Consider the following 72,089-nt stretch of genomic DNA (forward strand, 5'->3'; position numbering starts at 1 on the left):
AGTTGAAAAGGTTGTTGACTTTGATATTCCACTAGAAAGTAGATATAGGAAAGAGGAGAAACCATAAGAAGGAATTACAAATTTAAGACTGAAAGATAGTTCTGAAAAATAGTTATTTGATGGAAAATCAGATTGAAGTGATAACGAAAACAGAAAAAATGAAAGAATGAAAGATTAGATTCACGTAACAGAACTAACATAATGAAATCGTTATAAAGAGTGTTAGTATAAATAGAATCATGGTATATCAGATTTGGAAACAATATCAAAATACGTTACTAATTCTACCTTCACATCTTGGACCTATTGACTACGGGAGATTCTAATGAATGAGTTTGAGTTGCGTGTTCTGCAGTTCACCACCTTAGAAGAAGAAAGAAGGAAAATAGAAGAAAAGAGGGATACTGCAACAACAAAAGTGGTTGGAGCGTTATATCTCTTTTATCAAGAGGATAGAAATTGTACTGGACTTAGAACTCCTGAACATAAAGTAGAGAAAATGAAGAGAAGAGAAGATGCAATAGGAAAAAGGGTTGGGGAGTCCTACTTCTTTCATTTAAGAAGATGAAGATAATTCCACTGGAACTAAACTTAAAATTCAAAAAGGGGACCTACATGCTGCTGGACCTCTTGGTAACTTGGTTAGGGTTTTGGGTTCTGGAATTTATTGTTACCTTTGGAAAGAACCCAGTTAGGTTTTTACCTAGATTTTTATTCACATGTGTATCTCCTTCAAAATAGAGTCATTTTGGATGTGGAGCATTTCTGGAAACAGATCAATTAAATAAAACTTTACGATGATTATCTGTAATTTTCATCGAGAAAAAGCGGAATCCCCTTTTTTTGTTGAATTCTTTGATAGAAAGGCATCTTATAATCATATGATTCGGGATTGAGGTCGTCGTAAGAAAATTTTAGTTCAAGAACTTTTTAAAAATTTTTTATTCTCCTTCTGTTAGATTCATGGAACTTGTGTACCTAAACCATGAGTTGGATGTCTACTTTCGGAATTTCGGGATGACAAGTTGTATATGTTAACTTCTTGAGACATGTAGGATTGAAATCAAGGCATTTCTTTCTTACGCCAGTTGGGTATTTTCTCTTTTCATAGTGGGTCATTAGTACCCAATGGTTAAGTGGCTCATATTTTAGCTTTCTTATTGATACGGTATTTTAGAATCTCCCCTAGTACTCCCCGCATGCTATGGGGAATTTAATGGGAGTGCAGAAAAATCATCGTCTCGGAGTGGTTTTGATTCCAAAGGGAAATGTTTTTTTGGAAAAATGGATCCACTACTGAAATTGCTACACAAACTTTTGTCTTCCGACATTTTGCTGCTGCCACTAAGAACTTTAGGCAAGATTGCCAATTAGGTGAAGCAGGATTTGGGTGAGTATGCAGGAGTTGGTTGGAGAGTTTACGAGTACATGCGGTTGGTGACGTTGGAGTATCATTTGCATAGTTAAGCTTTTTGCCATTTTGTATGTGTCTGGGTGGGGGTTTAAATTATTTAATATATACATCTCATTTAATTTTTGCTAAACAACCTTATCAACATTTTGGCAAAGCATTGAGTGTGTCTTAAGTTTATAATGTTCCCCCTTATGATAATTTGCAGAAGTAGGATTTGGTTAAGCATTACTTTTGGGCGATGGTTACTTCATCATTTTGGAAGCATTGATAGGGTTTCTGGAAAGTCATTTAATGATTCTATTACTACAATGAAACCTATTGTCATTGGTGCTTAGCGTTAAATCACAAGCAGCTTCAACCAACGTTAACAACCAAGCAAGAATGTTTGATGCAATTATGCAAGATTATGCACGAAGAAGGGCTTTCAATAAGCCACTGATTGGATTTTTGTATGAGGCAAATGTGCTCTTGAATTTGACTAGGATTACAATTTTTACGGTGAGACACATAAATGGAAGCTAGAGAAAGAGAGGTGTTAACAACTTGTTAATTCTTCGATTTCTTTTCTCTCTCTTATATGGCCACGTGAATTTGCACTGTCAGTACTTAACTACAACTGAGAACGTTATTAATAATTGGCCAGAACTGAAAACATTTAACTCTTTTTCAATAGGGAAGGCCTTCAACATCAAATAACAATTTGATTTAATTATCAACGTAATTCAATAACTTGGTAAGGTCCTACTATACAATATATCTTAAAAGTATGTTACTTTCAATATCCTGGTGTTAGTTTTCCTCAAAATATATTTACTATTATATGCTATTATGTCAAATATTTGACAACACACATCAAGTGATTAATTGAATTAACATATTTTAAAGTGATGTCTTTCGCCAAGAAACTCACATTTCTAACAAACTACAATGCTTATTGAACCCTTTTGACAAATAAAACCTTCCCCCCAATCCCATAAATAAAAATAATAATAATAATAATAATAAAAAAGAGTAAAGAAACTCGTTTTAATTGGAATAGAATTATTTTTACATAAATTCTATCATGTTCTTCAAGAAACAAGAATTAATATTAGAAAATGAAAAGAGAACAAAGTTACAAATTATTTAAGCCCAACTGTGCATTACCATTAGAAATATATACTCAAGTAATCTTCAATCTAATCAAAATATAAGCAAAAAGTCCACGTGCATCTGCGCGTGCATATTTACTAGTGTCAACATAAAAGAGAAAGGAAAGAAAAGAAGAAAAAAAACGTCGTATATATAAAATAGTCCTCCACCCCTCCCCTCCCTCCCCCCAAACACCCCTTATATGTAATCGAGGTACATGTAAGCTAGCGTAGACCAACCTCTGATCCCCCACCCCAAATAAATAAAATGGAAAATAAAAAATAAAAAAATAAGTTCTAACTCTAAATATGGTATTAACTTGAAACATTCTTACCAATAAGAAAACTTAAAAATTATTTAAATGCAAAAGTGTACAATATTAATCATACAATAGAAACTAGTACTCATTCCCCCAACAACAGTTGACCCCAATACACCCAACCTCACTAGTTTCTACTCATATACGTGCAAGAGAAAAGCAATTAGAATCTGAAACTCAGATGTCCAGATACATCTAGATCCAACTCACTATTGATAGTTGCTATCCAAGGGATATTAATTTCTGAAAATTCCCCAGTTTGGAAGCATTGGTTGTATCACATCCACTCAGCCAATACCTTACCTGCGGTACCCGAGTGTGTGATCCACAACCCCAAAGATTAGTTCGTGGAAAATCAACCTCCCACATTTACAATAATACAATTGAGATCAAAACTAAATCAACATGTAAATATTATAAATGAATAATCAAGAAAGATGCATAGAAAGATTACAAATCAATCAGAGTATGGAAATAAGATACCAAAAGAATAAATCGAATATAGAGTATGGCGGAAAAATAATCTATAACAACAGCGGAATGTAGATCAAATTTAATTGTAATTACAACAATTTCAAGAGTACAAGAAAAGAAATAAACTAATATCTAAACTAATGTCTCTTCAAATTTAAATAAAATCTTTCTAAAAGTATAAGTCTCTATATCCAAGTGTCGTTGTACTAGCACCAGAGTACGAGTAATCCTGGTATGATAAAGTACAATTAAATGGACAGGAAATAAAAGCAAGTCAAGTATTTAATTATCAAGAATGAAAAAGAAAGGATTACAGTATCCAAAACCTTCAATCAAAACTAAACACCAGAGTTTTAAGAAAAGAAAAAATGTTTAAAGTTGCAGTAGAAAATCATTTAAGGAAACTCTAAGGAAAAGAAACTCTATAAGAGCAGTCTTGGCACGAACAAAAAGCATCATGTGCTTCTACTTCTTCTCCAAATACTCCATCCTGATAACCACTTGACAAAGGATCCTCAACGAAAGTGGGGTCCTCATAATCTGTAGAGCAGTCTAAAGAAACAAACAAAATAAAGAAATGAGTTCATAGAACTCAGTAAGATGACTAACATTTACATCATGTATTCATCCAATTTCCATGTCATAATTCATAAGACAATCAAGTATTTAATAATATAAATGAACAAATGCATGGTGATGATATGAGGTTCCTAACTCTATAATGTAATCTCTAAAGTAGACACGCATTAAGTCATACACCAATCTTCTTTGGGCAGTCTCAGTCATTCTTCCCTCAACAAGAGAAGTCTATTGGGTTATCCGCGGTTGTTGGGTAAAGTCTTATCGACCCATGGTTAGGGATTAGGTCACCACTCTCTCACATCACCATTGGTATAAGATCTGACGCATGTCAAGAATAAACCTAAACCCAGTGCAAGGTCATACGGTCTCATACTACATATGGTCGAGATATCTCCCCTCACGCCTAGTGCTCTATTGGTTCAATACATTCCCACCTATGAATGGAATCCTCAACGAGAAGCATCTGTTGGATCCCATTCCTTAACCCAGTGGTCATCCACATATAATGGACAGGATACTCTCCATGTCCTCTCACAGGTTGGTTACCAGTCTTGAGCGCCTAGGAGCCCTTATCATTATATGCAACCCTACCTCTCTATGATGATAGTGGGCCTACTCGATATATAAGACCCAACCACTAGTATCACGAGTTAACCAGCTTCAATACCCCTATCGGAAGGGTAGTAGTATTCATAAGGATTCCTAGCCCAATACTTCTAGACACCTATCAACAATGCAATTGAGTTTAATGGCCACCACATATGGTTACTAGGGTAATGGGTGAACCCACAACCCTAGTAAAAAAAAACAAGGTAGAGAGAATAATAATATTCCTCCTCTCCCTTCACATACATTTCCATTCCATTCTTGTAACAATATTAATAGATTTAAAGGCAAAGAGCAACATTAGAAACAATAGCTTTACTTTCCTTTAGTGCAAAGTCACACACAAACATAGTATAATAAATAAAAATTACAGCAATTTATGTTTAACAAAAGAAATTACAATAACAACAATTAATTTAATATAGCATGGTTAGTTATTCATCACCTTTCAATTGAATTCCTTTCTCCAAAGATAAAAAATTCCCTCCCAAGAGAAGTTTGACAAAAATATAATTAAACCTAATCATGCAAGAGGATTAACAAAAATAAAGTATAAGTTAATTTGGGTTTAGAAAAATATCTGAAAATCTTCCCACAAAAACCCAAACTAAAAACTAGGTTAAAATTCGCCCTTTTAACCTAAATCGGCTAAAAGTTATAATTTCGCCTTTGATTTGAAGTTGAAATGAAACAAAACCTTGGGAAAGTCTAATTGGCAGTAGAAATATCATAAGGGTGTCCTTAATTTTATCCAATTCAATCTAGATCAAAAAGGCCCGAATTGGCTCTCCTAAATCACCTGTGGGCGATGATAACTCTATGAAATAGAGTTAAGATTTATAACTTTTATACTTGAGATGGCTTGATTTAGGAGTATTTTGTCTTTGTTTTAGTGATAGTATTCATTAGGTGTTGTCTTATTTAGTCTTAACATGTTGCATTTTATTTAGTTCATTTTTGTCACCATTGCATGAATTTCCCTTCTTTTTATGGATGAATTTGACTGTTTCTCTTTCTCTTGAACATGTAGGTGAAGATTCATAATAGAAGAACATGTCCTCTAACTTTGTTGTAGAGTTGTTGCTGCATTGCTACAACAACGGAGCAGAATATTCTCATATCCAATTCAAATGGAATTGACCAAAAAGGGCTAACTTAAGTGGACTAAATTCTTGTAAATACATGATGGTTTTCAGCCCTTGATCTCAGGAGGAAAGTTCTAATCCTATGGCCAGAATCTAACCTAATGATAGAAGACATTTATGGAAGAAAGAGAAGAGAGGCAAGGAGGACAAGAGGGAGAGATTCGACCAAGGTGTGGAAGAGAGACTTGGCTGAGAGGAAGGAGGTAGAGAACGAATGCTGGAGCTCTTGTGGAAGCAAGGAGCTGCTGGAGTTGCTGATTTGCTGAAGAAGAAAGCTGGAGCTCATGTGGAAGCATTGAAGCCTTAGTTTATTCTTGTTTTTATAACTCTATCTTCTTATTTTCTAGTCTCATGTCAACTATACTTGGTTTTATGCATTTGAATTCTGTTATGGGCTAAATCTTAGCTGTGTTGGGATGATAGTAGTACCTAAACCTGAATTTTGATATGTAACTAATCATGTGTTCTTTAGTTTTATTGCAATCCACTTTATTGTTAATGAATTCAGCATGTTATATTGACTAATTTCAGTTCTTGAATGATCTTTCTTGAATGAATGTTATGATTTCATTAATTGGAAAATTAATGAAGTCTAGGTGTTTGTTGAATTGTGTGAGTTAGCATCATCTTTAATTAGGTTGTGTTAATTAGTAGGTTGGGTAGGAATACCCAATTACCTCACATTACCATTGATTGGATTGGGTTTAAATTGCATTCTTAATTCAATTCTTCATAGGAATATGCTGATGTTGATTTAGGATGCTAGCTTATGTGTATTGGAAAATACCATATTGCCATTCATTCCAAGTTCTTGATTTATCTTGGGGTTGTAGTATTGCTTTAGTATTTGTGTTTTAAAATTCAGGGGAAGGGAAACTTGATTCCTAACACACTTGTCACTCATTAAGTTTCTTCCATTGCTCAAATCTACATTTTAGTTCCTTAGTTTTCTTTACCTGTCATTTGGTTAATTAGTTAGACAAATACCAATCAACCTTGTTAATTTCATTTAAATCAATTTTACTTTTACATTGAAAGTTAAGGATATAATTCTCCGTGGGATCGATTTTGTACTTATCATTTATTACTTGATTGCGATACGTATACTTGCGTAATATCTTGAGATACAAGCAACAGGCGACTTGGAGAGTCAAAATGCGAAATCCTTCGCAAGGGATCACACCATTATCTCTTATACAAAAGAATAACCTCAAGAAGAAAATTCAAGAATGAGCAATGAACCTAACATGCTTCCTTTTCAAGATCCCTCAAAAGAAGAGAAGAGAAATACTCACAAAACTGTGTCTAAGAGAAGGATTCAAGAAACCTAACATTTCCTAATGTTTCCGCGAAGATCCGAGTCACAAAGCACCTTCGAAAGGATGGAAACCACTCTTCTCCTTGGTTTCTCCTCTTCCCGCAACCTCAACCTCGTTCTAGCATAAAAAAATGCATTTATAGGTGAGTTAAAACATAAAATAGGGTTTAAAAAACCCAGAATCCCGTTTTTGCCTTGAAACGGGTGGGGGTTGGTTCACCCAACCGACCCAACCGACCAGTCCATGGTTGGACCCCCAAACGGACTCTGATTCCAGTGATTTTTGGCTTGTTATAAAGGTCTTTTGATGATCTTCGATTTGATACCTTATTCACGTCCATCAGATTCTCCATTGTTGGTCTACGGATGTGCCAAAATTGCCTTTTAACACCATCATGATTAATCTTCTCTCTTCTTTGAAACTCCATGAGAGTTATCAAATCATCACTAAGTTCATCTACAATCATTAAGTCCACTTTAGAAACTTCAGGCTCGACTTGAATGGTCCACAGTTGTTGCCGACTCGAGGCCCGAGTTTGCGGTCTTGAAACTATGGGCTAACGGGTTAGAAATTCGGGGATTTCAGAACAATACTCCTCTAGGTAGGTCTTGAATCACTCTCCCTCAACCATCTTTGTCACATCCACCCAGCCGGTACCCTATATGGCATACTCGAGTATGTGATCTATAGTCCCAAGGATCAAGTATCGAGCAGCCATGCCTCCCACATACACGATAACACAATCATGAACAATAATAATCAAGGTTAAAGCATATACTAAAAGAAATCATGAATAAGATAAGAACAGATAATCAGAGTGTGGAATGAAACGATACCAAATATATAATCAAAAGGAAGGAAGTGAGCGAAAATCACTCCCTCAGTACACAGGGGAAAGTAGATCAATTAAAGTTAAAGTTTACATATCCAAGTCTTTAAAAGAGTATAACAATATAAAAGTCTAAACTAAGGTCTCCTCAGTTTTATACAAGATATCCTCATAGGTATAAACATAGGAGACCAAACATGGCCTTTCCCACACTAAGGTTGAGCTAATCCTGGTACGGAGGGTAATCACCCTTAGGATCTTCACCGTGACCTTCATAGTAGCCAAGACCTTCAGAGTAGTATGAGGAATCCGGGTCCGTCTCGAGGGATGAGCCATTAGGTTCTTCAATACCTATAGAGTAATCTAACAAAACAATTGCACAAAAAGGAATGAGTTCGAGAGAACTCAGCAAGGCAGTTATTTCATAATACATAAGTTATATGATGCAAAACGTAACATGACGCAAAATGATATGAAACAGATGATGCAAATATGATTCTAACTCTACATATGCTAGTCTCTATGATAGACATGCTTTAAGTCGTAGCACCATACTTCTTTGGGTAAGTCTCAGTCACTCAGCACCGGTTGGTAATGGGTCCTGCATCCATCTCGGACAATCCATGGCTGGGGTTTCGGTCACCGCTCTCTCACATCACCATTGGTCTAAGTATTGGCGCATGTCAAGGTAAAGCGTAGCCCAATGCAAGTCATCTACTCAGTTGTATCATGTCAGATCCGGATATGTCCATTCCTCCCATCCCGGGATCCTTTCCGGTATCCGGTATCCTTCACACTAGAGTCAACGTATCTGACTCTCTCAAATACGGACTCATCAACCCTATTGGTCATCCACAAATACTAGACGGGAAGCTCTCACGTCCTCTCACATATATGACTCACCGGTCTCGAGCGCCCGTGAGCTCAAGTCTAGGTATTTGCAACCCTACCAATGAATGGCCCCTTTCGGGTATTCGCAATGTGATTTATGTCCTCTCACGGATATAACTCACCGGTCTTGAGCGCCCATCAAATCACACAACTACCACGGGTCGTTCGGTCTCAATGCCCTTCCGATTCGGGTCTTATACAACAAGGACATCCTAGCCAACACATCTAGACAAGTCCTATGTATGTCATCCAATAATCTGGGAAAGCGTTGATGGGCATCTTCGGAGAACATCCCATACCATTCCCTCCGACGTCCAAGGACAAAAATGTCAAAAGGACATTCCCCAATCCCAAATCATACTTATCCAATCACATTCTCAGTTTCATCATATCATACATACATGATACTTCATCATATTGAAAGATAAGTCATAACATCACATGATCAATCATATATGAAATTGACAAGAAATAATAATCATGATAAGTAAGAGTATGTAAACATGATACTACTGTCATAAGGTACTTACAACAGTCACGTGATGTTTAAAATACTTCAAGGAATGTAAATCTACCACATTTCCAACATAGCGGCAAGATTCACACAAATCATGTAATTATGACAATAACCATCCTTACCTTAATCGAATCAAAACTAATACCAAGGATCACTTAGAATAGTCCCCAAATCAGTGCTTGCACCCTAGACAACATATGTGCAACATTAAAGAAAGAAACAATTAAATCGGTGGTCAAACGAAGCAAATCGAGCAAATACAAGGTTGCTGTACTCAGCTGGTTGACTGACTGGTAGACTGACTTAGTCGACCAAGCAGTCAACCAAGTGAGCGGGGCGGGGCTGAATAGTGAAATTTGATCCGAAACCTAGCTTTCGGGGCTCGGATCGATCCGAAACTTAGAGGGATTGATTGCAACAGTATAAGAACACTATCTAGCAAGTAATTAGCATAATATAATGGTCTAATTAGGAATCCCCAAATTGAAACCCTATGTTCTAAAGACAAGAATCGTTGCATCAATTGAAATCAAATGAATTTGCAATCGAAATGAAGGAATTAGCTAGGGGAATTGATAAGCAATGGATTACGATCATATGCTAGCATAGTAAATAGACCTAACATACTTCATACTTCAGTTTAGGTCAAGAATACAAGAAGTTAAGAAGAGAATTAAAGAAATGCATATGCAAGAATCAAAAGGAGAGCATAGCATACGCAAGAATGGAAAGAGATCATACATTTGTAAAGAAGAACACTTGGAGTGGTGGTTGCAAGGTTGCAGCACAAACTCCAAGGTTACAACAGTAAGAAGAAGAAGAGAATAGAGTAGGATAGAGGATGAGAGAGAGAAATCATACCTTAGAGAGGAATTTGAGAGAAGAAGCAAGGATTCTTGAAGAGGATTTTCACTAAACCTAAGAAAGTGCTTTGGGAAGCTCCCTTCTCGTTCTCTGGAGTCCAATTGATTAGGACAGGGTTCTATTCACAAGATCCCAATAAGTAGGCTTAAAATAATCAAGAAATTTGTATTTTTTGTATTTAATAACCAGTTGGTCGACTGGGTCAGTCAACCAAGCAGTGACAACAACTTCAAACAGGGAATTGGAAGGCTAGAATGATCCAAATTGAGTTGGGTTTTCTCCTACAAGTCAATCAACAAGTCTAGATTAGAGAAATACCTTCGAAACAAGACCGGAAGTGCATCAAGTACTTCAACTAAGCTTCCCTTCTTCTAAGTGCAATTTCTCAATGAACACTGACAATGTATCCAAGTAAGGGGCATCACTATCAATGTCGATGGGCTCAGAATCTAGCACCAAATCTTCAACTGAGAGGGCCCACAAGTCTCTCCTTCTTCCACTCCGAGTCTTCGGACCTACAAATATCAAAGGTTCCTGGTCGGGTCCGGGGTTAGGCTAGGGCTAGATTTCACAATCTCGGTATCTTGGGTTTTCCAGTGGTAATTGGGTCCTACATCCCTCTCGGACATTCCATGCTGGGTTTTAGGTCAACACTATCCCTCACCACTATTGGTATGAGTACTGGCGCATGTCAGGGTTATTCTTAGGCCAATGCAAGTCATCTACTTAGTTATATCAAGTTAGGATTAGATACTTCCATTCCTCGCCTCTCGCGAACCTTTCCGGTATCCTTCCCACTAGAGTCATCGTATCCTATGGCACCGACCAACTCGGACTACGGACTCATTAACCCTATTGGTCATCCTTCTGGTAAAAAATCTACAATGGCTATATTTTTCAAACGGCTATATTTTCAGACGGATGTCCGTCTGAGTCAGATGGATGTCCGTCTGGACTAAAATTTGGACTAAAATCTATCCGGTTTCTATCCGTTGGGGGTTGGGCTAAGGCACTCAAAGGCCATTTATATAAGCCCATACCCCATTTTAGAGCTTGAACCTCACACTTGATCAACTACTCCCCAAAGCAATCTCAAGCTCTCAAATTACAAGAAAACACTTGTTTTGCCTCTCACCCTTACTCCACCCTTGAAGAACATACCAAGGTGTTTAAGCAAGCTCATTGGAGCAAAGCTTGAGGTGATTGAAGACTTTTTATTGGAAGGTTATTGGTGGCACAAATCATAGCATTTGGGCGTTCATTCCTCATTGCATCACACTTACACAAGGAGTAAAGTGTCACACCCCTTGTTAGGTAATCTCTAACCATCTATTGTATTAATTTGTCTCCAATTCTAGTCTAGGTAGATTAGAATTGATTTTGGGCACTCTTGCCCATGAACAAAGATTGGTTGGGTGCTCTTGCCCATGAACAAAGATTGAAGAGGGTGCTCTTGCCCTAAGATAAATAAAGATTGTAAAGGGAGGCAAATCTCATTGCTGAAATCTTTCAGACTTCTATGTTAACCTTAAAACAAAAGAAGCTAAAAATAGGTTCATGGAGACCTTGAAATTTGATACAATATTAGTTGAGAAACTCACTTTTGATTAAGAAGATCTAAAAGACTCTTTGTTGTATGTGAGTTGGAGATAGAGAGACTAAGAGAGAACCTTAGATCTATGCAAGTTAGAGAAGATTGATCGAGTTTTGGTATTCTATGCATTCTCCTTGTGGCTTGGAGAAGAGGAAGTTACACAATAGGTTTTCCAATGAAATACATGGATTTCATAGAATCAAAAAGTTGGGGGGTGATGCGTCCAAAATCTGCTCAGCCCTTAGATCTCCTGCGTATGATCTGCAAAACGAACATCCAGATGTGGCCCGACCGCTGGGATCGGGAGTCCACCTCCGAAGGCTAAGTTAGTTGATGAACTTAATCATAAACGACTCTGCTTGATCACAGAGCTAAGGAATGAATAACGAGAATACGATTCAAATTGTATATGTCCTCCTACCTTGTGGGTAGGTTATGTCTTATATAGAGTGTACCTTCGAATCTCCTTCATTGGATGTATTTGAGCCTTCTTTGGATAGCCATCAGATCTTAATGGATAGATCCGTATTAGGTTTGGCTAATAGATAACTCCTTCGTCGATACGACTGTTTTGTGGTAGTTATCCATATAATAGCGATAAGCATCTGCCGCAAGTGCTGCTACCCGTCTCTTTGACGATTAGTCTATCCCGAACATAGCAGATTAGGGCGTGCTTGTTACTGAGTTAGTTTACTTCCTCAGCAAGCTATCTTTTGAACCTGGCCCGCTCGGAAGCGAGTCGATTCCTTTCGTCCCGACCGGGGTCGAGGGTCAAACCAAGGATGAACCCAGTTCGATTTTATTTTCTCCATATCAGGGGGAAAAGTACATCATTTAAGTAATGCATTATTTGAAGGATTCAATGTACTAGTTATAAAGCTAATGGGAATAATCAAGAGGGGGCTTTTGAGTGCACATGTTGTAGATGGTTCTTGGATTATGGTGCCTTTTTTGAAATCTTGAGACCCTTCATGAGCAATGGCCTCATGAAGCTTTAGGGAAGAAAAGAATGAAACATAACTCAATCATGACATTCAAGACGATACATGAAAACAACAGCCTAAGAAATAATTTATAAGAAAGTTTATACCAAAATATTTGAAGACAAATACCTTTCAGGAATAGGCAACATATGAAATTATTCAAGTGAAAGATCATGACTCGAAAATGTAAAAATCCACAAAAATAAGCAAGAAAAACAATAATTTGAAGGGAAGCTATTGATTCATCAACCAGTTTCCTCTGTAGAAAAAATAATAAAAAATGATTGAGCATGGTTACTTATTAGATGGTAAAAAGTCAATGCTTTACATACTTATAATCAGTAGGACCTATGTAAGAAACCCCTTCCAATTGGAAAATCAAACATGTACTCTGCCATCAGTTCAAATTTTTGGAATAAAATATTGCAATTAAAACGCCTTTTATTAGGATCATATTTTCAACAAATATATGACAAACAGTTTAAGAAACAAAATTGGAGACTAAACTATATGCAAAACATGCAATAGAGAGTCACATTTTTTACTTCACTTTGCAGATTTTTCTAATAATAACTTCAGTTGAGACGCATCCTTCTTAGTACCAAATTCAAAGCATCAACCTAGGAATTCCATTGAAGCAAATTATTCAAGCAATGAAAACTTAAGCAAGCATTCAGAATCTGGAAAATAACAATACATAAGAAACAATGAATTAGTGAAGATTGAAAGAGAAGAAATGAACAACAAGAACTTCCTTGCTAATCCATGCTCTAGGCAAAGTTGCTTCTCTGGGAACATTCATCTTTAGTGACCCATTAGAGAAACTCTTGTCACCAAATAGTCCTTCACCTCATTATCGTCAAATCTGAGAGCATGGCGGAGATTAGAGTTGGCAGAGATTAGAGTGAGGCTCACATGGTGGTGTATGGATAGGGAATAAAAGATATGTGTTACTAAGCACCTACTTGAATAAACCCATGATCATAAGTTTTTCTCAATATTTCAAATAATTAATAAAATGCTCCAAATTTCCAACCAAACATTAACCTACCAAAAAATTAAGCAAGGAAAAAATTATGCTAAATTGATAAAAATAAAACTATTCCAATTACATAGACGGATCAAACAAAATAAAATAAATTGGTAGAACTCAAGGAAAGAAGTCTAAAATTCGAGATGATCAACTCCCAGCGATCTAGAATGGTAAAAAAACAATGCAATTACAATCAAAATGTGTGATTAACAATTTTGAACAAGAATTGAGGAAATAAACATCTGCAAACCTAAAAATTATCATACGAACAAATAAAGCCTAAACGAAAACATTTTCTCATTGTTCGATATTAACAAAGATATCCTCTATTGATATCGATCTAAAGCTAAAAATTAAGTCAATAAATATATCAGAGAGGATATGATTGCTGTCAGTTAAGAACAATAGAGATTTGAGACTCTAAAAAGGAAATGCAACTTACTCACTGATAAGTAGTAAGCTGTAAAGAATTAAAACATCCAATAGGTTTATTGGAATCCCCAAATTTAATTGTTAGATGGAAAAAATGGTTTCGTTTCTTTACCACCTCTATAGATACCATAGTTCTTCCGAGCGTTGTTCTCTATCCTCCTTGTAATATATTCAACACTTCCTCTTTTAGTTCGTGGCTTGCATAGAACACAACGTTATTCCTAGGATGCACATAATAAACAATGGCACATATAAATTTCTATGTAATGGATGAACAACAAGTATAAGCAACAGTACAGAAGAAACAATGAATCAGTGAAGACCGAAGGAGAAGAAGTGAACCTGTACCGAAATCTTCAAGAATCTCATCCTTGCTGACGTCGTGCTCTAGGTAGAATTGCTTCTCTGGCGATCCATTGGAGAAACTGTCATCTCTGGTGGTGTATGGGTAGGGAACAAAAGAAATTTTCTTTTCTCCTTTTTTTTAAGTAAAAGGGAGTGAAAAGGATGATATCTTAATAAAAAGCATACCAAAAAAAAAAAAAAAAAATTCATATTTTAGTGCCTTTTTTACCAAAATCGTATTGCCTTTTCAAAAAGTATAAGATATTACAATATTCTTTTTTTTTTTCCGGGGTAAGAATGAAATTTTTTTTCATACTTCATTACATTATTAAGAAAATATATCATATTCTACAACAACACCAAGATTCCTATTCAAACTATATTCCATTACCATTTAAGTAATTACTAATTCTAAAAAAAAAATTAAAAAAAAATCTTAATAAAAAATCATATTTTACTTTCTTTCCTTTTTTTTTTTTTGCACAAAAATTGTATTGCCTTTTCAAAAAATATCAGATATTATGGTATTCCTTTTCTTATTCTATTTTTGCAAGAATAAGAAAACTTTACCATTTTCGGTTACATTATTACAAAAATGACCATATTCTAAAATAATACAACATTCTTATTGACACTATATTGCATTACCATTTAAGCAATTACTACTTCTACCAAAAAGAAAATTTTGAAGCAATTACTAAATAAAATAAAAGGAAACAAACCTTAATTTTGGTCAACAGTAAAAGGATTTGGGAGGTGATTAAACTATAATAGGAAAATGGAAACAAAATCTTGGAGTGAGGGTAGGATTTAGGAGAAGATTTTCCTTTTTAAGTATTTTTAAGAAGTTTTTCTAAAAGTAAGAAATATTAATTTTCTATTAATAATCAAAATATCAAAAATACCCAATAAAAAATAGGTAAAAAATTAATAAATAATAGAAAACTCAAGGCATTTCAAATAAATAGAAGGACATGAAAAGATTTGCCACGAAAGAGAAGTACATGCTTTTATATGGGATTAGTGTTTATCCCGCCTAGCCCGGCCCGACTCATTCCTAATTATAATCGTAATCATGACCCTGGTTTTTCGGGGCAAGACAATAAATATAGATTTCTTTTTCTTTTTTATAAGATTTAACATAATTTTTGAAAATCATATTGCTTCTTTACCTTTTAATATACCAGGTAATACAAATTTTACAATAGGTTAAATTATAAGAGTTATTTTTAGTAATTATTCATATAGAGATATTATTGATGTCAAATTTATCAAGGATATTGAAAAGCTTGGAAGTTATTATTGGTTATTTTAATTTATATAAAAAAGTTTAGATTGAACAAGGGGCGAGATTAGGGAAGTTCTATAAGATATTATCTATTATATTTAATAATAATAGCTTGGATTTTTTTTTTTTTTTTTATATTTTAAATTAATATAATTATGGATTTTGGAAGTATCATTGTTTAATATGGCAACTCAATTTCAACTTCGTTAAGATAATTTTAATATTAAAGTTGCTATTCTAATGCTATGGTCAAGGCCAATTAAGGACAAGGACAATGACATAGGGACAGGGATATGGTCAATTTGTTCCATCCCAATTGGGTTAGGGACATTAGGGTGGGAGAGGGGTGAGCTTGTCTTGTTAGGACTTAGAGTTAGGGATAAGGATTTTAGGCCCTAAATTAGGATTAGGGTAATAATGAACCCTTTTTTTTATTATTTTTTAACTGAAATACTTAATTAAAAGCAATTACAACCTAGAGGTTGTGATTCCAACCTATCATTTGAACTGTTTGCTTTATACTTAGCTAGATTAACATATACTTCCTGGAGCTGGGGTATTCAAAGTTAGAAAGTTTAACAATTTTTGTTATAGCACTCACTGCAACTAGACTATTAATACTACGAAGAGGCCAAGGTATAGCGGGTACAGGCAAAAAGTTTAACAACTCAGGAATATTGCACCATATTTCGTTGATCTCAATATTCATTAATGTAGCATTTTCCACTCCCTTTCGAGAATTGTCACCAAAATCGCCTCTATTTCATTTGCATTGTCCATTTTTCCATTACTATAATACTAAAGATGACCATTACTGTGTATCCGCTCCATCCTGCGCTCCCTAGCCATTCATTATGTATCATTGCAAAAAGTAAAATTGATTGTATTATGCATACATATCATAGGCTTAGTCATTTACAGTTTGCATGGGATAGTGGACTTGGAAGTGGGGTTATGGGTAATAATGAACTTACCTATAAGCCTTTAGGTTTGTGATTGGGTCTGAAAAAGCCCGCCTCACCCCGTCCCTTTTCCAACCCTAGACTTTGACTAAATTTATAAACTTGAGAAAAAGAAAAGGAGTCCTTATACTCTGCATGTCTAAACTTGGTATATATGGTGATTGTGGAGTTTGATTTCTGGTTGATCCAAATCTTTGCAAGCAAACATGGACAATAGGGTTGCAACCAAGGTTCCACGGATGCCGCCGGTGGCGTGTGTGCGTGGCCGTGGCACGTGGGATCCACGGGCGACATGTCGCCCGACTTGTGTTTGAAACTTGCAAATTTGTAACCAAAAGAAAATTTTCATTTCAGTATACTGAGTGGTGTGTCAGTGGCATTAAATGCCTTTACCTTTAATTTATATTTTATTAAACAAAAGATCGTGGCAACAAAACAAGCAACAATCAATCACTTTTCAACTTTTACCAAAAAAATCTATTTTTTAATGCCATCGTCTTCTTGAGTTCTTTCAAAAACTCAGATTCAAAAGCCAAAAGAGAGAAATACAGAAAGAGAGACCCAGAGCGAGAAAATCGAAGAGAGCTGCCCTGGCCCTGGAGTGGAGTGGAGTGAATTCTGTGTTGATGTTGGAACTTGGAAGTTGGATGCGAGAGATTTGGGTGTCGTCGTCGTCGACTTGGGTGCCAAGATATATCAGCCAAGGCATCAAGAGTCAAGACTCGCATTCTTGAGAAGAGTCCTTCTACCTCTAGTCAGTGTTCATCACGGTCTTCCCCATTGGCAGTTTTCTGCTCACCTTGGCCGGTATAACCTTGACCATCACCATCATCGGTTTAGCTTTGATAACACCATTGTTTGTGATCTTCAGTCCTATTTTGGTCCCTGCAGCGTTCGTCATCGGAATAGTGCTGATGGGGTTTCTTGTTTCGGGTGTATTTGGGCTCACGGCAGTGTCTTCTCTATCGTGGATCTTCTATTTCTTGCGTGGGACGGTGACGATAACCACCGACATACCTCGTCAGGCAGAGCCGCAGAGCATCAAAGCAGAGGCGACATGTCGACTTTTTCGACCGTCGGCAGTATATCGCCGAGAAGTTGGCGATATATCGCCGAAAATTAAATAATCGATGTCCGCCGGGGGTTTCGAGATCACCCCACATCAGCGAGCACTCGAAATTTCGATCCAAATATGTCGGCAAGCACAAGATGGACACCATGGTTGCATTTTTGCAATCCCAATCCTAGCCTTCCATGTTCTTAGCTAAGTCCATTTTAACCCTAACCCTAATTCAGGGTCTAAATTTCATGTCCCTGACCCCAAGCCCTAACTAACCAAACCAAGCTCATTCCTGTCATGGTTGTCCCTAATTAATAGGATTGAGTTGGAGTGGGTTCACCCTGTCACTATCCTTGATAGCCCTAAATTTCCTTGTTCCAATTCGAATCATATATAATCATATATAATTACATATAATCGAAAGAATGCATCTAATGTAACCTTTTGTTAATTTTGAATCTAACGTGTGGTTCAATTTGAACCACCTAATATATGAAAATAACATGGTAATAATCATGTTAAATCACTAAGTCATTGAAACACAATTTAATGTTAATATTTAGAATTTTATATTTTTTATTATTCTAATTTAATATATACCTAATCAACGTATAAAACTATTAATAAAACCTTTTTCAAGGGTGCAAGAGAGTTTTTTTTTTTTTTGGTAGATAGTTATATTACTTAACAAGTACTGGAACATGCATTACATGTCATTTGCCAACTACTCCCTACTAAAAACCGCATATAATCTTGAGTCACAGTCCTCATAGATAGATACAGTAATACTCCTATTTACAAGATTAAAAAATTGGGGTACAAAAGCATATGGGTAAGGTAAGGTTCAGGTAACAATTCATCAAGGAGACAATCATTTGCAACTTCTCTCCCTCTTTAGCACCTCCAAGATTGCCAGTCAATTTGTATATCACCTGGAAATGCAGTGGCAAGTAAGATGAAAAGGGTTCAGGACTTCCACCTCCCAAACCTGCAGATATAAAGATGTAGGCGAAGAATGGATGCTGTTAAAACTTAGCAGTTTGAATAATCTCTGTAGTGCCATCCATTTGGTTGAATTATATCAAAAAAAGCAAATAACAAGGTCCCACCAATCTATAACAATGTAACTAAACCGAAGGATCGTATCATTTAGGTATAACACTAAATTGTTTCACACAACCAAAAAATGGGGGAAAAGGATCTCAGTGAGATCATAGAATGGCACTATAAATCCTTCTGTGACAAGCAATTTAAAAAGAATGGCAGGATAACCTAAAGAAGCTAATGAAGGTCTTACCAGGAGAGAGAATAATCATGGAAGAATGGTGCATATGACTTCACTGATACACTACTCTTGGAATATTGGCCTTTCCCAGGTAAACCTGTTGCATTTCCTCTCTCCAGATCTGCATTGGCATAACCCATGTAGTCATTGAAACTTACTTCATATTATTTTCTGTTCTGAGATGAACGATCCATCACAATATACACAGTGCCAAAGTTGACCACATACCATTTCACGAAATTCCACCCGGATATGAGGCACATTTGTTTTGTAAATATCATTTCCATCATGGCCTCTCTTGTAGTATGAGTTCCCAAGCCAATGTGACTGACACAAGACATCAAGAGCTCAAAAACTCTTGTCAGAAAGTTTGGAACTCAACTTGAAAAGAAAAAGCATCATATTTAAACTTGTAACCGATCAATAAGCTTTTCTAATATCTCAAATTCGTAGGCACTTGCAATGCAATTTATGTTTTGTGTAATTCACCCACAAAAAAAAAAAAAAAAACTTACTTCATATTATTTTTAACGTTTTTCGATCAGTAACTTCATATGTAACGAAGGCAGTAAGGTCTAATTAATTTACCTTTCGTGCATGTGAAAACCCTGATTGGTATACTGAATTACGAGCAATCTCACACAAATCACACGAACTTAATTCCCATTGCTGTAAGTGAAATGATTAGTACCCATGAATAAAAAGAATAACATCTATTTCCAATAAAAGAATAAAAAATTTAAAAAAAAAAAAAAAGAAGAGAAAAAAGAGGAAAGGGACTCACAGAAGCTGCTGTACCATATTCTTCCACCAAGGGTTCATTTGTTAAGTGAAATTGTAGAGGATCATCTGTTGAAAGAGAGACATTGAGGCCCCGACGGAAAAACTTCCGAAAAGGGTTCTGATGATATTTTAGAAACAAGGAATTGTTGCATAGAGGAGACATTGCCAGCCCAATCTGATCAATGAAAAATGTCATCAGAGGCAATGAAATATTCTGAAGCCATAAGTCTTCCAAATAACATGAAATAAATGTCAGCGTTCAATCTCCCCTTTATCTTCTCTATTACCTGTGCAAGATAATACAGATATTGTAGGACAGGAGACTTTTCCATAGTTATTCCATGAGCAATATTGTGAGCCGTAAGAAAAGTTGCAGCAAGATGATCAATGTCACCAGCCTGAAAATAACAGCTCAATGAGACACATCCTTATGTGATTAAACAAATTTTTATGCCGAACTATCAAGAGTTACCTCTCCTGAATGTGGTCGAAATTTCATTGTTGTCATCCCCTTTGATTCACGAAGCTGATAAAAAAGATTAATTACAAATGTCACACATTTCAATTGAAGTAGATCAGCTCATACAGAAATAATTGCATCATTAGTAGTGGCTACTCAAGTCACTGGTAGAAGATGTCCCACCATGTCGGAATTGCAAAAAAGCAAAGGCATGCATTTGTGCCCAACCAGAGAGAAAGAATTCAATTGATCCAACACAGGATATTTGAGGAAAATAAGATTAAATGATTGTAATGATACTCCTTCCTATTCAAAAATGACAATCCCCCTACATTTTAAGAAAAGAGAGCACAAATATTAAAACCAACACTACTTAGGATTACCCTTCTATTAAGACATTTTTATACGAAGTTTTCAAATGAAATGGGGTAACAAATGCAGGAACAAATCCAGAAAACTTCTTGAGAACCTATGTATGTAAGGTGGACACAGTGTAAAACAGCTAAAGAAGGAAGAACAGTCATTTCAGGAAGAAATATCATATCATTTCATTTAAATGGGGTCACTATTTTCAATGATGTCAAAATATGAACATGTGGGATCTGGCTGAAAGCAGCAGAAAAGGTCCCAAACCACATGTATGTATGCCAATGGCCATAGGAAGAGATGATCCATATCTGACCCTATTTTTATTTGTCATCCACCAAAGAAAGAATAGTAACCACAATCTCCGCCATTTAAAAAGAATAATAGTAAATAAATTAAAAAATCTGTAAGTTCTAGAAAACACCCTAAATATTAAAAAACAGTAAGTTCTAGATAACATACCTTATTTAGGGTGTAAAGGTTAGCATAACAGTAGTATACATAGTATGAGAAAGCAGGATTAAATTTGTTGGTCCACTGAGCTGGTGTTGGCATGTGTTTTGCTGGTTGTCTTTCAGATTTACTTTCATCGTCCACCAAATCTAACCCAACAACCTGAAAAATCAAATAACATCAGTAACTGACTATTATATCTAATAAATAGTGGTCTACCAATATGAAACTATGGATGAAAGATATGAATGTAACTACATTAAAAAATAATAATAAATAAATAAAAATCTTCTAAACCATCGAAACCTCATACCCTGCAAACCTGCAACTTTTGAAAGCGAATCCACTTCTCTTCTTATATACTGATCTCTCTCATCGCTAGTTCAATCTACATGAAACTTGGAGGTACTACCCTTTTTTGTCCCGACATCAAATGGAATGAAACACAAATCGATGTCTGGATTTTGCAGATCCAAGGATCAGAGCCCAAGGTCAGCCGCCTAACCAAAGCACAAATTTTCAGGTTTTTCCCTTCACTTAAATTGTTCAAGATGCAAACAAAGTAAATCTTATTTAGTATCCTCAACAGTTCTCCACCCAGAAATTAGAAATTCTACAGATGATATAACCATTAATTTGCTTGATCTAGTAAAGGCTTTAGATAGGGTAAGGTCTGTACTCAACAGTGTCTCGCTGATAGCCTCGAGATAACCTCCTTAATAGGTTCCCAACACCCCCCCCCCAACCCAAAAAAAATAAAAATAAATAAGAGGCTGGACTTGGCCTTCAAATAGTTTATTTTCTTTAAATATTTGTCTAAGGTTAAAACATATGGGATCCATAGAGATCAAAAGGTATTTGGAGGCCACAGCCCCCTTTACTCCCTTATCGTCTGTGCTAATTGTTGACTTAACTAGAGGCATACAAGGTGAGATCCCGTGGTGTATGATCTTTGCAAATGACATTGTTTTGGAAGAAGAGACAGAAACAGGGATTAATACCAAAGTTTATTTCTGGAGGGCAACCTTCAAATCAAAAGGTTTGAAAATAAGTAGAACAAGATTGAGAATATATAGTGTGTAACCTTACAACAACAACAACAACAATAAGCCTTGTCCCAACTAAATGGGGTCGGCTACATGGATTCTTGCCTTCCAATCAGTTCCGTTCAAAGCCATGCTAGATACAAGGCCTAAGCTATGAATATCCTTTCTCACCACTTCTCTTAAGGTTATCTTAGGTCTACTCCTAGCTCTTCTAGTTCCTTCAATCTGGATTATATCACTTCTCCGTACAGGGGCATTTATAGGTCTCTGTTGAACGTGGCCGTGCCACCTCAAACGACTTTCTCGAAGCTTATCACTTATGGGAGCAACTCCCAAACCAACTCTAATATGATCATTCCTTATCTTATCCATCCTAGTTTTGCCACTCGTCCATCTTAGCATCCTCATTTCTGCTACACTGAGTTTATCTATATGATTCTTTTTAACAACCCAACACTCCACACCGTACATCATAGCTGGTCAGACAACGGTCTTATAAAATTTTCTTTTAAGCTTTAATGGAATGCGCCAATCACACAAGACCCCAGACGCACCTCTCCACTTCATCCACCCTATTTTAATTCTTTGGGAGACATCACGCTCTAAATCACCTCTTTTACTTATGATTGAACCTAGGTACCTAAAACAATCATTCTGAGGAATCTTCTTATCGTCAAGTATCACCACCTCATTGTCTGCCTGATCATGACTAAAGTTACAAACTAGATATTCTGTCTTCGTTCTACTTAGTTTAAAGCCTTTTGATTCCAAAGCTACTCTCCATGATTCTAACTTGGTATTAATCACCACTTGAGTCTCATCAATCAACACAATATCATCAACAAAAAGCATACACCAAGGGACTTCATCTTGAATGTCTTTAGTTAATTCGTCCATTACAAGTGCAAAGAAATATGGGCTTAGAGTTGATCCTTGATATGGCCCAACTGTAATTGGGAATTCATTACTTTGTCCCCTTACTGTTCTTACACTTGTCACTGAACTATCATACATATCCTTAATTATATCTACATATTTACTTACAACACTTCTTTTCTCTAGTACTTGCCAAATTAACGCTCTAGGAACACTTTGAGATAAATAATGAAATGGTTATCGATGAGAGGGATCTTGCAAAAGTGACCACTTTGGGTTCAATTGTAAACAAGGGCAGCTAGGATGACGATGTAATAGTGTGGATGAAATGGAAAGGCACGACAAGAATATTGTGTGATAGGTATACACCTTTAAGCTAGGAAAATTTTATAGTACTGTCACTAGACCAGCAATATTGTACAAGGCTAACTATAGATGTGAGGCGGTGCCATATAAATAAACTTGATGCTGCAAAGATAAGGATGCTGAGATGGATGCGTGGGCAAGGATAACGCAAGGGATGATCATCTTAGAGCTGAGTTGCAAGCATTATCAAGGCATCACCAAGGAGTTTCAAGTGTCCACAGTAGGTTTTTTCCAGTTCTACAACCTTTAATAGTTTCCTGATAATGCTCAACCTTCTCAACAAACATCAAAATTAGATAAACATAACAAGGACTATACCATATGCAAAATAGGAACGCAGGGTAAAGTCAGCACGGAACAAACCTGTTTCAAGAAAACATGCAATTGAGGGTGCGAATCTGGATTGACAGTGACCTCAAAAAGGGGGACAAATATGTTGTCAAGCATGTTCTGGAATGATGTAACAATTCCCATTTCCTTGTATACATTGTACAGACGAGGAATCTGGAGGAAAAAAATAGTTCCACAATGAAAGCACATAATTTATAGAGAAAGCATAGCAATGATCAAGAATTTTCAAAAGAAAGAACCAAAATACAGAATGGATCACTGATAACTGCTGAGAAAGCAACTTCTAAACAAAACGGTAACAAAATCAAATCTAAGGGTGTCATTTGGATAGCAAAACCGACCCAATAAAACCATACAATACCGAACCGTTCCAAAAAATGGTACGGCACAGTTTTCAAAAACGGTATCTGTTTTGGTATGACATGGATTTGTTTCGGGTGTCACACCGACAGTATATAATGAGCTGTGTGAATATAACCGTTTTCATACCAACGCGGTACCGTACCATTTTCTGTACCAATTTTTTACCATTTGCATATTGTAACAAACCAGAAAAAAGGGGGAGAAAAACAGCGCTCGAGAATGAAGATGTACCAAAATTGTATCGTACTGGTATGCAGATGTGGATGTGAAAACAGTACAGTATGATTTTGGTTTAATTTTTTGTAACTGCACCAAATTTACTGATACTGTACCATCTTACACCCTTAAATTCACATGCTTTTGTAGATCCTTTCTCTCCCCAAGCAAAAGAAAAGGAACAAAAAATGTAAAGAAAAATCCATTTGAAAAAGGAAGTGCTCCCACATCCACTTGTATCAGGCCATCAGCATTCCATGGTTTAAAAAGTTCAATTGGTAAAAAAAAGGGACAATAACACAAAAAATAATTCACCAGTCAACAATTACAGCCTTTTGTCATCATGCATATGAATAGAGGCAGACCAATTTTTTTACATAAAATGTTAAATAGTAAATTAAGCATCAAGAACTAATGGCTTTTACAAAGTACTTTTCAAGGAAGTTTTTCCTTGGGCCAGCCTATCTGAAGCTTGTGATGGCTGCCTAATCACCAGTTGGTATGAGGGCCACTGAGGAAGCCTCATTAAAGTGAGGTGTGTAGACACATTTGCCAAAATATCAGATTATGATACATGGATCAAACTTGCCAATTTACAAGCAATGTAAAGTCCAAAGTGAAGTTTGAGAGAAGCGGGTAGATACCTGAATTAACCAAACAACATTCTCACTGTATAAGTCATTATTCACGATCCAGCTAGCCAGTTGATCCCACTCACTTTGCTTTCTACCATAGATTGATATCCTGTATTCTGCCATCTGCCAAAACATCCTTAATTTTTTAAGTCATTCACCAAGGAGAACAATCTATACCATACGAAGAAATTGGCATTCTTTAGAGTCCTAACTTGAGAACATAGAATTATTTCGTGCAACTTCATTTGAAAAGAAAAATTATTTCATGCATATCCTTTTTCCTTCTGAATAGGTATTTTTGGAACCTTTGCAGTACAGCTGATGTTGGTTGAGTTCTACTAGGAGTTTCTATTAGAGTTTGTGTTCATGTAAATTTCTATTTCTTGTTACCCAAGTAAGAGTATTTATGTAATAGTGTTCTTTCCACTATATTTTAAATAGAGGGCTTGAGATCACACTGATCACAATAAGCCATTCTACCAACATAGTGTTTCTCAACATGGCATCATAGCCTAAGTTCGATTAGGGAAGAGAGACCTACCTTCTTCTTCTGATTTTTTTTTCTTTCAAACCCATCGCAATTCTTTAGTTCTACCGTCTTTTTCTGGCAGTTCTTCAGTTCCGTCTCGGTTCAACTAGGGAAGAATACAACAACAACATTCACAACAATAAGCCTTGTCCCAACTAAATGGGGTCGGCTACATGGATTCTTGCCCTCCAATCAGTTCTGTTCGAGGCCATGCTAGATACAAGGCCTAAGCTATACATATCCTTTCTCACCACTTCTCTTAAGGTTATCTTAGGTCTACCCCTAGCTCTTCTAGTTCCTTCAATATGATTATATCACTTCTCTGTACAGGAGCAATTATAGGTCTCCGTTGAACGTGGCCGTGCCACCTCAAACGACTTTCCCTAAGCTTATCACTTATGGGAGCAACTCCCAAACCAACTCTAATATGATCGTTTATTATCTTATCCATCTTAGTTTTGCCACTCATCCATCTTAGCATCCTCATTTCTGCTACACTGAGTTTATCTATATGATTCTTTTTAACAGCCCAACACTCTGCACCGTACATCATAGCTGGTCGAACAACAGTCCTATAAAATTTTCCTTTAAGCTTTAATGGAATACACCGATCACATAAGACCCCGGACGCACCTCTCCACTTCATCCACCCTATTTTAATTCTTTGGGAAACCTCATCTTCTAAATCACCTCTTTTACTTATGATTGAACCTAGGTACCTAAAACAATCACTTTGAGGAATCTCTTTATCGTCAAGTATCACCACCTCATCATTTGCCCGATCATGACTAAAGTTACAAACTAAATATTATGTCATCGATCTACTAAGTTTAAAGCCTTTTGATTCCAAAGCTAATCTCCATGATTCTAATTTGGTATTAATCCCCACTTGGGTCTCATCAATCAACACAATATCATCCGCAAAAAGCATACACCAGGGGACCTCATCTTGAATGTCTTTGGTTAATTCATCCATTACCAGTGCAAATAGATATGGGCTTAAAGTTGACCCTTGATGTAGCCCAACTGTTATCGGGAATTCATTACTTTGTCCCCCCACTGTTCTAACACTAGTCATCGAACCATCATACATATCCTTCACTATATCTATATATTTACTTACAACACTTCTTTTCTCTAGTACTTGCCAAATTAACTCTCTAGGGACTCTATCATAAGCTTTTTCTAGGTCAATAAATACCATATGAAGATCTTTCCTACATTCTCTATACCTTTCCATAAGTCTCCTAATTAAGTAAATAGCCTCCGTTGTAGATCTTCCCGGCATAAACCCAAATTGGTTCTCCGTAACTATAGTTAAGTGTCTCAAACGGGTTTCAATTATTCTCTCCCATAATTTCATCGTATGGCTCATCAATTTAATGCCCCTATAGTTATTACAACTTTGGATATCTCCTTTATTTTTGTAAATTGGAACCACAACACTTCTCCTCCAATCATCGGCATTTTTCCCTGTGCTTATAATCTTATTAAACAACTTAGTCAACCAAACTAGTCCATGGGTTCCTAAGCTCTTCCATACTTCAATTGGGATTTCATCAGGACCTTATGTCTTGCCAAGTTTCATCCTCCTTAAAGCTTCTTTTACTTCGGACATCGAAATTCTACGTATATAAGTTCGGACATTGGTGCTTTGGTGAAAAGTGTAATCGTCCAAAACATAAGTGCTTGAAGAATGCTCATTTAGTAAACTAGAGAAATAGGTTTCCCATCTTTTCTTAATATCCTCCTCACAAACTAATACTTTACCATCTCCATTTTTAATACATCTAACATGGTCAAGATCTCTACTCTTCCTATCCCTCACCTTAGCTTATCTTATAAATAGATTTTTCCCCTTCCTTTGTGCCCAACTTATTGTATAACTCTTCATACTTCCTTTCCCTTGTTTTTCCCGCAATTTTCTTAGCTTCATTTCTATCCAACCTATACCTTTGAAGATCCTCAACATCCTTAGTTCTTTGCCATGTCTTAAAACTAGCTTTTTTATTCCTAATGGCAGCTTGAACCTCACTATCCCACCACCACGTCTCTCTATAAGAATGGATCTTTCCTTTTGATTCACCTAAAACATCTTTAGCCACCTTCTTAATACACATAACCATCTCATTCCACATTGCATTGGTATCCCCTTTAAAATCCCATTTTCCTTGTTTGACTACTTCATTAACGAAGGATTTAGAGTACTCTCCTTTCAAATTCCACCATCTTATTCTGGGATAGTTTACCTTGGACCTTTTATGTGTTCTTGGGACTAAGCACATATCCAAGACCACAAGTCTATGTTGTGCAGTTAAGCTTTCCCCCGGTATCACCTTGCAATCCTTGCACAACAATCTATCAGTCCTTCTAGTTAGGAAGAAATCTATTTGGCTTTTATGCTGTCCACTTTTGAAAGTAATTAAATGTTCATCTCTCTTTTTGAAGTAAGTACTTATAATAGATAGGTCAAAAGCAGTAGCAAAATCCAAAATTGAAATCCCCTCCTCATTCCTTTCTCCAAAACCATATCCTCCATGAACACTCTCATATCCTCTTTGATCTTTTCCAATATGTACATTTAAATCACCTCCTATGATAATCTTTTCTCCTTGACGAATTCCTTGCATTAATCCATCCATATTTTCCCAAAATTCTAGCTTTAGACTTTCATCTAATCCTACTTGAGGTGCATATGCACAAATTATATTTATGAACTCTTTCTCCATTACAAGCTTGATAGCAATAATCCTATCACCCACTCTTTTAACGTCCACCACATCATTTTTTAAATCTTTATCCACTATTATACCCACTCCATTTTTATTTGTTTTATCCCCAGTATACCAAAGTTTAAAGTCATCCAACTCTTTGGATTTTTTACCCCTCCATCTAGTCTATTGGATGCAAGCTACATTAATCCTTCTTCTCCTCATAACATCTATCAATTCTAAGCTCTTACCAGTTAAAGATCCTATGTTCCAAGATGCCAATCTAATCCTACGCTTATGGACTAGCTTCTTTACCCGCACTCGTCCACGGCGCAGGAACCCTTGCCTACTTATCACCGCATCCGGGCGCCGATGCGACGCGTCGCTTACAGGGAACGCCCTAGCTAAACCTTGCCCACTTATCACTACACTAGGGCCATAGTGTAGCGCGTCGCTTCTTTTGTCGCGGAACGCCCTAGCATAGCTTTTATCATATAAGGTCGAATCCATGAAAAAAGGTTTGGCTAGATTTTTCCGGTGCCGGCTGCTGACCTGACGCACCAACCCTCCTCCTTTACCCGGGCTTGGGACCAACAGCAAAACACTGGCGGAGTTGGTTCAACTAGGGAAGAATAAGAACAGGAAAAAAAAGGAAAGAAGACGAGAAGAAGAATTTTGATTCAGTTCTGTCTCGGTTCGAATAGGGTATTCAGTTCCGTCTCGGTTCCACGTTGTTGCTGCTCTTGCAACCACTGCTTCTGCAACTGGAACTACTCTTGCAACTGCCGCTGCTCTTACAACTGCCGCTGCTCGTACACCTACAGTGAGTTATTCCTTCATTTTTTTCCCTCGTCCTTCATCTGAAAGAGATGCTCCTGAAGACCAGATTAGCTTGCAATTCGATTAGCCCAACCAAAAAACAGAAAACATAAATACGATGTTTGAGGGGTTTAGTTTGTAAATTTACATTCTTTCATGGATTTTTTTTGTAAAATTGCACATTTTCAAGGACCTATTTTCAATTTTACAAAGTTTCAGGGACTTATGTGTAATTTTGCATAGTTTTAGGGACCTAATTGCAAATTCACAAAATTTTCAGGGGCTTATTTGCAAATTTACACATTTTTAGGGACTTACGTATAATTTGCATGGTTTCAGGGGCATAATTGCAAATTCAGATTTTTCAGGGACTTATTTGTAATTTTCCATTATTAAAAAAAAAAAAAAGGGAGAAAGAAAGAAGAAGAAAGAAAGAAACATGGTGTTCCTAAAGAAAGAAAGCAACATGGTGTTTATATGCACCTTTTGAATTGGGGTTTGGCTATTACATTATGCGACATTTCAGTTATTGTTGAAGGGTGACAACTGAAGAACTGCAGCCAATTTTTTCAACATGGCAACTAACGATGGTACTACTGCTCCCACTGCCTCCAAACATTACCCTACTCTTCATCCTCTTTCGGTACGATTTGATGGAACAAATTATTTGATCTGGTCTCGATCTGCTTACCTGACTATTGCCGGAAGAGGACTTGTTAAGGACTTGTTGGACACATTACGGGCACCATTATCAAACCTACTACCACAAGTGTTTCACAGGATAAATGGATCTCAAATGAGTCTCTTATTATGTCCTTCCTTTTGAATTCCATGAATCCAAATATTGCCCGTGGATACCTATTACTTGATATTGCAGCCCAAATCTGAAAGGCTACTACTGAAACATATGGACAGTTGGGGAATGATGCACAGGTTTATGAGCTACGAAATAAGCTTCATAAGATTACCCAAAAGGAAATGACTGTGGCCCAATATTATGCTAAGTTGCGATCTCTTTGGCAGGAGTTGAATCATTATGGGGATTATCACCCTACTAATCCAGATGATGTGACTACTTATAGGAAGCACGTTGATAAGATTCGGGTATATGACTTCTTAGCAGGTTTAAATGTGGAGTATGATCAGATCAGAATGCAAGTATTAAGTCGTTCTCCCTTTCCTACACTTGAACAGTCTTATGCCCTTGTTCAGTGTGAGGAAAGCCGTCAATTAGCCATGCTTCATGCTCCTATTGTGGAAAATCAGCCTTACAGTTTGTTAGCACTAAATCTAATTCGGCTAAGGAGATTGTCAAGTGTGAGCATTGTTACAAACCATATCATATCAACGCCAATTGTTGGAAGCTCCATGGGAAGCCTGCTAATTTTAAGCAAAAAAGAGCACAAAGAAAGGGGAAATCGAAAGCTAATCTTTCTGCGACAGTTTCCACGACACCCTTTGAAGACATTGGTTTTTCATAGGAGGAGTTAGCTACTCTGCGACGTATTCTGCAGTCTTCTACTGCCGGTACAGCCTCTACTACTCCTCCACTACCTATACCAACTCCTACCTTGCTACTTCAGGTAAAACTTTTATAGGCTACAATGTTTCTTTAGTTTTTGCTCCCTGAATCATTAATACAGGAGCCACAGATCATACAACAGGTTCATCCTCTTTTTTCTTACATTATGCTCCAACTTTTGGAAAAGATAAAGTTCGAATTGCTGATGGTTTCAGCATTCAGCATTCTCTATCACTTTCTCTGTCTAAAGTTTTGTATGTTCCCTCTTTCTCTACTAACTTGCTCTCTATTAGTTGTCTTACACATGACTTGAATTGTAAAGTAACTTTTTTCCCATCTTATTGTGTCTTCCAGGATCTGGTAATGGAGAAGGAGATTGGATGTGGTAAACTAGACAATGGACTTTATCTGTTGGAGCCAATTAGAGGATCTACTTCTACTCTGATTGCATCTCCTAATCAGGTCCATTCGGTAATATGACGTTCAGCAATGGCACCGTAGGCTAGGTCACCCCCCTCTAGAAACTCTTGAGAAAGTATTTCCCGATTTAGTTTCTTCTTGTAAAAATGATGAATTTTTTTATGAAGCCTGCATTTTGCGAAGGAGGCTCGTTCTACTTATTTACCTTCTCTTCATAATAAAAAAAAATCTATTTCTTTTGGACTCATTCATACTGATGTGTGGGGCCCTTACGAGCGTGTCTATTACTGGCCATAGGTACTTTGTTACTTTTATTGATTGTCACTCTCGTTCCACATGGATTTATCTTTTAAAACAAAAAAATGAAGTTTTTCGATGTTTTTGTGATTTTCATAATATGATTAAAACTCAATTAAATGCCACTGTGAAGATCTTTCACAGTGACAATGGCACAAAGTATATTGATGGTTTCAGCGATATCTCTCTAACTCTGGCATAAAACACCAAACCAGTTGTGTTGATACCGCTGCTCAAAATGGGGTTGCTAAAAGGAAGAATTGGCATCTTTTAGAGATAGCCCGTTCACTTATGATTGCTATGAATGTCCCTGACCAATATTGGAGTGATGCTATACTCACTGCATCTTACCTTATGAATAGGATTCCCAGTAGGATATTTGGTTTTAAATGTCCTAATGAGCTTCTCCAAGGAACCTCTTCTTTTATTATTCCCCCAAAAGGTTTTTGGATGTGTTTGTTATGCCAAAATCACAGCCCACTAAAGTAAGCTGGCTCCCCGTGGCCTACGCTGCATTTTTCTAGGGCATTTTGCTACTCAGAAAGGGTACAAATGTTATCATCCTCCTTCAAGGAAAACCATTGTCTCTATGGATGTCATTTTTAATGAGTCTTGCCCTTACTATACACCTCTCCAAGGGGAGAATCCTAGAGGAGAGGTGTTATTTCCAACTCTAAAGTTTTCTATCACACCACCATAACACAACTTGGGAGTTCAAGAAGTGTTTCCTAACCAGGGGGAGACTTCAACCATTATACCTGAAGACTCTAATCCCCCCCCCTCCATTTTTTTAACCATGTGAAGAACCTGGTTAGGGGGAGACCACTCCTGTGAGGCACACTATTGAGGTATTTCAAAACAAAATTGACCAAAATAAAGAGGTGCAACCTTATCAGAGGAAGAATTACAACCGACTAAAGCAGGTGGAGAAAGGTGACACGTTACCACTTCAATCTCTTGCTCTATAATCAGATTCTACTGTTCCCCTTAAGGTATCTTCTTCTGATCTTCTTATTACTGTTAGAAAAGGAGTCAGTTCTTGCACTCAGCATCCCATTGCTAAATGTCTTTTATGACTCTTTGTTTGACTCTTACCGTGCTTTTATATCCTCTTTATCATCTATATTTCTTCCTAAAAGTTGGCAAGAAGCCTATGTTAATAAGAGATGGAAGGCAGCTATGGTAGAGGAAATGTAAGCAATGAAGAAAAATGATACTTAGGAGCTAGTTACACTTCCTCGAAGAAAAAAATCAGTGGGTTGCAAATGGGTGTTTGTGGTTAAACAAAATATAGATGGATTATTCAACAAGTTGAAGGCTAGACTAGTTGCAAAGGGGTTTACCCAGACCTATGGGATTGATTATCAGGAGACTTTTGCCCCTATTACAAAATTGAACACTGTCAGAGTTATGTTATTTGGAGCTGTGAACAAAGACTGGAACTTGCATCAACTAGACGTAAAGAATGCCTTCTTACGTGGGGAGTTAGAGGAAGAAGTCTATATGGAAATCCCACATGGTTTCTCCGATGACAATACTACAAGGAAAGTTTGTCGGTTGAAGAGGTCAATTTATGGGTTAAAACAGTCTCCTAGATGCTGGTTTGGACGCCTCCTGAAGGCAATGACTTCTATTGGATACAAGCGAAGCAATGTTGATCATACACTATTTGTTAAGAAGTCAGATTTAACATCGCACTTCTCATTGTTTATGTAGACGATATTGTCATCACAGGGAATGATGGTGAAGAAATTCAAAGGTTGAAGGACTTTCTTAGCAAAGAGTTTGAGATTAAAGATCTAGGGAAGTTACAGTACTTCTTAGGGACTGAGGTGGCTCGATCAAAGAAGGGTATATTCCTATCCCAAAGAAAGTATGTCCTAAATTTATTATCAGAAGTGGGAATGTTGGGTGCAAAGCAGTTGATACCCCTATTGAAGCTAAAGCTAAACATAAAGAAAAAGAGGGAGAACCAGTGGACAAAGGAAGATACCAAAGGCTAGTAGGGAAGCTTATTTACTTATCCCACGCCAAGCCAGACATTGCTTATGCCGTGGGGATAGTGAACCAATTCATGCATGCATGATCCATATTTTGCTCATATGAAGGTTGTTACCAGAATACTACAGTATTTGAAGGGAACTCCTGGAAAAGGAATACTTTTGTCACCCATTGATAATCTAAGAGTAAAAGCATACACTGATGCAGATTGGGCTAGATCTCCAGACAGGAAGTCAATTTCAGATTACTGTACCTTTGTCGGAGGTAATCTAGTTACTTGGAGAAGTAAGAAACGGAATGTGGTAGCTTATCCAGTACCGAAGCTGAATATAGAGCTAGGGTTCAGGGAGTTTGTGAGCCACTATGGTTGAAAGGCTTGCTACAAGATATTGGAGTCCAAGTTCCAAACCCTGTGATGCTATATTGTGACAACAAGGCTACTATTAGTATTGCTAATAATCCAGTGCAACATGATCGAACTAAGCACATTGAAATTGACAGGTTTTTTGTCAAAGGAAAGCTGGAACAAGGGCTTATCTGTATGCCTTTTGTGAGGTCTGGAGACCAAGTGGCAGATGTTTTCACTAAGGTTTGAAAGAAAGAGATTTCCTTCCTATTGTAGGCAAGTTGGGCATGACTAATATTTATGCCTCAACTTGAGGGGGAGGGTTGGTTGAGTTCTACTAGGAGTTCAATTCTATTAGAGTTTGTGTTCATGTAAATTTCTATTTCTTGTTACTCAAGTAAGGGTATTTATGTAATAGTGTTCTTTCCACTTTATTATAAAATGAGGACTTGAGATCACACTGATCACAATAAAGCCATTCTACCAACATAGTGTTTCTCAACAGCTGGTTTTATGCCTATCCACTTGCTGCTTTGACAATGACTTGTATAGTTCATGTGCATGACATATAGTATCCAAACATGATGTCCAAACCGCAATTAAATTGAAGAACCAACCAAGAGTTTGTAAAGTTAAAAAGCCCAAACAGCATAATGAAAGAAGCATAATTAAGAAGAAGAAAAAAGAATGAATTAAATGCACCTGGTATTTACTAGCAGCAAGACTTGAGAATACTTGTTTTGTCAACTCAGCAAGAAAACGACCTGTTTGAATGAAGGTAACAGATTACGTAAAACATGCTATCACCGTTGAACCAACAAAGATAGAAAAAACATGCATACATACAAAGAAAGAAAGATGGTTTAGCAAGAGAATCAACTTTTGTTTCTAAATTTCGAAATAAGCATCAGTCTTGCAACCAAATCAGCCAATACTAGAAGGCAAAGGATGTCTCACCCAAGCCTTCCTCTTCTCCCTGTTGGACCCTGCATTACTTTCTGGCCCAGCCCATCTGTCAATGGGCCAACCCTTCCCCCACCCCCCCCCCCTTTCTTCTCACCCAGCCCACTCGTCCCCCCCCCCCCAGCCCCTTACCTTCCCCACCACTTGGCTGAGGACCAACCCAAATCTCCCCCTCTTTACCACATCTTTTGGGCTTGACCCATCCTTTTATTCCCCCTTCTACCCATCCCTCTATTCCTCCCCTTTGTTTGTGGTCCAGAATTCTAATCTTAACCCTATTTTGATGATTATGGATAGTGATAAATGTGTGCAGCCTGTGAGTTCTTCCTACATTGATAAGCCTTCTACTTTGCTTCAGGATCACAGGAGAAGCAACCCTTCTACCAAAGGGTGCCACCACCTTGACAAAGACTTAATTGTTGAGCTCAAGTCTTCAAGGACAAAGAAGAAGGAAAATAGAAGAGAGAGCATCATTCCTTGTGTTTATCTGGGATCAGTGGTCTTGGCTTTTAGTGCCTAGTTCGTTTTTTCTTTGTCTTGATTTCTGTGTGGGGCTTTGTTGGCTTCAATATCGTTGTGCCCTTTGCTTTCTTGTTGTTGTTCCCCCCCCACCCCAAAAAAAAAAATCAATAATGTGGTATGAGACGGAATATTGAGCCCACGAAGGAACACATAAAACAAATAACTAAACTGAATTCAACAAAATTGTTGATACAGTGTCCACCTTCTCAACAAAATCATGAAGATAAGAAAACAAACTAAACAGGGAATACCTTGGATAAGATTATCTTGCTTAAGGAAGATCTCTCGGAGCCTACTTTGACCACAAGGATTGTATTTGAGATTGAACTTGTCAAAGCGATGAAATGTACTCTTGTCAGCATGGACATCCAAAAGATCAACACTCAGGTCATTCCTGCTCCAAAGAAAAGGCAGAAAGTTCTCAAAACAGAATAATTTAGCAAATTTGGGGGGGAAAAGTTCTTCCGAGAATAAAGGGCAATTTTATCAAACCCTGTCAAATGCAAACTTTCAAAAACTTCTTTCAATGTCATATGCGTCCCATCTCGGAATATTACGACCTGAACCAAAAGGATGTGACATAGCAGCGCTTCAGTTTAATAAAAGTGCAGCTTTGCTTTAATCCAAGATAAAGATAAAGATAAGCTCGTATATGGAGTGCCTTTGGGTTCACATATCGTCAAGGTGCAAGGGAATGTTAATCGTCTCAAGAGAGTAATAAGTGTTATGAGTTCACAACTATTCAGTTCTCAAGACCTATCCTAGGATAAAGAATTATATCATCGCAGAAGCAAATGGTGTTTATTACCTCATCAGGCTCTTCTCTCAACTTTGACTTGATAAAATTCAGTAGATGTAACTGGTTCATACATGCTGAGTGATGAACATGAGTGTCTACTTTCCTAACATTATAGAAGTCCCTGTGTGGTGCACTTTTCTGAGCACGGTCCTCACTAACCTCATTAAGCCTCAAATGAAAATCAAATTTCTGGACAGAGAAATAGATGAATCAAATGATATATAACATTAATAATAATGAAAACAGTTGTTTTAAGTAATCAAGAACTTCAAAAGAACCATTTTTTTCACTAGGGGGTGGGTGAGGGGAATCAACAAAGTAATTACTTGTTCCATAAGACCTAATCGACGATGACACAACGATCGAATGTTTCCTGCAGCTTCTATTTGAAGGATATGATCCAGATTGGTGAAAAATGTTGTAGCATCAGCAACAGGAAAAAGTTTCTCGGACGCTTAAAACGAACAAAGAATTGAAGCATGGTATGAATTCACAGAAGGCACTCCTTAATCACAGTAAGTAACCAGATTACTCAATAAATAAAAAGATTGGGCCAGCATCTCACAATCTTTATTCGCGTAGACATGAACAACACCATCTTCCATCTGAAAATAATGCTATTGGGGTGTAGGGAGGGAACCAACCGATGAGAATAACAAATTCTAATATCAGGTTACATGGGAACTGAAGAAGCCGCCATTTATGAGATTTCCAACAAATTGCAATAAACTTACATCGGATTTTTCTTCAGGTGTATAAGAAAATGGATTGGGATCTGGCTTTGGTGTGCTGATATCAGTTGCATTTTCTTTCTCCCAAGGATCAACCATTTCCCTGAACACATAACTGTCCCGCAACTCAAGGCATTCTTGAAGTACCAGGCAAGCCTCCACTTCATCAGGGGATGGAACCTCTAATATTGATAACAGATTCCCAAATAAATAAATAAAGTCCCAGAAAGATTTCAATCCCAAAGTAACCTAATAATAATTTTCATGATGGTCTAGATAACATGGAAGAAAAAACTCAAAAACTATACTTTCTTGGATGCCTTCAGATGAGAAACACTTAGATATTTCCACTTCTTGTCAGACACATTACCTTTCGAGCTCCACTGGTGAACTGCTCATTGTCTTGTTCCATTGGAAGCAGAAGAGAGCAGAGACTACCTCTTCTCATAATTGGATATTCAATAAAAGCCTATTAAGTATTATTTTAAGGATCAATATCAGACCTTGATGGATCATCCAATACCTCTGCAATCTTATTTGCTCTTTTCCTTTTTTTTTTTTTCCAAATATTTCTGTGCTACATATGTGCAACTGCTTCTGTGCACTCAAACCAAATGAAAAATAAACAATATCCCCTTGGTGACAAAATTATACAACATTTTACATTTTGCATAGCCACATGGATATAAAAACAGATGGAGGTTTGCATAACCTACAGTCGCATATTACAAGGTTTCAGTAATTTGAGAAAGAAAGTCACCATTACCAGGGGGGCTAATTATAAGTCGATAAAAAGTTTTCTGTTCGGGCTCTTTCCGCAGAATATCGGCTGCTACAGGGTCAGGCTGCACACCATGCAGGACACCAGACACACTATGGGATTGAATCATGCTGGCAGCTATAGGCTTCTGCTCAGTATTAGAACTCTGGTGGTTTTTACCCTCTGATCCCTGTACGTAGAAGGTTCAAGTACAAACTCATTAGTCCATTAGGGCATACAATATACATAAGAACTGTAAGGATATGGTATACTACACACATAACACAGACAAACGAGAGAGACGGTAAGAAGTATAGCTCGTATATATGTTGATATGTGAAGTACAACAGTATTTATAGGTAGATGTAATCTAACAACTAAGTACAAGATAGTGAAGTCAGAGATGGCTGAGTTGGCAGCATAGTCTTCTCCTCAACACGCCCCCTCAACGTAACAGGGACATCACCATGAGCTTGTCTCGTAAAAAGAGAAATCTGAACAAGAAAGACCTTTGGTGAGGATATCAGAGAGCTGATCAACTGTAGACACATACCTCACAAAAAACTGCCAGAAGACGCTAAATCTCATACAAAGTGGAAATCAATCTCCACATGCTTGGTCCTAGCATGAAAAATCGGATTGGCCGTCATGTATGTAGTGCCTATATTATCGCACCAAATCAAAAAGGAGCAGAAGGAAGAAAGGCACCAATTTGGCCGAGCAAAGAACAGACCCACAAAAGGCCGGGGGGGACGGGAGGCAACCCCCGGGACCCCGGCCGGGGGGGGGGGGGCCAAAAAATGTTTTTGGGTCGCGGGCCCCGGGGAAAGAGGGGGGGGGGCCAAAAAAAAAAAAAAAGGGGGGGGGGGGGGGGGAGGGGGGGGGGGCGCCCCGGGCCAGAAAAAAAAGGGGGGGGGGGGGGGGGGGGGGGGGGGGGGGGGGAGGGGGGGGGAGGGGGGGGGGGGGGGGGGGGAGGGAGGAGGAGAATTAAAAAAAAAAGAAGGGTGGGGGGGGGGGGGGGGGGATGGGGGGGGGGGGGGAAGGGAAAAAAAAAAAAAAAGTTAGGGGTGAGTGTTTGGTATGGTGGGTGGGGGGGGGGGGGGGGGGGGGGGTGGTTGGGTGGGAGGGGGGAAGGAGGAGGAGGGGGGGGGGGGGGGGTTTTGTTTGTTAGTTTTGGGGGGGGGGGGGGAATGTTGGATTCTATTAGGAGTCTAATAAGAGTTTGTATAGGAGTTAAGTTAGAGTTTGTATTCATATAGAATTCTATTCCTTGTAATATTCTACTTTCCACTTAATTATAAATAAAGGGCTTGAGATCATGGATCAATAAGCCATTCTACTACAATCGTTTATTTCTACATGGCATCAGAGCCTAATCTCGATTAGGGAATTAAGAAAAAAAAGAGAGAAGAGTGTCGAACTTACCTCCTCGCCTCTCTTGCTATCTCTGTCGTAGAAAAGGATCGAAACCCATCGGTTTTTTTTTTCTAGCAGTTCTTCAAACCAATCGATTCTTCAAACCAATTGAGTAACCATCGAAACTCATCGCCCTCTCTGGCTGATATTCAGTACCGCTGCATTCAAATCGACAACACCAAGAACAGAAAAGAAGAAAAAGAAAAAGAGAAAAAAGATCCGCTGCACTCCATCACCATCGCAGTTCTTTTTTTTGGAACGATATTCTGAATTTCTGGAACCAGACTCCTTCAGCCATCGCAAGAAATTCTGCTTTCTGAAACGATATTCTGGAACCAGACTCCTTCAGCCATCGCTGCCTTCAGCCATAGCCGCCATCGCTGCCATCATCGTCTTCAGCCATCAGTCATCAACCGAGTCTTATTCACCCACCTCTGCCATCGAACCAGGTAACCCCTTCTAAATCCCGTCTCCCTTCTTAAGCTGCCCTTCTAAAACCCATTAAGCTGGCCCTTCCAAAACCCATTAAGCCTGGACCAAACCAGACCATATTTCTGAACCATATTTTGTTCCCATAATTAAGCCCACCTGAACCAATCCTATTTTAAAAAAAAAAAAAAAAAAAAAATATATATATATATATATATATATATATATATGATGTTTCAAGGGTTCATATTTTTCAGAGTTTATTTGTTTTAGTAGAGAGAGAGAGAGAGAGAAAAAAAAAAAAAAAAAAAGGAGATTTGATCATATCATTGTTTGGCTATTGCATTGTGCGACGTTTTAGTTTTTTTTCACAAGGTGACTGAAGAACTGCAGACAATTTTTTCAACATGGCAACTATCGATGGTACTACTGCTCCCACCGGCCCTGAACATTACCCAAATTTTCATCCTCTTTCGGTAAGATTTGATGGGACAAATTATTTGATTTGGTCACGATCTGCTTACTTAACTATTGCTGGAAGAGGACTTGTTGGATACATTACGGGCACCACTATCAAACCTTCTACCACAAGGCGTTTCCCGGGGAAAAATGGATCTCGAATGACTCTCTTATTATGTCCTTTCTCTTGAATTCCATGATTCCAAATATTGCCCGTGGATATCTATTACTTGATACTGCTGCCCAAATCTGGAAGGCTACTACTGAAACATATGGACAGTTGGGGAATGATGCACAGGTTTATGAGCTACGAAAGAAGCTTCATGAGACTACCCAAAAGGAACTGACTGTGGCCCACTATTATGCTGAGTTGCGATCTCTTTGGCAAGAGTTGGATCATTATGGGGATTATCACCCCACTAATCCAGATGATGTGGCGACTTATAAGAAGCACATTGATAAGATTCGAGTATATGACTTCTTGGCAGGTTTGAACGTGGAGTACGATCAGATCAGAGTACAAGTCTTAAGTCGTTCTCCCTTTCCTACACTAGAACAGTCTTATGCTCTTGTTCAGTGTGAGGAAAGTCGTCGATTAGCCATGCTTCATACTCCTATTTTGGAGAAATCAGCTTTACAGTCTGTTCGCACTAAATCTGATCCGGCTAAGGAGATTGTCAAGTGTGAGCACTGTCACAAACCCTATCATACTAAGGAAAATTGTTGGAAACTCCATGGGAAGCCTGCTGATTTTGGAGAAAAAAGAGCACAAAAAAAAGGAAAATCGAAAGCTCATATCTCTGAGACAGTTTCCACAGCACCCTCTGCAGATGTTGGTCTCTCACAGGAGGAGTTAACTTCTTTGCGATGTATTCTGCAATCTTCTACTGCCGGTACAGCCTCTACCACTGCTTCGTCTACTAATCAAACCAACTCCTACCTTGCTACTTAAGGTAAAACTTTTACAAGCTTCCAAGTTTCTTCAATTTCTACTCCTTGGATTATTGATACCGGAGCCACAGATCATATGACAGGTTTATCCTCTTTTTTCTTACAATATTCTCCAACTTCTGGAAAGGATAAAGTTCGAATTGCTGATGGCTCCTATTCTTCCATTGCTGGAAAAGGGACCATTCAACATTCTCCATCCCTGTCTTTGTCTAAAGTTTTACATGTTCCCTCTTTCTCTACTAACTTGCTCTCTATCAGCAGTCTTACACATGACTTAAATTGTAAAGTGACATTTTTCCCATCTTATTGTGTCTTTCAGGATCTGGTAATGGGGAAGGAGATTGGACGTGGTAAAATAGACAATGGACTTTATTTGCTCGAGCCGATTGAAGGATCTACTTCTGCTCTGACTACATCTTCTAATCAGGTCCAGTCGGTAATATCAGACCTTCATCAGTGGCACCGTAGGCTAGGTCACCCCTCTCTAGGAACTCTTAAGAAAATATTTACTGATTTAGTTTCTTCTTGTAATGAGGATGATTTTTTTTGTGAAGCCTGCATTTTTGCGAAGCAGACTCGTTCTACTTATTTACCTTCTCTTCATAATAGAAAAAATATTCCTTTTATGTTAATTCATACTGATGTGTGGGGTCCCTGCCGACGTGTGTCTATCACTGGCCATAGGTACTTTGTTACTTTTATTGATTGTCACTCTCGTTCTACATGGATTTATCTTTTAAAACAAAAAAATGAAGTTTTCCGATGTTTTCGTGATTTTCATAATATGATTAAAACTCAATTCAATGCCACTGTGAAGATCCTTCGCAGTGACAATGGCACAGAGTATATTGATGGTGAATTTCAAAGATATCTCTCTGACTCTGGCATAATACATCAGACTAGTTGCGTTGATACGGCTGCCCAAAATGGGGTGGCCGAAAGGAAAAATCGGCATCTCTTAGAGATAGCCCGTTCTATTATGATTGCTATGAATGTACCTGACCAGTACTGGAGTGATGCTATTCTCACTGCTTCTTACCTTATGAATAGGATGCCCAGTAGGATACTTGGTTTTAAATGTCCTAATGAGATTCTTCTAGGAGCCTCTTCTTTTGTTATTTCCCCAAAGGTTTTTGGATGCGTGTGTTATGCCAGAATCACAGCCCACCAGAGTAAGTTGGCTCCCCGCAGCCTACGCTGCATATTTTTGGGGTATTCTGCTACTCGGGAAAGGGTACAAATGTTATCATCCTCCCTCCAAGAAAACCATTGTATCCATGGATGTACTTTTTCATGAGTTTTGCCCTTACTATACACCTCTCCAGGGGGAGAGTCCTAGAGGAGAGGTGTTCTTTCCGACTCTAGATCTTCCTTTCACACACCAACACAATTTAAGAGTCCCAGAAGAGTTTCCTGACCAGGGGGAGACTTCGGCCAGTATACCTGAGGACTCTAATCCTCCCCCTTCAATTTCTGAACCATGTGAAGAACCTAGCCAAGGGGAGACCACTCCTGTGAGACACACTGTTGGGGTCTTTCAAAACCAGATTGACCAAAATAAAGAGGTGCAGACTTATCAGAGGAAGAAATACAACCGGCTAAAGCAGGTGGAGAAAGGGGATACGTTACCACTTTAGTCTCCTGCTCCAGAATCAGATTCTACTGAGGTACCTTCTTCTGATCTTCCTATTGTTGTTAGAAAAGGGGTCAGATCTTGTACTCAACATCCCATAGCTAAATATGTTTCTTATAACTCTTTGTCTGACTCCTACCGTGCTTTTATATCCTCTCTGTCATCTGTATCTGTTCCTAAAAGTTGGCAGGAAGCCTATGCTGATAAGAGATGGAAGGAAGCTATGGTAGAGGAAATGCAGGCAATGAAGAAAAATGACACTTGGGAGCTGGTTACACTTCCTCCAGAAAAAAAACCAGTGGGCTGCAAATGGGTATTTGTGGTTAAACAAAATATGGATGGATCAGTCAACAAGTTGAAAGCTAGACTAGTTGCAAAGGGGTTTACCCAGACCTATGGGATTGATTATCAGGAGACCTTTGCCCCAGTTGCGAAACTAAATACTGTCAGAGTTCTGTTGTCTGTAGCTGTGAACAAACACTGGAACTTGCACCAACTAGACGTAAAGAATGCCTTCTTACATGGGGAGTTAGCAGAAGAGGTCTATATGGAAATCCCACATGGTTTTTCCGATGACAATACTGCAGGGAAAGTCTGTCGGTTGAAGAGGTCAATATATGGGTTAAAACAGTCTCCTAGATGCTGGTTTGGACGCCTTCAGAAGGCAATGACTTCTATTGGGTACAAGCAAAGCAATGCTGATCATACACTATTTGTCAAGAAGTCAAGTACTAACATCACACTTCTCATTGTCTATGTAGACGATATTGTCATCACAGGGAATGATGGTGAAGAAATTCAAAAGTTGAAGAACTATCTTGGCAAAGAGTTTGAAATTAAAGATCTAGGGAAGTTACAGTATTTCTTAGGGATTGAGGTGGCTCGATCAAATAAAGGTATATTCCTATCCCAAAGAAAGTATGTCCTAGATCTATTATCAGAAGTGGGAATGTTGGGGTGTAAAGTAGTTGATACCCCTATTGAAGCTGGAGCTAAACTTAAAGAAAAAGAGGGAGAACCAGTGGACAAAGGAAGATACCAAAGGCTGGTAGGGAAGCTTATCTACTTGTCTCACACCAGGCCAGACATTGCTTATGATGTAGGTATAGTGAGTCAATTCATGCATGATCCATATTTAGCTCATATGAAGGCTGTTATCAGAATACTACAGTATTTGAAGGGAACTCCTGGAAAAGGAATACTTTTGTCACCCACTGATAATCTAAAAGTAGAAGCATACACTGATGCAGACTGGGTTGGATCTCCAGACAGGAAGTCAATTTCAGGTTACTGTACCTTTATTGGAGGTAATCTAGTTACTTGGAGAAGTAAGAAACAGAATGTGGTAGCTTTATCTAGTACTGAAGCTGAATATAGGGCTATGGTTCGTGGAGTTTGTGAGCTACTATGGTTGAAAGGCTTGCTGCAAGATATTGGAGTCCAAGTTCCAAACCCCATGATGTTATATTGTGACAACAAGGCTGCTATTAGTATTGCTAATAATCCAGTGCAACATGATCGAACTAAGCACATTGAAATTGACAGGTTTTTTGTCAAAGGAAAGTTGGAACAAGGGCTTATCTGCATGCCTTTTGTAAGATCTGAAGACCAATTAGCAGATGTTTTCACTAAGGGATTGAAAGAAAGAGATTTCCTTCCTATTGTAGGCAAGTTAGGCATGAGTAATATCTATGCCTCAACTTGAGGGGGAGTGTTGGATTCTATTAGGAGTCTAATAAGAGTTTGTATAGGAGTTAAGTTAGAGTTTGTATTCATATAGAATTCTATTCCTTGTAATATTCTACTTTCCACTTAATTATAAATAAAGGGCTTGAGATTATGGATCAATAAGCCATTCTACTACAATCGTTTATTTCTACAAAATGGGATATTTTTGGGGGTGGGGAAAGAAAAAGGGGGGGGGGGGGGGTTTTTTCCTTTGATACCCAAGAAATAATGAAGATCACCGAGATCTTTGATTGCAAATGCCATGGCTAAAGCCTTTAGTAAAGAGGAAATAGCTTCTAGATTATTTCCAGTAACAAGGATGTCATCCACATAAATGAGAAAGTATAATGTCACTCATGAAGTCTTATAGTAGAATAGAGATGTATCAGTGTGAGACCCGACAAACCCATGAGAAATGATGAAAGTAGTGAGTTTGGGGTACCAGGCCCGTGGAGCTCACTTTACACCGTACAAAGACTTCTTTAGATGGTAGGCATGCATAGGATAGTCTAGATCGACAAAACCACTAGGTTGCTCCATATAGACATATTCTTCTAAATCACCATGCAAAAATGCATTAGACACGTCTAATTGACGTATCGGCCAATTGTTGGTGACAGAAAGAGAGAGAAAAAGTCATATAGTAGTGTGTTTGACCACAGGGCTATAAGTATTAATGAATTCATACCCTGGCAGTGGTGAAATCCTTTGGCAACTAGGAGTGCCTTGTACCTCTCTATAGTGCCATCAGGGTTTTGTTTGATACGAAAGACCCATTTACATCTGATAACATTTTGTGTTTTGTTAAAAGGAACCAACACCCAAGTACCATCCTGAACTAAAGCATTAAATTCTTCATGTATAGCCTGCCTCCAACAAGAAGATTTTGCAGCTTGAATATAGGTAAAGGGTACTTCCTCATCTTCACAAAATGCTAAGAAATTCATTCTTAAATTAGGTTTTAAAGACCCTGGAGTCATCAAAGGATGAATTGAAACTTTAGGCTTAACCTGGGTCGATTCAACAGTAAACAAATCTTGAGCTATACCAACACTTAGTTGTAGAGTCGGTGAAGAATTAGCATCCAAGTCCAATCTATTTGGACTTAAAGATGTAGATGCCCATGGGTTCAAGTCAAAACCATGAGGCGTGTTTGGCATAGAAGGAGTTGAAGCCGAATTAACCAAAACACCCACTTGATGTAGCTCCGTGTCAACTGAAGCTGGCTCACTATTAACTAAGTGACGTAGTTCAATGAAAATAGAAGGCTCATCCTCAAACAAAGTCGTAGCTCTTAACCTATTTGTTGGAAAGCCCATAGGCCCATCAGCACTAATAGGACCCATTGGTCCATTAGAGGGATTGGGAATTAATCAACTATTAATATCAATATTTGTTATAATGTGAAGAATTGCTCAGAAAAGTATATGATTCATAGACCCCCAATAGGGCATTTATAGTTACAATCTAGTTAAGTCCTACACTAAGTAGGAAAAGGAAATGCAAGACAAATAGAAATAAAAAACTAACTCTAGACTTATTAGGAAACAAAATCCTATTCTAATTAGAAAACCTCAGTCCATGCTTTCAACACTGCCCCTCAAGTTTGAGCATAGATATTTATTATGCCTAACTTGCTCATAATGTAATTGAATATCTTCATGCTCAAGCTCTTTGTGAGCACATCAGCCCGTTGCTCGTTTGAAGTAATAAAGGTGATATGGATCAACCCAGCCTCAACCTTCTCTTTGATGAAATGTCTGTCAATCTCCACATGCTTAGTCCTGTCATGTTGTACTGGGTTGTGAACTATGTTGATCGTTGACTTACCATCTGAGTATAACTGTATAGGAACCTCCAAATCTATCCCAAACTCCTGAAGCAACCCTTTAAAACCATAGTACCTCACAAATGCCTTGAGAAATTGCCCTAAACGCAACCTCGACACTGGACTGCACAACCACAACCTGTTTCTTGCTTCTCAAAGTCATAAGGTTACCTCCCACATGCACACAATACCAAGAGATAGACCACCTACCATCTGGACATCCTGCCCAGTCTGCATCTGTATATGCCTCAATCTTCAAATGTCCATGAACTGAAATTAAAATCCCTTTTCCTAGAGTGGCCTTCAAGTATCTCAAGATCCGATTATATCGTATCCAAGTGTGAGGAGTAAGGATCGTGCATATACTAGCTAACAAGACTAACTGCAAATGTGATGTCAGGTCTAGTGTGAGATAGATAGATTAACTTTCCCACTAATTGTTGATATCATATCTTGTCAATTGGTTCTCCTTTCTTTGCCTTCAAGTGTAGGTTAGGCTCAATAAGAATCTCAGCAGGCTTACATCCTAGCATCCCAGTTTTCTCCAGAAGATCCAATGCATACTTCTTCTGGGATAGAGATACACTGCTAGCAGAATATTCTAACTCTAAACATAGGAAATATCTGAGTTTTCCCATGTCTTTGATCTCAAATTCGGTTCCCAAAAAAGTCTTCAATGCTGAAATCTCATCCTCACTAATGCCTATGATCACAATATTATCCACATATACTAAAAGTATAGTAGTGTGGGAACCATCTCTTTTAATAAACAACGTGTGGTCTACATTGCTCTACTTATAGCCATTAGATATCATTGCTTTATGGAACCTTCCAAACCACGCTCTTGGAGTTAAAGCCTTTTTAACTTGCACACTTTCCCATAAGTGTCGGTAGTAGAATAGCCAGGTGGTACATCCATATATACCTCCTCTTGGAGTTCTCCATGCAAAAAGGCATTCTTTACATCTAATTGTTGTAAACTCCATCCTTTATTAATTGCACATGAAATAATAGTACAAATTGTGTTCATCTTGGCAACAGGGGCAAATGTCTCATGGTAGTCAATGCCATAAATCTGAGTGAAGCCTTTGGCCACCAATCTTGCCTAGTACCTTTCAACACTCCCATCTGCCTTGTGCTTGATCACAAACACTCATTCGCACCCAATAGTTTGCTTTCTTATGGGCAAAGTCACCAAGTCCCACGTTTTGTTTTTCTCCAGAGCTTGCATTTCCTCATCCATAGCTTCCTTCCAGTTTGAGTTAGATAATGCTTCTTGCCAAGTGTTAGGAACAGAAGTAGAGGACAAAGAGGAAAACTTCGAAATTCTAGAGATAGGGATCAATATGAAACATAATTGGAAATAGGATGTTTGGTGCAAGTTTGAGGTTGCTTTCTTAATGCAATTGGTAAGTCCAAAGTAGGATTAGAAGAAGGGTCAAAGACAAACTCACCTGGAGGAACGGATTGTTCAGGGCCAGGAACCAAAGCTTTAAACTTGCTTGGTTCAAAAGGGGTCACTTGTTGCTTTCTTTGATAGGTCTTCAGAGGTCTAGCCTCCTCATGTATATCATCCACTAGCTGTTTCTGTCCGGTCACTCCATCTTCTAAAGGAGGATCATCTGCAAGAATCTCAAAAGAAATATCGAAAAGAGGAATCAACAATGGAACCTCTTCACTAAAACTCTCCCCCTAAAGAGGTGTAGGGGAAAAATAAGGAATTTGTTTCTGGAACACAACATCCATAAAGACGAAAAAACGACGAGAACTAGGATGATAACACTTATACCCCTTCTGTGTAGGAGGATAATCCAAAAAAATGCACTTTTAACTCACAAGGATCCAACTTTCCATGAACATGGTGGTTCCGAACAAAAGCAACACAACCAAAAATTGGCAGTGTAAAGGTTGTTGTCCCTAAAAGAACCTCAAGGGGACAACGTTGGTCGAAGACTTGGGAAGACATTCGATTAATTATATATACCACAGTAAGAGCCGCGTCACCCCAAAAACCAATGAGGCACATGCAAAGAAAACATGAGGGAACGTTCTACCTCAAGTAGATTGTCTATTCTTGCATTCGGCAACTCCATTTTGAGGTGGAGTGTCGACGCAACTAGTCTGGTGTATAAAGCCATGGTTTACTAAGTAAAAAGGGAATGTTCCACCTAAGTACTTAGTTCTTTTAACCGTACAAAGGATTTTGACTATCGCCCCAAACTGAGTCCTAATTATATTATGAAAATTTTGAAAACACGAGAAAACGTCACTTTTTTGGGAAGTAAACCCATGTGGTCTTAGTGCAACAGTCAATAAAGGTAACAAACCACCTATAACCAGATAAAGACACGGTCCGAGAAGGACCCCACACATCAGAGTGAATGACTGAAAAAGGGATTTTACTACGATGAATAGGGTAAACATACCTAGTCTGTTTGGCCAAAATACATGCCTCACAATAAAAATCATTCAAATTACATCTTTTAATCAGATCAGGAAATAACTTAGGAAAAATAGGTAAAGGAACGTGACCAAGACGAAGATATCACTGCTTTAAGGTACAAAGTGGAGGAGAAGTGGAACTAGAGACCGTAAAAAGAGCTGATAGGGACCCATCCATCAAGTAAAGCCCCCCTTTCTATCTACCACTGCCAATCGTAAGCCCTGTTTGTAGGTCCTAATTCACACAATGAGAAGGAAAAAAAGTTATTTTGCAGTTCATATCATGAGTAAGGTTACTAATAGATAAAAAACTAGTTGAAAACTTAGGAACATGCAAGACATTAGATAAGGCAAGAGAAGGCGAACAGATAATAGATCATTTCTAGAGATAGGGGAGAGAGACCCATTAACCGTTCGAGCATCCTAAGCAAAAGGAACAGATGAATAAATATGAAACAAAGTAGATGAGCCTGTCATATGGTCGGTTGCCCCAGAGTCGATTATCCAGGAGGGATAAGTCAAATTGACATTATGACAACCAAAAGTACCTGTAGGGAATTAGGATCAACAAAGGGAACAATAACAGAGGCAATACTCGCACTAGAAGTCGGTACTAAAGAAGATGAGTCAAGTCTGGACGTCAATTGGCGAAGGTGCTGGAGCTCATCTAAGGAAAGAAGTGTTGGAGTACTCAGGGTGTCAGAACTGACTTGATTTGCAAATGCTTAATTGCTGCCCTTGGTTCCATTCCTACCCCCTCCACGGGAATTTGTTGGACGTCCATGCAACTTCCAACACTTATCCTTTATATGACGCTCTTTTCCACAATACTCACACTTTACTGAAGGTCGAAAATCACCAGAACTAGATTTATTATTGCCAAAACCAACCACTAATGCAGATCTATCAGATGTCTGAATGTGTACCATAACAGCCCTTCGACTATCCTATGTATTTACCATGGCATAAGCTTGAGCCAGAGAAGGGAAAGGCTCTCTAGAAAGGATCTGTGTGCAAATTTGATCAAATTCTATATTCAATCCTGTTAAAAAATCATAAACTCTCAGTTTATCTTCCCATTGTTGATAGGCAATAGCATCTTCAGCATTCTTTGGTGTAAACTTCCCACAGAAATCTAAAGTCAGGTAATATCTCCGAAGAGTGTTATAGTACTAACCACTGAGAAAGAGTATGGTCCTTTTGTTGTAACTGATTGATTTTCCGTCTAATTCAAAGCATTATGCATCATTACCTACTCCACAGTATGTATCTTTAGCAATTTTCCAAATAGTTGTGCATAAGGAAGGAAGAGATAACTCTCTGCTATACTTGATTCAATGGAGTGATGAGAAAATCCATAACCAAACATTCATCTGTATACCACTTGGAAAGTTGCAGACCAGGTGTAGAAGGTTTGGTAGAAATCCCATCAAGATGGCCAATAAGACCACGAGCATCAACAACAAGGGAAACTGAACAAGACCATCTAAGATAATTTGTCCCATTAAGTTTCCCAGTGGTCATCTAAAGCGGAGAAAACTCACGATCCCTATGAATGGAAGACATGGGAGACTCTTTAATGTAGTGTATTTGAATGATCAAAACAGTAGCCAAATAGGACCTTTCACAGGGAATCAACTTCAGATTTGATAGACTTAAGATAGATAAAATTCAGATATAATGGAAGGCTGAAAACCGAAGTGGTAGAACAAGGATATTGGTTTAAGAACAAGGACTAACTAGGTTTTCAAAACAGCAGTATGCTATAAAGAAGAATGGATGAAACAATATAAGAGAATTAAGAGAATAATAAGGACAACAAAGTAACGTGTAACACCCGGGCTTCTCACCGCAAGGTGGATCGATTGGATCGAACACCAATCTACCTTGATCAAACACAAGGGTTCTCCAAGAGGAGGAATGCTAGCAAGCAATTTGATTTCATTTCACAAGTTGTTTTTCACCACTTACATAAGTCTCTTTATATAGCATTCTAAAGAGACATAAACATTAATGGCAACATCTAACCACTAGCTAACACCACCTACCTATTAATAACTCAACTACTACCTAACTCTTGACAAAGGAGAACTCCTTTGACAATGAGTTCTCTTATTTTCAAACTAAAGCCCCTTTTATTGACTTTCCAAAAACTAGATTTAGGCTTAGGTCTAGACTATGAAGTTCAACATATGTGGGCTAACTTAAACCCACTAAAATAGCCCTAGCCCATGAAAGCCATGGGCTGATTCAAGTGACAACTTTAGGCCTTTGATGGGCCTAACCCAATGGGCTTCTTCTTTCGTAAATGTCTTCAATTCTGCATCACTCTTCAGATGTACCAGACAAGGGAGGGAGATATGGGATCAGCCATTGCAAGAAGAAATCACTCAAATTTACAAATAGCTCCCTGGAACTATTTAAATTTACAAACAAACCCCTAGTAAGATTTGAATTTGCATAAAACTCCATATGACTATTCGAATTTACATAGAGCTTCCTAAAAGTTTTCAAATTTACAAAAAAAAACCCTGAAAGTTTTTGAATTTACAAAAAAAGTCCTTGAAACTATATGAATTTGCGGAAAAAATCCCTGGAACTATTCGAATTTGCAAAACAACCCCAGAACTATTCAAATTTACGATACAGCCCCTAGAACTAAATTTATGAAACCACCCCCTATGAATCAAAGGAAATCTGCCATGATCTTAGAAACATCCTTTAAGAGACATCAATGGGTCTAGAACATTCACAAGGTCTGGTTAGGTCAGGCGAAAGGTTCTAGAGGGATTAAAAGACATAAAATAGGTTTGATTCTCTCTTACATAAGGGATGACGGTGATGGTTTCAGGTATACAGAGGCGGAAGAGCAGCAGGTGAGAAGAAGAGAAATTGCTGGAATGGGTCCAGGAAGCAGCAACAGCGGTGGTGGTGGTATGATTGAAGAGGTGGAGGCAGCGGCAGTGACAGTGAGGAAAATCAAGAGAAAGAAGGTTTTTCTAGTTCCCTCTTTCTTCCCTAATCGAAATTAGGCTTGTGATACCCTGTTGTAAAATATATGATTCATAGACCCCAATAGGGTATTTATAGTTACAATCTAGTTAAGTCCCACACTAAGTAGGAAAAGGAAATGCAAAACAATAGAAATAAAAAACTAACCCTAGACTTATTAGGAAACAAAATCCTATTCTAATTAGAAAACCTCAGTCCATGCTTTCAACACTATTACACGCCCTTTGCAAATAAGAGCCCATATTACAATCAACAACAAAATTTAAATTCGGCACAAGCAACGGTGATGAAGCAAGACTTGAAGATTGAAACCATGTTACAGCAGAACACTGGGAAGCAGAATTCTTTAAGGCAGCATAAGGAAACTGATCTTCTACAAAAACCACATGCCGAGACTTATAAGTTTTCCCTAACTCTGGATCATAACGCAAGATAACCAATAAAATACATGGTTTGGACCTTGGATGAAGCTTTGTGGCAGCACAACGCCTTGCCAAGGATGACACAAACATCCAAACACCTTTGACAAAGCATACTCTGGTTTGATTCCAAATAACACCTCTAAAGGAGATCTGTTAGACAACACTTGAATGGGTATCCTATTCAAAAGAAACACAGCAGCTTGTACAGCTGCAGTCCAAAAATGATGAGGAAGACCAGCTTGAAACAATAAGGCTAAACCAGATTCAAGTACATGTCTATGTTTCCTCTAAGCAATAACATTTTGAGGTGTGTGTAGGGACAAGATACCTGGTGTGAATACCATGTTCAGCAAGACAACCAAACAACATTCGAAACTCTGTGCCTCCATCAGTCTGTAGTGTACAGAATCTAGTTTTAAAATGATTTTCAACCAAGACTTTATATCTCAAGAATTGCAACACATCTGATTTATTCTTCAATGGGAAAATCCATGTGTACTTGGAAAATTGATCAACAAACACAATGTAATACTTAAAACCATCATAAGAGGTAAAAGGGGCAGGTTCCACAAATCAGTGTGTATGATATCTAAAGGACCTCTGCTAATACTAGTTGAAGTCCTAAAAGGTAACCTATGGATCATTGAACATTTACAAGCATTACATTAAGGTAAAGGACCACTACCAACAATTCCAAATTGTCTCAAAACATTTAAGGCACAAGCTGAAGTTGGATGTCCCAACCTTCTGTGCCAAGTAACAGCTGAAGCAACAAATGCACTGACATTATTAGAAGCAGCAGAAAGTGAAGTTCTACCTAGATGCTGAACTGACTGATCAGACGCTTGATCAGCAATGATGTCTGACTCAAACCGAACTCCATACAAACCATTAAAAATCTGGCCTCTAATCAGCTCCCTGTGATTCAGGCGATCCTTTACAACAGACGAGTTTGAGTAGAAAACAAAATACACATTATTTTCTTGACAAAACCTTGAAACTGACAACAAATTGCATCTAATTCTTGGTACAAACAGCACTCCTTTCCAAGGAGGAAAAAAAACCTTTGCTTGCGCGTGGAGAGAAGAGTCCTATATCCACTATCCACTGGTCAAGGAAGAAAGCTGGGATTCTCGCCTTCCCACCCAGAATGGACTGTTTTGACTACTTTGACCCCCGCCACGGGTGGCTGTACAGCAGGAAGGCGCGAATGCTTTCAGGGCAGCTTGATCGTGCACAATTTAGCTAAAGCTTAAAACAAGAATTCAGACATCTAACAGACATACTCCCAACATGAGAAATGAGTAAGGTATCTCTTACCTACAACTATATTTTGAGAACCAATATAGGGTTCTTGCACTGCAAGATGGGCAAGATCTGCAATAATATGACTATTAGAGCCAGTATCTAATATCCACAGAGAAGAATCATACGAAGAACTAGATGAGCAAACAGCAGAGCAGGCAAGCTTACCCACATAAGCATGATTGAATCTTTGTGGGCACTGAGCACTCACGTGCCCATTAGCATGACACAATTGGCAGGTAACCCGAGGTTCGTTCATAAAAGGAGCATTCATACTATTGTTTGATGAAAAATTACCTGGATTACCTTGTGCAACCGGAGAAGCAAACTCACTGGAATCATACAAATTACTAGAATTTCTGAACCGAGAAGAATTTTCACTTCCATTGCAACCATTCCTCCTATAATATCTTCTATTCCACGGTCTTCTTCCATTTCCAAAAGAACCAGATCTACCTCTCTGTGATACCTCAGAACCACCAGATTGAACAAAATTGTTTAAAGAAACCGAGGATCGATTAGAGGGATTTCTTACAGCAACATTAGCTGAAATAATTGGAGAAACTGACTGAGAAGCAGAGGCTCGCATATGCATCTCTTGTGTCAAGAAAAGACCTTGAAGGTCATCACAAGAAACCGAATCAACTCGAAGTAAAACTGAGGTGCAGAAGTCATGAAAGTCTTCACGGAGTCCGCGAAGAGTCGTGAGCACCAAATTCTCATCAGGTATTAGTGAATTCGCAGCAGCTAAAGTGTCTGCGATAGAAAGAATAGCAATTGAGCTTGACCCTCTCTAAATTGCAAATAATTTGTTCAACTCAAGAATTTGAGTACGTGAACCAGAGGAGAACACTCGATTCAATTTCTCCCAGGCCTCATGCAAAGTTTGGAAGCAACTATGTGAGGTAGAATCCTCTCAGAAACAGAAGCGACGAGCCAACTCAAGATCAACTAATCTTGGAGCTCCAACAAGAGGTGAAATCGAAGATCCAACAGCAGGATCTTGAATCGTTGGTGCAGATTCTTGACTTGCAGGGGGCTTCATATACGAACCATCCAAGTAACCCACGAGATCATAACCCTTCAACAAAGGAACAAATTGAGCTTTCCAGAGCAGAAAGTTGGAAGAGTTAAGGTTGATGGGTAAGGCGGCTGCAACATAGATGGAATAAGGGCAAAATTTGGGGAAAACGCAGTAGGAGAAGACAATGGCAGAGACGCCATCCTAGGAAAGAAACAAGGGCAAAGGCCCAAGGAATAACATGATACCACGTAAGAAGTATAGTTCGTATATATGTTGATATGTGAAGTACAACAGTAATTGTAGGTAGATGTAATCTAACAACTAAATACAAAATAGTGAAGTCAGAGATGGCTGAGCTGACAGCGTAGTCTTCTCCACAACGCAGACAATGCAACGGAAACTACTCAAAAACCAATATCCATCACGTTTCCAATGTAGGGAACCCTGTCCTCCCCATCTGCTAAAGGGAGCCATCAATGACACCATCTTTCAGAGACAAGATGATATGTTTTTGAGTTGCCCTCATTCATGGATATACTAGTAAATAATTTGGGGTTGCCTCTTCTGCACTTCTATATCCTTCTCCACATCTTACCAAGCTAATTTGGCAACTATGAGTGATGTGAACTAGGATCCAAGGTTTGACTGATTGAGGTAATGCCCTAGATTTAGGCTTTACTCAAGGACCCTCTTCAATAGAACCAACAGTCAATTAGGATTTAGAATACCATACAGTTGAAGGGAATGGGTTGGTTATGGGTGAGCTTTATCACTTATGGTTTTGAAATTTTAGGGTTAGAGAAGAACTAGGGTTTCTAAATTGCAAACTAATCCTACATAAGACTCTTGCTTGACTAAAGACCTTTAACTCAAATAAGGATTTTATCATATCTCAATCTAGAGGGATCCAATTTGGATTCTAAGAGTAAACATGGAATCATAGCAAGACATAGACTGAAACTAGGGGATTCCTTCACAGCTTAAGAATCATACCTAGAAGGACTCTTCAATAATTCACAAAATAATGACTCAAACAAAAAAAAAAATAGATCTAGGGTCCTAATAACAAGGTGGCCGGTGGCCGGTGGCCCTAAAGGTACACTAACCATGGACTCCCTGAAAATTGTTAAACTGATCAAAATACCCCCGGTTTGACTGGGGGTCATAGGGCTTGAGAAAGTATCCCTAGGCCGTGCACTGCTCCTGGAAGCAGTTTACATTAGTGAGAGATTCTGTCAGAATGTTCCATTGAAGTGACCATTTTTACTTCCTTCTATCATGATATTCTGACATTTACGTCTCCAACTAGACAATCAACTTAGTAGATGGAATTCTGTGTCGCTTATTTGAGTTCCAATCCTGAGTTTTGAGTTAATATCCATTTGTTTTGTTGTGCTGACTGAAAGTAGAGTAGCAATATATATACTACCTACTCTCAAACTGGTCATATTACCTGGTCCATGGTTGCGTAGACATCATCTAGTGGTCAAAGTGCTATGGTGGCACATAGGCATCCAGGTTTCGGCTTGAATCTTTCCTCCCACTTAAACTGAAGTTGCTTGGGTGCTGCGCAATTACTGCAGCAAACAGTCTAGATCAAGATCTCGACCATCCACTTCCGAAGAGTGTATTTTCATACTTTTGAGAAATAGACAGTCGAGATCTTGCTCTCGACTGTTTGCAGCGCATTAATTGCACAGCACTGAAGTCGAACTCCACTTAAACACCTTGCTGCCTAGAGTCGGTCACAACAATGACTCTGCCTATAAATCCTATCTTACATGTTTCAAGTAATCTGAATTTCGTTCTTGAACTTCCCACCCTTTTGATATAATTAAAACCCCAAAAATTCAGAAGGTTTCCATTCCTGAGAACCACCGACTAGGATTTGCGTTTATTAAACCTCCTTGGATGACTGAAAGCAAATAGCAAAAAACTGCATTGAATATATTTCTTAAAAGCTGGGAGACTGCTAACAAGTACAGGTGTATGTGTGTGCAAGATTAACTATGCAAAGAGCGCATGATGAACTTACAGCATCTCCTGTGTCCAGTTCAGAATTGTCAGCCAAGTTATCCTCTTCCTCGGATGATCCTTCTGGGCTCCCAAAAGCACTAGCACTGGCCACAGGAGGCTTGAGAGAAGTAGGCCTCATAATATGTGCTCCTCTCATGTTTGAGCACACTCTTCCAGCAGATTGTCCTGAAACAGTAGAAGTGCTCACGTAAATCCAGACTAGACTAGGTAATGACAACAAACAAATCAAAATAAAAAATAAAAAAAAAAAAAAAAATGAAAAAATGAGAGAAGATGAGAGAAGATGAGAGAAGATGAATAGATCAATTTATTCTTGAAAAAATTAAATCAGGGTCCTTAAGGCTAAAATGGCATTGGCTCCCTTTACTGGCTTAAAGCGTCAGGGGAGCACTCTCCGATGGACGAGTGTTAACTTCATTTGTCAAATGACCAAGATAACCACCGGAAACTACCCAACACCCCACCCGAAAAAATGCACCGCCGATTGGTATAATCACTGTAACATAGTTTCGGGAGCTGCACGCTACCATGGGCTGGTAACGGCAACAAGATACAGCAGCAGCAGCAGAGGAAGCCAAATCCCTTGCCCCATGAAAGAATTGCTTACTGGGTTCGTCACGGATAGAGATAGGATTCACTTCAGAAGCTGTATAACTTTCAGCACGAAGACGCAGAACCAAAGTCTCTCGAGCCTGAATAGCTTGCTTCTCCGCCCTCAAGCGCTGCAACTCATAATCCAAATAAATTTGACGTTGATGATGAGGCAAAGAAGAAAAACCCTGACCCAATAAAGTATCCACAGGCAAAGAATTAGGGAGTAAGGAAACACCAGAGCTATCACCACTAATGGGAGGAAAAACAGGGGAATAATACTGAGACTGCTCAGACGAATTGCCACTAACGGTGTTAACATTGGTGTTGCCGTAGAGCATTGGTTGCGTTGGTTGTCTTTGAAAATATTGATCATCATTGAAGGAAGACCTTGCGCTAGGAATTTCCGCCAAGTGCCTGTTGAACTCCTCCTCACCCCTTCTCTGCTCACCTCTTCTTTCCATCCTCTAACAAAAACGAAGGGCTTGAAGGGTTCTAGGAATTGTAAGGCAACTCGGTCATCATCTTCCTCCGTGAAAAACTATAACGGCTCTGTTATGGTTTGAATTTGATTTTGTTTAATTTAAGTTTTGAATTTAAGTTTTTTAAATTTGAATTCAAGTTTTTAATTTTGAATTCAGTTTTTAATTTTGAATTCAATTTGATATTGTAAACGAATCTTGTACAAAAGTCATGTTTATTTATAAATACATAAGACTTACCCATCAAGCTAAGCAACCTACTTATTAAAAACAGAGTTTTCTTTGCATTCTTTCATGGTATTAGAACTAAGGTTTTGAGATTTTTTTTTCTCTCCAAAACATTTTCAATGGCCACTACTAATACTCCATTCCCTATTACCAATCTCTCCAACCTTGTTTCTGTCAAGCTTGATGGAGAAAATTATCTCATGTGGAGAGAACAATTAGAATCAATTTTTATTACCTGTGATCTTATGGATCATTTTGATGGTACTGGATCGATGCCAAATCAAACTATTACTACTGGAGGAACTCAAACACCGAATTCAGCATTTCAAACCTGGAGAAAGAATGATCATTTTGTTCGAGCATGCATCAATGCCACCCTCACACCTTCTCTTTCTTCTCATATTCTTGGCCTTCAAACAGCGAAAGATGTATGGGATTCTCTTGCACAACTTTTCCAACAACGAGTCCCTTTGCTCGAAGGACTTATCTTCACGATGAATTGCGAGATGATCAATAAGGGAATGAGCACAATTACGGACTATCTTCACAAAATTAAGTCCATCGCTGATTCCTTAGCGGCAATCAATGACAAGGTAAATGACTCTGACTTGATAGCATATACATTAAATGGTCTTGGTTTGGGTTATCTCACTTTCATCATCACTGTGGAAAATATTACCCCACCCATTACCTTTACCGACCTAAGAGCCAAACTACTTACTCATGAGCACGGTTACGCCGTGGCTATGAGAACACTCAATCAATCTTAACTGATTCCCATTCCCCTACTACATTACTTGTTACAGATCAGCCTAAATTTAATCCGCCTAATAATAGTATTAATTCCTATCCACCCAACAACCGAAACCCACCTAGATCTGACTTCCGAAATTCATCAAATGGCTCTCCAAGATCTCAAAATTCCTATAACCGACCAAACCAAAACACCTTTAATACTAATTCCTTCAAATGTCAAATATGTGTTAAGCGAGGCCATTCGGCCAATAGATGCTATTTCCGTTATGCCCAGAACCGAAATAATCCTAATCCACCACCTCACATTCCTTATGCTAGCTTACATGGTACCCAAAATACCCAACACATTACACCACAGAATGATGCACAGTGGATACCGGATTCAGGTGCTACCAACCATATGTCATTTGATCCAGTCATGCTACAGCGATTTGCCACTTACAAAGGAGAAGACCAGGTTTCAGTTGGTGATGGTAAGAAACTCCCTATAACTCATATAGGCTCCTCAACTTTGAAAACAAATTCAAATCATTTATCTCTTAATGACATACTCATCGTTCCCCAATTGTCAAAGAATTTAATTTCCATTTCTCAACTTACATCTGACAATAATTGTTCTGTTGAATTTTTTCCATGGGGTTTTCGTGTTAAGGATTTGGAGTCGGGCATCACTCTCTTGAAGGGTCAGTCAAAGATAAATTGTATTCCTTCTCGGCTAATGTTGTGCCTCCTTTGGCTCTTTATGGAAATAAAGCTCCTTCTGATATTTGGCATTGCCGGCTTGGTCATCCTTCTTCTGCAGTACTTACTCATTTGAGAAATAATGTCTTATTTAATTCTTTTGACACACTTAGATCCAATAAAATTTGTGACGCTTGCCAACTTGGCAAGCATCACAAATTACCCTTTTCTATTTCAGTTAGTAGAACTACTCGATCATTACAGCTTATTCATTGTGATTTGTGGGGTCCCACTAAAACTTTGTCAATTAGTGGATTCAATTCATATATTATTTTTGTTGATGATTTCAGTCGATTTACTTGGTCTTCTATCCTTTGCGATTTAAATCTGATGCAATTTATTGTTTCAAGCATTTTAAAAAATATGGTTGAAAACTTGCTTTCTACTTCTATTAAATTTTTTCAAAGTGATGGAGCCTTAGAGTTAACAAGGGGAGCTTTCAAAAACTATCTTGATGAATGTGGCATTGTATCTAGGATTTCATGTCCTCATACTCAGAACAAAATGGAGTTTTAGAAAGAAAACACGGACACATTACGAGAGATGGGTTTATCCCTTCTATTCCAAGCTCACATGCCTAAAGAATATTGGTTAGAAGCCTTTCTTTGCTTGCTTGTCTATTTAATAAACCGGTTACCTACACCGGTATTGCGGGGGAAAGTCTCCTCATGAAGCACCTTGTTTGGCTTCAAACCCAGTTATTGTTTATTGAGAGTTTTTGGCTGCCTTTGTTACCCCAACTTGACACCCTACAAAGAAGACAAATTATCGCCAAAGTCCAAGGCTTGTGTCTTTCTTGGTTCTGATCTCTATCACAAGGGTTATAGATGCTTAGATAAGGACAACGGCAAGGTATATTTATCCGGACATGTTATTTTTGAAGAAAAAGAATTTCCCTTTTCAAATCCCCCATCACACCAATCATCAAACAAACCACCAGTTGAACTTATTTTTCTACCTGTTTTCATCCCACACACCCCACCAAATGTGCCTCCACTCACTTCTCATTCTTCTTCACCTATTTCAAACAACCAACCATCACAAACAACCCCTACAACATCATCACCAGTCATATCAATGGCAAATCCAACCCAAGATGTTAATCAATCCCCACCAACAATAGACCAACCACAACCCCAACCATCTCATCCTATGATTACTAGGAGTAAAACAAATTCCACCAAACCAAAAACCCCTCTCTCTTTACTCACTATTAGACACCCAATACCTCAAACCTTTCTTACCACCATCTCCAACATCCCAACTGAACCTAAAACCTACAAATCAGCCTCAAAAGACCCAAAGTGGATAGATGCAATGCAAAAAGAATACAAAGCCTTGATAGACAATCAGACTTGGAACTTGGTGCCTTATTCCAAGGGTATGAATATTGTAGGCTGTAAGTGGGTGTACAGGATCAAGACAAAAAGTGATGGTTCCATTGAGAGATATAAGGCACGCTTAATTGCCAAGGGGTTCAATCAGCAGGCAGGAGTGGACTTTCATGAAACATTTAGTCCAGTTGTAAAGCCAGCCACCATTCAGATAGTATTAATCATTGCACTCTCAAAGTCATGGCCAATACATCAACTTGATGTGAAAAATGCTTTCTTGAATGGCAACTTAGCAGAAGATGTTTACATGGAACAACCACAGGGGTTTGTTTCCACATCTAAATCAACACATATTTGTCATCTACAAAAAGCAATTTATGGTTTCAAGCAAGCTCCACGAGCTTGGTTTCACAGATTCAAAACATACCTACAAGGAGAAGGTTTCAAGCAAAGCGTCGCAGATTCTTCCATGTTTACACGCAAAACCCGAGGTACAATGATAGTATTGTTGTTATATGTAGATGATATAATATTGACAGGAGCCAATGAAGCTGCAATTCAAGAGGTTATTCAAAGCCTGAGCAAAGAATTTGCAATGACATATTTGGGACACTTGCATTACTTCTTGGGAATTGAGGCTAATCGAAGTTCAGATGGTCTTTTACTCACTCAAAGTAAATACTCCATTGATTTATTAAAGTCTATAGGAATGGAGACTTCAAAGCCATGCACAACCCCAATTGCAGTTGGAACAAAGTTATCATCAACAACGGAGTTATCCTCTACCTGATCCAACACCTTACAGACAATATGTAGGAGCCTTACAATGTCTGACGATCACTAGACCAGATATCTCCTATGCAGTCAATCATGTGTGTCAGTTCATGCAATCTCCCACAGAAGATCATCTACAAGCAGCAAAACGTATTTTACTTTATGTCAAGCACACTATTGGTGCTGGTGTTCTCTTGAAACCAACCCAACTTTCTTTCATAGCTGCTTACACTGATGCATATTGGGCAGGATGTCCAGACACACGCCGATCAACTAGTGGGTTTTGCACTTTTCTTGGGGATAATTTGTTATCATGGTCTTCCAAGAAACAATCTACAATATCTAGATCAAGTACGGAAGCTGAGTACAAATCCCTTCTTTGTCACAGCATCGAGTTACTATGGCTTTCTTATGTTCTACGTGATTTGCAAGTACAACTTCCAAGAGGAATGGACATTTATTGTGATAATGTGTCTGCAACACAAATGGCTGCAAATCTAGTGCTACATGCTCGCACAAAACATATAGAAGTGGACTATCATTTTGTCCGAGACTTGGTTCAGAACAACACCATAAAAGTGCACTTTGTTCGTCAGATGATCAAATTGCAGATGTGTTTACTAAGGGTTTAACATCACAAGCTTTCTTCAAGCATAGAGACAAACTCTTGCACCTGCCAATGCAGAGTTTGAGGGGGGATGAAAGACCATAACGGATCTGTTATGGTTTGAATTTGATTTTTGAATTCAAGTTTTGAATTCAAGTTTTGAATTTAAGTTTTTTAAATTTGAATTCAAGTTTTTAATTTTGAATTCAAATTTGAATATTGTAAACGAATCTTGTACAACAACCATGTTTATCTATAAATACATAAGACTTACCCATCAAGGTAAGCAACCTACTTATCAAAAACAGAGTTTTCTTTGCATTCTTTCACTCCGTCCCACATCAAGATTAAGAATTTTAAGAATTAGAAAGTAGCAACGGAAACATCAGTGAATTGGGTTTAAAAGTGGGAGGAGGTTAACAAGAGATTTATTAATTGAAATTTATTTTCATAAACAAACAAACTAATCGATTTATATGCACTTACACAGTCACACTTTTATTTATATCTCTCAGTCTAGTTTTTTTTTTTTTTTTTTTGGTCAAAAATCAAACATTTCATTCATAATTGAAAGAAAACACATACACAAACACCAAATAAAAGGAAAAAAAAAAAAACCTAAGGGATGGGCCGAGCCCAATAAACCCTCAGAAAATTGGTTGTGACAACCACAGAGCCAAAAAAACATAATGGGTATGATAAACATAACTACCATCACCGCCTGAGGAGACACACCACAAAGGAGGACACCAACGCAGACATAATCACGCCACAAGGGCTTACATACCACACGCCTCAAGGGCGAAAACAGAGCACGCCACAAGGGCTTACATACCACATGCCTCAAAGGCGACAATAGAGCATGCCACAAAGGCGACGACAGAACACACCACAAAGGTGCCAACTCAATTGTTGAAGCAAAAAGCACCTGATCTTGTTTCGGAACTCCCATCTTGAAACCACAAAGGACAGTAGCGGACCCAGGATGCAATAGTGGGGGGGGGGGCGAAAAATGAAAGCCAGATAACCTTCTCATTTGGAGTCCCACCTCTAAACTATTTTATTAAATTAAAGAATAGACCCACATATATTTTGTGGGGCCCACACATATTTGAAAAAATGATAAATTATTGATAATGATAATTTTTTTAGACAAAATATAGGTAAATTCAAAGCAACATTATAAAAAAAAATATACACATGACTTCAACCCTAAAAAGTTAGATGCAAACCAAAATTTTCTTTGGTAGGAGATGTAAACCAAAAAAAAATTTTAGGTAAGAGATGCAAATCAATGGTAGTTAGTTACCTACTAACTATAGACATTTTATTCACAATACAAAATCAAATAACAAAAATTACAAAAGAAATAAAGAAACATAGAATATAAAATCAAATTAAAAAGAATAACAAAAAAAGAAAAGAGAAAAACAAAAACAATAAATAAATTGAGCAAGAGAAAGAGACATAATTTTGAGAGTAGATTTTTTTCCAAATTTTCTTAAGCTACGTTTATAGAAAGGGAGAGAATAAATAGGAAAAAAAGATGATAGAGGAGATAGGAGAATAAATAGGGATTGAAGAGTTAGTTTTTAATTAGAAATAATATTTTGATTTTTGAATACCTAATAAGATTTTTTTTTTTAAAATTCCTTTAACCCACATTTATAGAAACAAAAGAGAATAAATAGGAAGAAAATATGAGAGAGAAGAGAGGGGAGAATAAATAGGGATTGATGAATTAGTTTTTTTATTAAGAATAACATTTATACCCATCATTTTATCTTTAAAAATTGTTCACAATATTGGGGGGGGGGGCAAATAGTGACATTTCACATGCGGGAAGAGAAAAAACCGGAAAAATTATAGGAATTAAAGGAATATGCATAAGATTTTAAAAAATCCGGGGGGGGGGGGCATGGCCCCCTCCGGCCCCTTCATAGGTCCGCCCCTGGCAAAGGATACCACCATCAGTAGAAGACGAACAAAATCTGGTATAAAAAACACCAAATCTGCAGAATACACAACCAAAACTTGCATCTACCACCGGTCTGTTTTTTTTTTTTTTTTTACCCCGAAGCTTTGAAACGAATGAAGAGAAGTGTGCTAAGAAATGGAGAGAATAGGGGCAATGGATAAAAACCAGAAAAAAAACGAAAACCCAGAGAAGATGAGAAGGAAAATGAGAATAGGGGCGATGGATAAAACCAGACAAAAAGAAAATGAAAACGAAAAACCAGAGAAGATGAGAAGGTAGATGAGAGGGGTTCAATGGATAAAAACCAGAAAATAAGAAAACAAAACCAAGAAAAAGAGAAGATGAGAAGGTGAGGAGGAAGGAATAGGAGAAAACAGAGACTGAGAAACAGGAGAGGGAAGAGAGAATAGAGAAAGAGAAAGAAAGAAAGAAAGCGAAAGAAAAAACCAGTAAAAAAAGAAGAGTGAGGAAGAAGAAGTAGAAGAGGTGGAGAGAGCGATAGATTTCAGAGTGGAGAAAAATAGGGTTTCACAGAGAAAGAGTTTTTTGTGTCAACCCCCTCTCAGTCTAGTTAAGAAGAAGCAAGAGAGACTTGTTGTGCCAAAAAAGATGAAGCAAGAGACACACAAGCAAAGTCCAACTGTCCAACACAAGTTACACAACCAATCAATACCTCAAAAGGGTTGAATTGGCCGAGTCTTTTTATTTTTAGGTAATTTTTATTTGGACCCTATAGATTTGAGTCAACTTAATCATACTATTATATCATACTATTAGTCTTTTTAATTTTTAATTGGCCAAGACTTGTTGTGCTTTATATGCTAAATAGTAGGGGTATAAATGGATAACTGAAATCCGCTTTTAAATTCGCATCCGCATCCATTTAAGGGTATCCGAATCCGTCCTATTACTAATAAGATGCGGATATGGTATACTCATTTCTTACCGATTATTATCCGATTAAGTTACTTATTTAGATTTATTTTTCTTATTTTATAAATTTTTTACCTTGTGATATGTAACTATTTTCTAGATTTTCTACTAAATTTCTACCAAAGTTATTAAATTCTAAATTTCAGACCTAGCCCTCACAAATAAAATAGTAAAGATGTAAATAGGTAGTCAAAACTTATATTCAACCTATATTCATGTCCATTTAGAAGTATCTACTTAAGAAAATAACTATCCAATTATTATCCGAATCCGACTGAATACGTTTGAAAATTGATAGAATATTATCCGAATTTGTCCAAATATAATAGGGTGTGGATATGGTATTACCACTATCCGGTCCATTTACACCCCTACTAAATAGATAGTGCTATAAGAAAAAGTCTTTGCAAATATTTTATATAATCAAATACATTTGTTTCCTTCTTATATTAGGACTCTGTTTTTCAATTTTTATTGTTTTCTTCTCCAAGATATATTGATAGGAGTGAGATGACTCTATTTCCTTCCCATTATAGATCTTTATTTCCTTCAATAAAATATTGTACGATTTTTTCTTTCTTTCTTTCTTATATGGTAGTTCACATGCTAGGGGTGCAAGTTTGGCCCTGGCGGCCTTGACCCGCCCTGAGCTTGAATAGGGCTTGGGCTAAAGATTTTGGCTCTTAGGGCGGGTTAGGGCCAAAATATTCTAGCCCTGAACTAGGGCCAACGGCGGGCCTGGGATTACTCTCTGGCCCGCCCAGCCCATCCCGGCCCGTCCCTGATTTTGGCCCTGATTCTAGCCCTGATTTTGGCCCTGATCTTGGCCTTAATTTTGGCCCGATTTTGACCCTGATTTTGGCCCTGATTCTGACCCTGATTCTGGCTCTGATTCGACCCTGATCTAGGCCTAATCTTGGCCCTGATACCCTAATCTTGGCCTTGATCTAGGCCCATGATTTTGGCCTTGATTTGAGTCTGGACCCTCCACCCATATGGAGAGGAATTAATTATAATCCACATGGGTGAATATTTGACACCTGTCAAATTTTAAAAACATGATCATGTTTTGTAAAAAAATTAATAAAAATAAATTATATCTTCATTACCAATGTAGTAAGCATCCACCTGATTTTGGTCCGATCTTGACCCTAATTTTGGCTTTAGTCTTAATGTTAATTTGACCCTAATCATGTATTAGATTTTTACCCTAATCTTCACATTAACATTGATATAACTATAAGTCTCGACTTTGACCTTCAATCATTTTGATAATATTAGACTATGAGTTCACTTTTTATATTATTTTTAAGATAATTTTTATTTTTCAAATTAAGTCAGTTTCAGTTCCAAAAATCATTGATTTTTTTTTTGGGACTAAGGCGAGATACTATATTATAAATAATAAAAGCTAGTATATAGAGAATTAATATCTAACAAATCTACACCCCAACTTCTCATCATGAATATTGACATCTTTCTTTTGCCTCTAATGTGATTTTTCAAAAAAAAAAAAAAAACTAACTTATTAAAGACAGATAGCTATGTTTGTAATTAAAATATAATTTTCTTTAACTACGAAAAAAAATATAAATACTAAATTATCGTTGATTTACTTGTTAACAAAGTTTTGAATATGATTTTTTTTTTGTTGAATAAGGATATCAATGGGAGGGGTTTTCAATTTCCATCACCAAAGTAATGGGAGAGGTTTTCAATTTCCATCATCAAAGCAGTGAGAGACTTTCAGAGATCAATATAGAATTATAGAGTATGGATTTATTTATGCTTAAAGCAACACTATCAACTTATTGACCATTTTATCATTTTGTATGAACTTGAATTATCTTATATTTCTATGAATTTTATTATTAGTTTACTTATGATATTTTTATTTTATGAATTTACATTTGTTATTTTAGGTCCAAGAATATGACCAATTAAGGTTTGGCTTATAATTGGGCCAAGATAGGGTCAATCAAGGCCAGGGACAATGCTAATTAGGGTCAGGGCCAATTAGGGCCAGGGACAGGGTCAATCAGGGCCAACCCATCCGGACCCGGCCCAATTATAGCCAATTAGGGCGGGAATGGGCTTGGCTTGGCCCTGTAGGGCTTAGGGCCAGGGCCAATAATCCTTGGCCCTAAACTAGGGTCAGGGCAGGAATGGACTCATATTAGAACATATAGGGTTGGACTTGGGATTGCAAAAGCCCGGTCCAGCCCGGCCCAGTTGCAGCCCTATCACATGCCAAAGCGGTAAAGTCCAATTTAAATCAACACCTCAAGATCGGCATAATTGCCATTTTCATGTAATGCCTTAGATTGTTTTATAATTTTAGTAATAGTATATACAATTGGAGATGTACAAGAATGGAGGGGTACGTGATTATAGGTAATTGTTTGTTCACTTTAGCAATAAAAATGTATGCATGTATATGGTATTTTAAAAAGAAAATATTCTATTATGTTGATAAATAGCAGTTCAAAATATTTCGTTAAAATTGCTTTTATTATTTTGAATGTAAACTGAATAGTCCATTTGTCACACCCGACCCAGCTTGGATTCAGTCATACTGAATAGTGAATAACCGTGGGATGATACACTGCAGGACCAAGGTTCAGTGACAACTCCATACAACATATGATATAGTATAATCAAAAGGACAAAAGAATAAATCAAGTTCAAATATCAAATTATGAAATATGAAATATCAATTACAATCATCAACTCAAATCAAAAGACATAAACATTAGAGTTCAAACAAAGGAAGAGAGTTTGTAGCAAAAAATGTTTAAAAATCTTGGTAAAAGATACCCTTGCCTCTCTCAAATGAAATCAAAGTGTAACTGTAGAAAAGTGTCATAAATGACACAAGAGAGTTCCCAAATATGGAGATATATCTACTATTAAAAGCCAACTACGTAGGAGCAGTCCTAGCACGAGCACGAAGCTTCGTGCGCTTCCACTTCCTCTTCAACTACTCCTTCCAAATAGCCTCCTTGCGATGAATCCTCCATTTGAAAGGAGTCCTCATAACCTATAGAGAAATCTAAAGAACACATATAAAAGAATAAGTCCACAGAACTTAGTGAGGTCAACTAAACATTCATGTTATGCATTCGATTATAGTTTTTACATCATATTCATAGAATAACAATGTAATTGATGACATAAATAAAATGATGCATGATTATGATATTATGCTCATAACTCTATCATAAAGTCTCTATGATGGATATGCATTAAGTATATCACCAATCTTCTTTGAGTGGTATTGGCCACTCTCCCTCAACAAGAGACGTCTATTGGGTTCTCCATGGTTATTAGGTAAAGTCCATCAAGCTGTGGTTGGGGAATAAGTCACCTCTCACATCACCGTTTGGTATGACATTTGGCGCGTGTCGGGGATAACCTAGGCCCAATCATGGTGCAGTGTGTTGGCGATATATCACTGTGTCGCTGGGGGGCGACACGACACCCCCCATTGACACGATTTATACCTTTTGTCGACAATATATCGCCAATGTCAATGATAAGAGGGAGATTCGATCGAATTTTCAACCGAATTTCTCTTTGATATTTTTTAATTTCTCTCTCCTCTCCAAACTTCTCTAGAGCCTTTCTCTCTTATTTTTTGCACTTTTCATCATATTTTGGTCCAATCTTCGACATCTACGAGTACATCTTGCTTCGTTATTGCTGGATATCACATTGTTTCTGTTGATCATGAGGGGTTTCTCACAGATCTGGGAGTTTTTTCATCAAACATGTAATCATTCTTCTCCAACTAATTTTTGATAAAATGCATGCTATAATGATGTTGGATAATTATAAAATTAAAGTATGTTGAATACCGTGAGCCGATCTAGGATCTCATGGATTCGAATTTTTTTCACAAAGTAGTTTATTTTTTTATTTTTGTGAGTAAAAAACTATAGTTTGAACACTAAAAATTATTACTTTTTAAGTGATATAAGTATTGTATGATGATAGAAAAAACATATATGGAACTCCGTAAGCCAATCTACGGACTCACGGAGTCGAAATATTTTTCACCCAATAAATAATTACTTTATTTTTCAAAAATATTAAAAAATTAATAAAAATATCAATAATTATGAAAAAATGAAAAAAAGAGAGGGGAAAATGGGGGAAAATGTTTTGAAAATTATGGAATAATTATGTAAGTATTTCTCAACTGTTGGTTGTGTTGCCCCTATGGCTTCGTCGCTGGTTTTGATATGGGTAACCTATATTTTTTGTCGAGAAAATTGTAAAAATTCATTTTGTATTTAAAAATAAGATGAAGAATTGCTAGTTAATACTTAATACTTAGTAGTTAATACTTAACAGTTATATACTTATACAGTTATACTTAGGTACATGATTACATATTTACATCATACATGCAATATTCATACATGATTGTTTATTTGTGTAGAGAAAATTATTTTGGTGTTGTTGACTTATGCGGTTATGCCATCATTTTGAATGCAACAGTCATCATGTCTGCTAGTGGGAGTCAGAGGGGAGTTGGCTCGTCCTAGGGTGGACAGGGACAGTCATAGCCACTAGGATAGTCTCAGAGACCAGCAGCAGGAAGGAGGACTGACCTAGTATTGCAATATTGTATGGCTATTGATAGAGATAAAAATAAAACACAGTGCAATTTTTGTGGGAAGAGAATCTACTCAGGTGGCATCAACAGGTTCAAGGATCACATCACTGGGAGTTCAAAGGATGTGACGACGTGCACAGAGGCCCATTCAGATGTAGTGAAGGCACTTAGGGATTTACAAAAAGCAAAGGGGAAGAAGAAAGATGATCGGAGGAGAGTCAACAAAGCACTAGATGATGCAGTGTGGGGATCGTCATCATATGGAGATGATTAAGATGATGATAGGGATGCTGATCCGATTGATGTGGAGAGAGATTAGGAGGAGAGGGACATGTGGCGGGCCATGGCAAAAAGCAGACGATTGCACCATCAAAAGCAGGATATGGCTAGAGCTAGAGCTTCAGGAGCTTGTCCCTCAAGGACTATAGGGGCGAGACATTTTGAATCTAGGGGGAGGGGTGGTGTATTTGGCATGTTTGGCAGATCATAGAGTCTGTGAGCCCCTCGTATATCAGGTCTAGCAACATCTGATTATCCACGCCGTTGGGACCCGATCATGGAGCAGGATCCTGATATATTTAGGAAGAAGGGGGCCAAGCAACCCAAGATTTCTGGTGCATGGAAAGGTATGGCCAAAAAGGTAAAAAAAAACAATATCAAAGTGGATGTATTACAGTAACATCCCAGCAAACACAACGCATGGTCCATACTACAGGCAAATGATTGATACTATTGCAGATGCAGGCCCTGGATATAAGGGTCCCAACCCTACAAAGTTGATGACCACCCTCCTTCAGGAGGAGAAGGAAGAGCTACAGCAGTATATAAACAATATGGACCGGCCCGATGAGAAAGTCCATCATCAACCCTATGGTATACTGTGACAGGAGAACCATTTTCTTGAAATCAGTGGATGCTAATGGTCATGTAAAAGACCATAAATATATCATGGGTCTCCTACAAGATGTGATAGATGAGGTTGGTAGGACGAATGTGGTGCAAATTGTCACTGACAATGGCTCCAACTTCAAGAAGGCCGGTGAAGTGTTGATGAGTTCACTTGATTATCATCTTTTTTGGGCACCTTGTGCAGCTCATTCTATTGACCTAACGTTGAAGGACATTGGAACAATTAGCATTGTCCACAACATAGTTGAAAGGGTTAGATGGGTAACCAACTTCATTTACAATCATAACACTGCTTTGGCCATGATGAGGAGATCATGTGGAGGTGAGTTGGTGAGACCTGGTCCGACAAGATTCGCGACAAATTTTGTCGCCTTGAGCAGTATGCAAGAGAAGAAGTCGGGCCTCAGATCCATGTTTGCATCCCAGGAGTGGTTTGATTAGGTTGGATCCAAGTAAGATAACTATCTACTATTTCATCTTATAAATTATTATACTATAAGTCTATGATTATCTTGTATCTAGTTATCTACTATCTATTGACTTAATGAGTTTGTGAGTTCTAGTTAATGAGCACGACCAACGGGCGCAAGGCAGATAACACAATATCATCTGATGAGTTATGGAGAAGTGTTATTGTGGTGTTGCAGACCTTAGAGCCTATTGTAAAGGTCTTGCGTATGGTGGACTCTTCCTTGAGGGGAACCACTATGCCCCACTTGTATGCATCCCTTGAGCATATGAAGGTTGCTATACAGGCAGCAAACCCTAGAGGGCACTGGGTTTTCTTGGATATTGTGGATGCATGATGGACGGTTCATCTGGATGCATCCCCTGCATAGGGCCGGTAAGTAAATATTGTGGATTGTTGACTTGTAGTTGTAGCCTTGTAGGTATTTGTAATCCATTCAATCCTAGCTCTAAGCCTCTAAGTACTAATTGTAAGCTTTTTTAATTATGTAGCCTATTTTTTAAACCCTAAATATCAATATAGTGAACATTTAGGGTTGGACACAAATTTGTTGGATGCCCTATTACAGGTGATTTCAAGGTTGGAGCCAGATCCGATGCTCTAATCATTTTGCCACTACGAGGTGAGACATCGGGAATTTTAACGATTAGAATTTGTATTTATTGTTTTAAAGAATTTTGTTAACCAATCAATACTAATGATTGTATTATTGCAGATCAAGTTGTTTAGGGATGCATTTGGGTCTTTTAGTGACAATGTTGTTGTACAGGGCAGAGAAACCAGTGATCCAAGTTAGATACTTAGATAGTTAGATCCTTAGATGTATAAATCCATTATTATTATTATTATTATTATAGATAAGTTGATTTGATGTTAATTATTAAAGTTATGAGTTTCTAACTTAATGTTTTTGTGATAATGCAGTTGAGTGGTGGTATCTCTATGGCAACAGTGCATCAAACCTTCGAAGATTGGTGATCATGTCGCTAACCAATCAAAAATAAAATCCTATACTAATCTAGCTAGCAGAAAGTACGGGGTCGAACTATGGGGAACTAAAAGGCTAAGTTACTAACATTAAATTCAAAAAAAATCTAAATTTAAATTAAATCTATTAATTAATGCAATAAACTATGAATATGTGAATTAGATCTTTGGGATTTTGAATCCCCAATGCTTTTCACTAACCGATATAACTCTACACTTCAAAGCAAATTAAGGATGGTCTTCCTAGGTATGCCCTATCTTCGCAAGACTATCGTCCTTCATCGAAGCTTGGCACACTTAGTTTGTTGAGCTATAGAACATCTTTGGCTAGACTCAAACACAATCAACTAGAAGATATGGAACAATCAAATTAATGAAATAAGCATGGTTCATCTACATTCCAAAGAAAATGAACTAGCTACTCATTATAACAAAGTCCATAAAACAAGATGACATTTAGAAAGAGAGAGAGATGTGGTCTTCTTCTCGAGAAATGAGAGAGATGAGAGCCAAGATCCGTGTTCGCCGTCTTCCTTTCTTCTCTAAGGCTGGCTTCTCTTTTATGTATCCCGTACACCATGGATT

General features: G+C 37.9%; 1 protein-coding gene across 3 annotated transcripts; it reads right to left on the reverse strand.

The window, feature by feature from the left end:
• Positions 1-18,461: 18,461 nt before the first annotated feature.
• LOC149024572 (AMP deaminase-like) lies at positions 18,462-57,229 on the reverse strand. Of its 3 annotated transcripts, XM_089144810.1 has the most exons (21): positions 56,997-57,229; positions 56,702-56,873; positions 56,093-56,259; positions 37,415-37,598; positions 36,652-36,830; positions 36,483-36,534; positions 36,244-36,371; positions 35,927-36,106; positions 35,611-35,678; positions 35,370-35,512; positions 34,336-34,397; positions 24,998-25,111; positions 23,787-23,927; positions 21,145-21,297; positions 20,329-20,382; positions 20,144-20,254; positions 19,858-20,031; positions 19,662-19,742; positions 19,302-19,400; positions 19,086-19,194; positions 18,462-18,776 (listed from the first exon to the last, which is right to left on the reverse strand). In XM_089144810.1, exons 1-20 carry the CDS (start codon positions 57,147-57,149, stop codon positions 19,126-19,128), a joined length of 2,484 nt encoding a protein of 827 aa, XP_089000936.1. In that variant the 5' UTR covers positions 57,150-57,229; the 3' UTR covers positions 18,462-18,776; positions 19,086-19,125. The 3 variants fall into 3 exon arrangements, with proteins under 3 accessions (XP_089000936.1, XP_089000935.1, XP_089000934.1); XM_089144809.1 differs by having other exon boundaries at positions 18,462-18,720; positions 56,702-57,229; XM_089144808.1 differs by having other exon boundaries at positions 56,702-57,229.
• Positions 57,230-72,089: the final 14,860 nt, after the last annotated feature.

The sequence above is a fragment of the Hakea prostrata genome, chromosome 2, assembly GCF_041222555.1.
Source record: "Hakea prostrata isolate BN-2017 chromosome 2, UWA_Hpros_2, whole genome shotgun sequence".
NCBI lineage: Eukaryota > Viridiplantae > Streptophyta > Magnoliopsida > Proteales > Proteaceae > Hakea > Hakea prostrata.

Coding starts and splice junctions, on each gene's coding strand:
- LOC149024572 (XM_089144809.1), bottom strand. CDS start 57,149: ATGGAAAGAAGAGGTGAGCAGAGAAGGGGTGAGGAGGAGTTCAACAGG. Junction 56,260..56,701: donor CTCTATCCGTGACGAACCCA/GTAAGCAATTCT, acceptor CTACTGTTTCAG/GACAATCTGCTGGAAGAGTG. Junction 25,112..34,335: donor TTGCTGCTAGTAAATACCAG/GTGCATTTAATT, acceptor ATGTTTTGGCAG/ATGGCAGAATACAGGATATC.